General features: G+C 51.5%; 1 protein-coding gene and 2 long non-coding RNA genes across 7 annotated transcripts; 1 reads left to right on the plus strand and 2 right to left on the minus strand.

Moving 5' to 3' along the window:
* Positions 1-16530: 16530 nt before the first annotated feature.
* SALL1 (spalt like transcription factor 1) lies at positions 16531-32853 on the minus strand. Of its 5 annotated transcripts, none has more exons than XM_045442745.1 (4): positions 32835-32853; positions 31726-31818; positions 19276-22709; positions 16531-18126 (listed from the first exon to the last, which is right to left on the minus strand). In XM_045442745.1, exons 2-4 carry the CDS (start codon positions 31799-31801, stop codon positions 17686-17688), a joined length of 3951 nt encoding a protein of 1316 aa, XP_045298701.1. In that variant the 5' UTR covers positions 31802-31818; positions 32835-32853; the 3' UTR covers positions 16531-17685. The 5 variants fall into 5 exon arrangements, with proteins under 5 accessions (XP_045298701.1, XP_045298702.1, XP_045298703.1 ...); XM_045442746.1 differs by lacking the exon at positions 32835-32853 and adding an exon at positions 32095-32217; XM_045442747.1 differs by lacking the exon at positions 32835-32853 and adding an exon at positions 23661-24034 and having other exon boundaries at positions 31726-31852.
* LOC123579139 lies at positions 32346-54083 on the plus strand. Its single transcript, XR_006702641.1, has 3 exons — positions 32346-32709; positions 52296-52551; positions 53628-54083. It is a non-coding gene; the product is annotated as an uncharacterized LOC123579139 (long non-coding RNA).
* LOC123579140 lies at positions 34737-37461 on the minus strand. The gene is made up of 2 exons (XR_006702642.1): positions 36411-37461; positions 34737-34919 (listed from the first exon to the last, which is right to left on the minus strand). It is a non-coding gene; the product is annotated as an uncharacterized LOC123579140 (long non-coding RNA).
* Positions 54084-70088: the final 16005 nt, after the last annotated feature.

Raw genomic sequence — 70088 nt, forward strand, 5'->3', positions numbered from 1 at the left:
AGCTGACGATGAACAAAAATCCCACTTGCCACGTGGCCTGCGTGTACAGCCGTCTTCACCGCGTGCGTGTGCGAATGTGCATTCTGTGTGGCCACCTGCGTGTCTGAGTGTTATTTCTGTCTGCAGAGGCATATCTCCTGCCAGCGGAGGGGTGCCTCCCTTCAGCCTTGTGAGTCTTGAAGCATCGGCTGGTACAATATTTTCAACAGCTGAAGCGATACTTTAATGGCAAATTACAAAGAAAAGGAGTATGCGGAAACCAAAGGTTGCCGACCGAGAGCAGAAAAATGAAAGGCTGTACGTCACCTGGAAGAGGGAGAGACCCAAGAACTGACTGCCCACCCATCTCTTTTATTCCCGTACTTATTTTATTTTATTTTATTTATTTATTTATTTATTTATTTATTTATTTTTGGGACAGAGAGAGACAGAGCATGAACGGGGGAGGGGCAGAGAGAGAGGGAGACACAGAATCGGAAACAGGCTCCAGGCTCTGAGCCATCAGCCCAGAGCCCGACGCGGGGCTCGAACTCACGGACCGCGAGATCGTGACCTGGCTGAAGTCGGACGCTTAACCGACTGCGCCACCCAGGCGCCCCACCCGTACTTATTTTAAAGCCAACATTATCTCTTCCGGTTTCGAGGCCCGGTCCTCCCCCACCCCTGCCTTTTCTCCCAGGCCTCCTAAAATGATACAGTCTGTTCGGTGTGCTAATGCCGCCGATTCAGAGCCTGGAGCGGATTCTTGGATTCAGCCAACCCTGCGCGGAGGCGATGAGCAGAAGCGAGGATGTCCTCTCGGAACATGGTTTGACCGCACGTGAAGCTCCGCTCACCCCCCCGCCGCAGGTCTGAGGCTCTCTGGAAATACTGAGCCACAGGAAATACTGCAGAAGGCAAAGCTGCCAACAAATGGCCACACAGAAATGATCCAGGTCAGGGGCACTCATCGATCTCAAGGCGCGAATCACTGACCTTGGTCCCGGCTCGCCCACTCTAGATTCTGAGTCCCTGTTAACTAAAGATCGCATTTCCATGGCTACGGCTCAGAAAGTGATTCCTGACTCGGCTGTTGTAGATGTCTCCCCGAGCACCTGCGTGGGAAGGCTTGCTGTGTCACCTTTCGAATATCCGAAACACAGTTCCAAACACTTCCAGGTCAGACCTCTCTTCCATTCACAACCAACCCCAGAGACAATGCGGGCAGGGGAAAAGGAGCGGCAAACGTTCCCTTTGTTCTGCACTGAACCCGTGGTATTTGGATCATCCGTGGGGATCCGTCATAACACATTGCCTCTACACCGATTGTCTCTGCGAAGGGCGGGTAAAGTCCCAAAGATCGCAACCGGGATGAAAGGAGGCACACATTTCTCAGCACAAGGGAAGTGGGGGTGGTTTCGGTGGTTGTGCTTATTAAGTGTGGAAGTCCTCGATGAGTTCACATATTGCAAAAGCTGTCAAGAAGTAAAAACCACCATTCGAGGGAAGGAGCAGAGGAGAGGATCCCAGTATCTGCATTTAACTAAGTGCTCCTCAAACCCCCCTTTGGAATTTGGAAACTCTATTTCTGTATCAGCCGTATCACGTCTCTGCATTAGACCGTGTTTTCTCCTGAGCCCGTCTAACAGCCCGGGATTGTTCACTCCCGGGGCCTCAGTGTCTACACGGGAGCTTGGGTCCAGAGGACGACCAACACCAGGAGTGAGAAGTTCATCCTTGGAACTGAATTTTTAAAATAGAAGCTCTCGTCTCCCGGTCCTTTGTGGTCATTTAAGCATTTCTAATAAAATAAAAACTGTGAAAGTAAATGCTCAGTTATTCCAGATTCTAGTAAATGCAGTTTTAATTATTCTAAAGCAGAGTTCCAGGGCAAAGTCCTGTGCTTTAGTGGTAGAATGCTAATTCCAATTTTAAGTGGTGGTTGAATATTAACCCTGACACGGCTCCGGATAGCCAAGTGTCTCAACCTCACCACTGTTGACATTCTGGCTGGACAATTCTTTGTTGTAGGGGACCGTCCTGGGTGCTGTAGAATGTTTAGCAGTCACCCTGGCCTCTACCCACTCCATGTTATTAGGCATCCTCCGTTCCCCTAGTTGTGACAAACAAAAACTGTCTCCCGACCTGGTGGATTGCCCCCCGGGGGCAAAATCGTCCCCACTTGAGAATTATTACTCCCATCAAAGAAAAAGCCATTTATCAGACATTTCTGGCCCACTTAAGAGACAGATGGCACAAAGTTATTGCGCTTCTCTGGACAACAAAATAAAGAAACAAAGAGTCTGAATTAGGGGTTTCCATCCATTTAATGGAATATTCAACAACCATTAACAATATCTTTTTGAAGACACTTCCTAGGCACGAAGCATATTAGGCTATAACGATAAATAATATAAGAGTCTGTGGCCGTATCCACATACCGTCAGATGTATGTATTTGAAAATACCGAAAATATTCTAAAAGGAAAAGCACAAAAATGAAAACCATTGTTGTTTGTGGGTATATATATATATTTTTTTTCTTTAAAGTTTTCTGTTTTCCCAAGTTGCCTGCCATGAGCATCTATTTTTATCATTTTAAAGCAGACCCAGAAGAAGGACACAGGATCTGGTGTTATAAAGGCCCAGGAACAAAAAGCTGCAAACACACTGCCATCCTGTATTCTTAATTCCATTTTCTTCCACACCCTGAAGCGAGCATGGTGACTCCTTTTCTGCTTATCTGATCTTCTGCTCATTAAACCCTCACATCCGCTTGACTCTGTAGTCCTAAGCCTCTAAGACCAGAATTCGTGGCATCGTTATTTTTGCTTTATACGTTGCTTCTCAGCCTGGGTATCTCAACCTGGTTCATCTATTCACTCATTCATTCATTCAGTACCCGGGTACTGGGCTAGGTGCTGGGAATCCAGGGGGAAACAAGGTAGGTGCAGGTCCCTGGCTTCATGGCAGACGGACACTAAACCGAAACACAGATACGTGGGCAAGATCCTTCCCGATAGTAATAGGAGCTGTGAGGGCATTACAACCCGTTGATGTGTTTAAGCAAAAGAACATGGGGCAGAGCACGCCTTCAGGCTACTTTAGACCGCCCTACTTTAGGGCAATCGGGGACGCCGTCACGGAGGAGGTGACATTTGAGCTGAGAAGTGCAGGACAAGAGAAGAGAGTCATGGGGAAGATGGGAAGATCTAGGGGCAGTTTTCTAAGTGTGAATTTTTATGTCCAAACACACGGAACAAGCATGGAACATTCCAGGAAAAGAGGAAAGGCCACTGAGCCTGGAGCTTCGCAAGCCAGGAGGAGAGCGGGTGGAGCCTGGGTTGGAAAGTTGGCAGGACCCTGATTGCACAGCCTTGGTATTGGATCACACAGCCAGGCTCAGGTGTAGGCTCACTGAGGGGTGGAGGCAATGAATCAGAATCTTTGGGGCCGGAGTCCTGGAATCCGCAACTCAAAACAAGTTTTTTTAGTGTTTATTTTTGAGAGAGAGAGAGAGAGCTAGAGAGAGAGAGCATGCAGGGGAGGGGCAGAAAGAGGCGGACGGAAGATCCGAAGCAGGCTCTGCTCTGACAGCACAGAGCCCGGCGTGGGGCTTGAACTCATGAACTGTGAGATCGTGACCCGAGCCGAAGTCAGACACTCAACCAACTGAGCCACCCAGGCGTCCCCACAGCAAGTTTTCACGGTGATTTAGATGCCCTGGACATTTTGAGAACTGTGGTTCTCAAGTATTCACTTTATTCAACAATTGTGGGACCGATTCTGACAGAGGTCGTGAGGAACTAATTCAGAGCCTTGTACCAAAGTGTGGGCCATGAACCAGCGACATCAGCATCACCAAAGAGCTTTTCAGAAGTGCAGATTCTCAGGCCCTTCCTCAGATGTACTGAATCTGAATCTGCAGTTCAACACCATAACAAGCCCTCTGAATACGTGGGACAGTTTGAGGAACACTGATTTAAGCCAGTGCCATATCTATCGTAATAAACCTTCTACAGAGAAAATACCTGATTATACCATCATTTTTCTCTGGGATTAGGAAGCCCCGGGGAAAAAAGCAGAGTAAAAGTTTGTCATAGGCTATGCCTGTGTTAATCTTCTTTGGAGTGAACTGTAGTGTCTGAACGAAGGAAACCCTGAACTCTGAACTTGCTGGCCTTATAAAGGTTCACTTAACTGAGCAATCGACACACTGAAAATTATTCTACCATTTAGATTTATTGATTTCAGAGATTTTATTATTTTTTTAAGATTTCATTTTTGAGTAATAATCTCTGCACCCCATGTGGGGCTCGAACTCACAACCTCGAGGTTGAGTCGCATGGTCTACTGACTGAGCCAACCAGGCGGCCCTACCGTTTGGATTTTTTTTTAAGGGAGGAAAGGTTCTTTCTTAAAGCAACCAAGCATAAATATTTATTATGATTATACTAGTATTGTACAAATATTTTAAAAAATATGTGTGGCAAAGAAATACAAACACTATCGTATCAATAGAACTGATGTCATTAATTTTCGACAATCATAAATCTTTTCTCGTGTTCCCTCTTTCTCTTCCCCGGGATGCTTCGTAATACTTTACGTGTATTGGGGCGCCTGGGTGGCGCAGTCGGTTAAGCGTCCCGACTTCAGCCAGGTCACGATCTCGCGGTCCGTGAATTCGAGCCCCGCGTCAGGCTCTGGGCTGATGGCTCAGAGCCTGGAGCCTGTTTCCGATTCTGTGTCTCCCTCTCTCTCTGCCCCTCCCCCGTTCATGCTCTGTCTCTCTCTGTCCCAAAAAATAAATAAACGTTGAAAAAAAAATTTTTTTTTTTTATAAAAAATACTTTACGTGTATCATTTACTTTGTGCGAACATCTACGTGTTCTTCTTTTACCCCATAACATTCCTCTGTCTTGCACACTTTCCTAATGAATACAGTTTTGGATTTCGTTTGGTCTTGGTTTCATCTTAAATTTTTTTTTTTTAATGTTTATTTATTTTTGAGAGAGAGACACCGAGTGAGAGTGGGGAAGGGCAGAGAGAGAGAGGGAGACACAGAATCTGAAGCAGGCTCCAGGCTCTGAGCCGTCAACACAGAGCCCGACGGGGGCTCGAACTCACGGACCGCGAGATCATGACCTGAAGTGAAGTCGGACGCTCAACCGACCGAGCCACCCAGGTGCCCCTGGTCTTTGTTTCTTTCAATGCAACAACTTTCACGGATTCTAAAACGCGTCTTGCTTCTTTTCCTTCAGTGGCCGGGAAGAGACCACATCTGTATGAGCCCTAGACTTACTTTCCTGCAGCAAGGAAGGTCAAAGCCACTTACCCCTGGATATCGGCAGACTTACCCTAAACTCCGAATGAGGGTTTCCTAACTAAGGAACACTTTCTCTCTTTACTTTTTCTTTCTTTATTTGGGGACATGGGCCTGCTGCTGTTCTGTTTCTGCCTGAATCAGTCACGGAGATGTTTCTTGTAGAAAAGGTTTGATCTTGGCCCCGACCCTGGTTGGAGGTCATCTGAACCGGAAGGAGACAAGGACACCTTGCCTGGGGAGAGTGTCCACACCTGGAAGACTGGCGTGGGTTGTTTGATTCCGGTTTCTGGGTGCACAGTCTGTGACTGTCTCCGTTAAGCTCTTATGAAGAAACCTGTTCCCACCTGTAGGACTTCTTTTTATTTATTTTTTATTTTTTTTAAATGTTTTATTTTTTTTTGACAGAGAGAGAGACAGAGCATGAGTGGGGAAGGGCCAGAGAGAGAGGGAGACACAGAATCCGAAGCAGACCCCAGGCTCTGAGCCGTCGGCACAAAGCCCGACGCGGGGCTCGAACTCACAGACCGCGAGATCATGACCTGAGCTGAAGTCAGGCGCTCAACCGACTGAGCCACCCAGGCGCCCCAAAACCTGTAGGACTTCTTTAGCGGGAGGGCTCTGCTGTCCTCTGGGCTTCCGGAAGCAGAGGCCCCAGGAAATGCAGTCACTCAGGGCGTAGCCAATGGCAGTTTGGCCTCCTTCTCTCACTGGTTGTTGCTTTTCTCTGTGCCCTAGTAACGCGGGGTGCAAATATCTCTATGGCAGTTGGTGTGGTGAGGGCGTGGTAATATACCACTTGGGTAGTCCAACAGCTTTTAGAAAAGTGGCTGAGTGCAAGCAACCTGAAGGCAGAGATGCATTCTGCTTTTGGCCACTGATGTGTCCCAGAACCCGGAACAAGTGCCCAGCACAGAGCAGGCGTTCGCTGAATGTTGTCCGACTGACCGACCGACTGACAGAATGAATGAGTAAACGAATGAACCCAGCAGCAGGCACATTCCCGGCGCCTGGGAAGCCCTCTCCGAGCTCCCCTCCTACTGCGGCCAGACTCTGCTGTCCTGCGTGCCGGCTCCCAGAGCACCTCACTGCACTCGTGGGCTTCCACACTGCTCTGTGAGCACCAGAGGGCAATCCTGGGGCTCACCAAACTGCCTGGCACTTAGAGGTGCTTCGTAGTTTAATAAGCTTTAATGACCATCTGATGAAGGAGGGAACGAGAGAAGGTGGGAGGGAGGAGAGGAAGGGAGGCTAAGGGTAAGTGGTTCATTAGAGATTGCTCTCTGTGTATAACTCCATGTAGATCTGGGGAAAACTAACCTGTTTTAGCCTGTGTTGTGGCTGGGTCTGAATTGAACCTTCCAAACTCAAAGGTGGGAGAGCCTCTCTGCCAGAGGGCAATGACACCTCCCGGAAAGAGCTGGTTCATTAGAAAGAGCGCTGGGCTAGCGGGGAGAAAAGCTGGATTGAAGTAGTTCTCGGCCACTTTGGATACAACCCTGGAAAAGGTCTCTGTAAGCTCTCTAGACCTTGGCTTCCCCATCTGTTTAAAGGGAATGCTGTTGCCATCTGCTCCGTCCTGCAGGGTTGAAGGAAACGATACAAGCGGACGCGCTTTGCAAAGCACAAAGCCTCTGGCGTGCAAAGGGTGACCGGGGACATCTATTTCGGCCTCCGCAGCCCCTTTTAAAGTCATCGTGTTATGGGGCGCCTGGGTGGCGCAGTCGGTTAAGCGTCCGACTTCAGCCAGGTCACGATCTCGCGGTCCGTGGGTTCGAGCCCCGCATCGGGCTCTGGGCTGATGGCTCAGAGCCTGGAGCCTGTTTCCGATTCTGTGTCTCCTTCTCTCTCTGCCCCTCCCCCGTTCATGCTCTGTCTCTCTCTGTCCCAAAAATAAATAAACGTTGAAAAAAAAATTTTTTTTTAAAGTCATCGTGTTCTTTCTTTCCCCTTCTCCACCTAGCATCTCCAGCAAGAATGTCTGCAGGAAATCCAGGGGCCTGTCTGAACCCAAACATTTGCTTCCTGATGGATCCCTGCTCCCGAAATGCCTTTCTGCTGTGGTTTACCCTCTTCGATATCTCCGTCTCTTTACTTGGAAGGGGTCTGCCCTTCTGCCTTTCCACCTTTCCCCCCGGGATTAACCCGCGTGGCATTCACCACCAGCCCAGGCACTTCTGTCTCTGGGCCTTCCTTTCTTCACTTACAAAATGAGCTGATTGGACCACATCGAGGCAGAAAAGTCAAGTATGTGCAGAGGCCAGCGGGCTGGTAGCTGTGTGAGAACAGCTACCCATGGTTTGGGTGAGAACCGAAGAAAAGCCCAGAACAGGTTTGCTCCATCCAAACGGGACAGTCACACCTTTGTGCCAGCCAATTGTTGAAATGTGGGAAGGCGAGAACACTAGATCATTTGACATTCAAAAAAAAAAAAAAAAAAAATCTGGAAATTTGAACTTTTATATGAGATCTCCTGACTTTCAAATGTTGGCAATGCTTTCAAATTTGTTAAATATGCCTCGCGAGCCAAATAAAACACATACGCAGGCCGAAGTCAGCCTGTGAGTCTCCACTTGGTGACCCAGGGCCTCTGGGTGACTTTTTAGCTCCGAGAACTGTGGTTTTTCCAGGCTGTGAAATCTGCTCAAAAATACCCAAAGCTCCTTCCACCTTGTTTTTCCTCTCAGCTTCTCTTTGTGCCTCACCCGGGCTACTGCGATGCCTCCCGGCTAGCCCTGGGTATCTGCCCGTGAGGCCTTATGTGGAAATAGTCTTTGCAGATGTAATCAGGATCAGATGAGGTCCTTAGGGCAGCCCCTAACTCCCTATGACCAGTGTCTTTATAAGAGAAGGCGCACAGAGGGAAGACGATGTGAGGACACACAGGAGAGCATCATGTGGCTCGTGTACCGTTTTAAGCAGAGATCGGAGTGACGCGTCTCCAAGCGAAGGAACACCAAAAGTGGCCGGCAATCCCGGAAGCTAAGAGAAAGGCATGGAACAGGTTCTCCCCAACAGCCTTCAGAGGGGACGTGGCTCACCTTGCCCCGCTTCCCGCCTCCGAAACTGTGACCGAATAAGTCTCTGTTGTTTTATTCGTTACAGCTGCCCTGGGAAACGAATACACCAGCCAGTCGGGGGGTCGACACCCAGGGGGAGGAAGGAAGATTAGCAACCCCAACCTTCCCGTCCTTCTCTCTACACCCATAGCACGTTCCCATCAGGAAAACCTGACCCTCCTCCTAAAATTTTAACCACTTCCCTCAACATTCCCTTGATCTTCCGGCGATTTTCAAATCCAGCTGTGTGCACGTAAGACAGCGTGAACGTCATCCCTTCTCTGCACAGGGAGACAAGCGCATACCAGCCACTCCTGCCTGCAAACTGTTTCTTCCCTGTGCTACATCACATGAAATTCTGCCGCCGCCCCATGAAAGTTTGCGTGATTTGTAGTGTCTGCAAAGGAAACGGAAGGCCGGCTGCTTTGTTTTCCCATGAGAGAGGGAAAGAGGGAGGGAAAGAGATGGAAAAGATACGACAATATTTTGATCTGTAAGTATTAACAAGGTCTTTATAGGGGAGAGAATGATTATTACACGCTTAAAGCATCCAGTGCTCACGGAGGGGAGGTACCGGAATTAGCGTGTGGATTTACAATTAGTGTGGATGCCTGCTATTTCTGTCCACACTGCATGCTGGCGATGAAAGACCCTGGTCAAGAGGGTTCCCCCAGCAAAAGCAGGTGTTTGGGGAGCAGAGCACTTGCCTGTGAATCCTGCAGGAGGCTGCCTCTCCGGAGACCTGTGAACAGAGTAGAAGAGAAGGGCAGCAGAGATTCTGATTTATTTATTTTATAATTCTGGGCCTGGCAGGTGGAAGGATTTGAGACAGGGTGAAAAGGTGGCATGGTGGTCAAAAGCTAAGCATGCGTATTCTGGAGCGGGGCTGTCTGGGTTTAAATTCCCTTTACCAGGTGTGTGCCCTTAGACATTTCAGTTCATCTCTCTGTACCTCAGTTTCCTTATCCATAAAATGGGCGTAGCGATCGGACCCACCCCACGCGGTCCTTACAGGGAGTAAATGAGTTAATTCAAGTAAGCCACCTAAAACGATATCTAACATTTCATCATTACTAAATACATCTCAGAAAAATGGCTAACGACGGCCCCAGCGATGGTTAGTAAGAAACCCCCTGTAAGGTCGGTGGGTTAAAGCAACACCCACCTATGCTCCCAGATGTGTGGGTAGGCTCTGCTCAGCTGGGCTCACTGAGGCACGGAGGCAGGCGGGGGTTTGGCTGATCTAGGTTGGACCTGGCAGGTGGGGGGGGGGGCGGTGGCTCTGCTCCATGTCGCCTCTACTCTACTCTTTTCCCGAGATCGGTGGGAACGTTCTTCTGGCTCTGATGCAGAGGCAAAGGGCACCAGTAGGTGGCCATCTTGAGGCCTTGGGTTTGGAACTCACACCATCACATCTGCCTCCTGTGACTGGCCAAAGCCAGCCAAGTGGCCAAGCCCAAAACTGGTGCCCATAACCGTGAGCTACCGTAGCAACTCTTCTTATTAGAATTTACATTAGAAGCACTGGACTGAGTTTGGGAAGGATAAATATCAATAACGCAGGCCCCAGCTCTCAGACTCACTTCTATACAAAGAAGCGCCTTCCCGGGCCCTCCTAGCTCTGGAGACTTTGGTCAATGTGTGCGCGCTCACAGGCACATGCAGGTGTCTGTTAGAATGAGATCTTTGTTGGGGCGCCTGGGTGGCTCAGTCAATTGAGCACCCGACTTCAGCTCAGGTCATGATCTCGCGGTCCATGAGTTTGAGCCCCGCGTCGGGCTCTGTGCTGACAGCTTGGAGCCTGGAACCTGCTTCGGATTCTGTGTCTCCCTCTCTCTCTACCCCTCCCCTGCTCATGCTCTGTCTCTCTCTGTCTCTCAATAATAAATAAATGTTAAAAAAAATTGTAAAAAAAGCGTGAGATCTCTGCTGAAGTCCACAGACAACCTCCCTACCTGAGCGGTGTTTCTGGAAAGGATTCTTCTAGGGACGATTGCTCAGGACCACATACTGTTAGGCCACGGTAAGCCCCACAGTGAGCCCAGTGACTAAGGATGCTCAGAAATGGCAGGATACTGAAGGGAAGTGATTTTAGGTACCCGAGAGCCAGGATCCAATGACCACTGGTGGGGGGAGGGATCTTAATGGGGGAAGGAGGGGGAGGGATCTTCCCGCACACCAATTAAGCTTTAGTACTCAGCCTTGGTTTTTCTCTTTTGCACTCCTGTGCGCCTTTAGGGAGAAATCCCCTTTACAGCAAAATGCTTTTAACATCTTCCATGGGGAGCGGCCCAGGAGGGGAACACGCACAGGCCGGCCCATGAGCCTGGCCGCTAGCCTCTCTTTTCTTGCGGGAGTGGCAGCTAGAAAACTCTGCCCAAGGGATGAGCAATTGCAGAGAACATCTAGGCTACGCCGCTGTTCCTCACCCCACCCCTGACTGCCGGTCTCCTCTAAGGCCCCTGGTGCCGTGATTTCAGCTGAGAAAGAGAGGGGAGAACCGAATTTCCCAGGGCCTTTGTAAGTGACTTTCCAACTTTTCTGATGGCAATCCATGCTGAGTGTGTTTGTCAACGTGTCCTAGCCCACCCACGCACGTGCACACGCACACACATCTGAAATGAGTAGGACACTACTTACGTACCCTTACTCTCCAGTGTGATGTGTCCTGACAGTTTCTAGTCTATTACATGTTTGAAATGTTTATTTGTTTCGAGAGAGAAAGAGAGAGCGAGCAGGGGAGGGGCAGAGAGTAAGAGAGAATCCCAAGCAGGCTCTGTGCTGCCAGTGCAGAGCCCGACGCAGGGCTCGAACTCAGGAACAGCGAGATCACGACCTGAGCCGAAATCAAGAGTCGGACGCCCAACCGACTGAGCCACCCAGGCTCCCCTATCCTATTACGTTTTAAAAATAACTACGTTTTAAAAATAATGACCTACTAGGCTGATTTTATAATGCACTCGCGGGTCCCAGCCCACAGTCTGAGAAACACTGGGCCAGTGCCAAGGCGTGCTGACAAGCAGAGGGTTGGGTTGGCGACCAGGGAAAAAAACCCTCTAAGACCCACAGACCTCACACTTGTCTAAAACAAGAGACAGCTGGAAAATTGGGAAAGGACAGAGTAGCTGGATGTGTTGGAGCTATTCGGATTTGGGGCACAGCACTGAGTGGATATGAATGGTAAGATTTCTCCTGCACGGGACTGGAAAGACTGTTGAAGAGAGTCAAATTCGGTGTTTCCTATTCCTTCGAAAACAAACATGCTTAAGTTTTTAAAAGGGAGTAACTTAAATGAAATCATCAGCTAAGTAAGAGGAGAAGCGGAACTCTGATAATGTGAAATGGGGAACCTGGTAAAGAGTCCGATGGAAGCTACTGGAAATATTGATGGAAATGGTGGTGCAGGAGGGGAAAGTGGTCCACGGAGCAGGGCAAGTCAGACCTGCCCCCTGGAGCTGGTTATCAAGCAAGTGACAGCTCCAGGTCTCCTGGGGTCCAGCTGTTCCCTTCTCTACTCTCTGGGACTCAGTTTTGTCATCTGGTGACAGTGGCCACGTAGAAGCACCCCCACATTCTGAATATGGAAGCAGTGAGACAGGCTGCTGGCCCTTACAAGCAGGAGTGGGGCCCTGCCACGTGGACATGTGTACCCACGTTTGTAAGTGACTATCCAGGCCTCATACTGGATGTGGCTGTGGTTACACCAAGATGATGGGACCTCTGACCTCTCCACATCCGGGCCCTAATCACCTGTGTGTGCTGCATCGGGATTCAGCTGCACTTGGCAAGCTGGATGGGGTCCTACCCTGGGTCTTACAAGGAAGGATTCGTTTGTGGGGCCTCTAACACGGTCTTCAAAGCCCTCCACGGATGGTAAGTAACAAGCCGATCCTGGATTTGCCCTCTGCAAGGTGAGTGGCCACAGGCCCCACACATAAGACGGCCTGTTGCTGGTGGTGTTTATAAAGGCCTGTCACACGCCCCACCCCCGTCGTCCTGGCTTTAGAGGGGGCGGACAGGCGGTCCCTGAGTCTTTGTTAAACTTGAGAGCTCAGATGGATGTAGAAACACAAGTAGAGCCAAATCATATGTTTAAACAGTTAAGAGGAAACCAGGCTCAGCAAGGAACTACAACCCAGGATTTAGCCTGGGTGAATTTTCCTTCTCTGGGATTTCCTGTCCCGTTTCTGGATGTTTCTATCTATCAAATGTTCCCTGGCAGTTGGTTTAAGGCGATCAACTCCGCTGTGAAAGAAAGCCTTACACAGTACTTGGGCTTAGCTGCTAAAATATGAAGGGCTGCTGAATGGTGTGGCCCCAAGCCTGGCTTCTATGACAGAAGCTCTGTCTATCAGCCCTCAGTGGAAAGAGCCCACACTCAGAAGACTGGCCTTAAAGAACCATCCATAACAATAAAGGCCAGCATGGGACCCCCAACAACTGCCTGGGGTGGGGGCAGGCGACAGTGGGGTTAGTGGGGGGTAGGTCCTTAAGGAATGTAAAGTAAGTGAACCCAAAAGTCGGCCTCCTGCCCATGCTTTTAGACCACAGTTAAAATTTAACAATTTTTTATGTAAATCATCTGGTATACTCAATTGCATGGGTTGTGGGGTGGGGGTGGGGGGGCGGTGAGAGGACAAACAATAGGTTTGAGATTAGATAATTTAGTTAGTGCGAAAATTCCAGGAAGTTTGTGTTGATCTGGGGCCTGGATCTTGTTACTTTTTAGCTCAAATCTAAATCTTTATCTTCCTATTATAGTTGAGAGGACTTTTTTTTTACTTAGTCATTTTTACAGTTGTGATTTTTACCCCCCCTGTCATCAAATACAGCCAGTTAGATTAGCAGCTCTTAGCACGGACATGAAAATATTGGTAGGGCCCAATGGGCCCTGTTTTATTTATTCTAACGGAGCAGGCTTTGATCTAAACATATTTCCTGGGGTCTGGACGAGATGACCTAATTCCTGTCTTATCCGACGTCTCCACTTTCTGTGAATCTCAGATTGCGCTTTACTGGGCAACCCTTTGAAATTCACTTTGCATTTTTTCCCACTTTGTTACCCCTCTGACATTTGTTTCACTCGGGGTAGAGTGTGTGACTCTTAGTTAAGGTTCCGATGCTTTATTTTTCTAGCAGGGCTGCTAGATTTTAACAGAGTGGGACCTTTTTCTTTTCTCCCACCTTTTTTTTTTCCCTTTTAGGCTCTCTCATTCTTGACATTCACAACACGCCAAAAACAATAAGCAAATAATCTACGGCGAGAAGTTTATGTCAACTGCAAATCATTTCGGATTTTCTGTATGAACCCTTTTTCTAATTCAAAAAAAAAAAAAAAAACCCAACAACTGTCCCCTGTCCCCCTTTCCCCCAATTTATGAAAGTCACTCGACTAAACCTGGCCCATGAGGACTGAGATAGAAAAATCAAAAACTGAGGGTTAGCTTCAGGTGTCTCTTAACTGATCTGCAGGAACCTGTTTCTTCCCTGACTCCACCCCACTCCCACACAGCCCCTGGGCTCCGGGGGGTGTCTTGGGCAGCTTGGGTCTGTGATTGGTCTCTCTCTTCCTTATTCCTCCCCAGGTCCTTGTCAATCACTAAACTGCTCTTGCAAGAATATTTGCCACAAAGAAGGAAGCCCACGCGCGTGCGTGTCTGTGTTGTGTATAGGGGAGCGCAGTGCACATGCAGGGGGAAGAAAGAAGAAACACAAAGGGATGTAGGGAAAGACCGACACAGGAAGAGAAGGGGCAAGAGAAGAAGGGAAGAGAATGACAGTGACACAGAGAGACCCAAGGGAGAAAAAGAAAAGCATAGTCAAAAAAAAAAAAAAAAAGAAAGAAAGAAGAAGAAGAAACCGGACAAGTTGCTAACGATTGCAAATTTGAGCCACGGGCACTAGGCGGTTTGTTCCCTTATTCGCTGTACTTTCCTATATTTTTCCAATTCACTTTTTTTTTTTTAGAAGGAAGTGGGGGGGGGGGGCACATGTCACCAAAGTCAATATTTTTAGTTCAAAAATGTTGGGAACTTCGCTATCATCATTCTGGGCGGTAGCAACCCAGGGAATTCGGTCCCCCTTGGTTTCCAAACTGCCTCCGCGCACCTCGAGTGTCAGAAGGGGCAGCGGGCGGGGTGTGGCGGCGCGTTAAAAGAAACTGTGTTGCTTTACAAATATGAATCCATTTCTCTTCTGCGGGGCTGAGCCAAAAGGCCGAGTGTAGGGATGGCAGAGTGAGGGGGCAGGAGGGCTGAGGAGGATCCTCGATTTGGAAATGAATTGGAAATGAAGGGCAAGGCGAGTGGGCAGGTAATGATCAATAGGTTAGCGAGATAGTCCATGGATCGATAGATGGAGAGGCAGGGACAAAGGCGCAGGGAAGCGGGGTGGGGGGTGGGGGGTAGCGAGACCCGGACCCCAGGGCTCCGACCTTCCGTTAAGGGCTTCGGCTGCCTGGGGAAGTCTGTCTAACCAAAAAGTTGCCTTTGCTCCCCTTAACTCCCTTCCAGAAAACCTAGATGGGAGGAGGTTGGTGGTGAGCAGGGAAAAAGAAACAGCTGCCCTGCTCCCGGCCCGGACTGCCCGCCTCGCCGAAACGGACGCGCAGCCCGGGGTGGCTCAGGGCCTTGACCCCGCGGGCGGCCGGGCGGGTGGGAGTCCCGGGCTGGGGGGGCTGGCGAGCGGGGGCCGCCGGCGGGCGTGCGCCTGGGACGGTTGTCGGGGCTCAGTCCGCGGCCCCCCACCCCCTGGAGCGAAGGGAGGGGCGCAGGGGCGCCGCAGCGCAGTGCGCCCAGGGGGCACTGCGAGCCCGCCCTTCTTGGTGGCCCGCAGCTCCGATCCCCTCAGCCTGTCCCCAGGCGTCGGCCCGGGGCGCAGGGGCCGCTTCCGGGAGGAGCGCCCCGACCCTGAGGCCACGCGGCCCGGGGCGCCCCCGCGTCGCCGCACCCAGGCTTGGGAAGGGGAAGGACGCCCCCTCCGCCACGGAAACGTCCCCTCTGGCCCGCGTAGGACAAGAGCTTCTGGCCAGAACTGCGGCCTTCCCTGGCGTCCCCACTCTTGAGCAAAGGCATCTGTCTTGGGGCGCGTGGCCAGGACCGCGGAGGCGCAGTCCCTCAGTGTTCGCGCGGTGAAGTGTCGGGCAGATCTCCGCACGCCCGGACTCTGAGCACAGCCCCACCCGCACGCTCTCCTGCTTTGGGGGCGCCCGCCCCCACGTTGTCCTGGCCTGGGCCCCCAAGCTGAGCCACACAGCTTGGAGTGGCCTGCGTCCCAGTGCAGACTTCTAGTGGGAGGCGACCCGAGGCGTGTCCCTTACCTGGGCGCAGGGCCACCGGCTGCCGGCCGGCTCACCACCTCCCTGAAAGAAACAAATCGCCGACCCTTGTAGACACTAACTTCCACCCTGACCGTTTGCTCACCCCAAAATAGTGCTCAGGAAGAAAACATGTTTCCCCTATAATAAAAGGGAGAGATGAAGAATCGGATTGAATTTTGATGATGAAATGCTCAAATCTTATTGGACTTTTTCTTTCAAATACTTATGTGTGTTTAAATGTTTGAAAGCCTAATTAAAGAACATGTTGACCTCTCTGGGTTGAGGCCTAGTTTCAGAGTCAGATTATATAACTCCCCCCCCCCCCCCCCCCCCCCCCACTGCATCGGGAATTCTCCGGCCACGCTGCTCTCCCTGCCTGAAAAAAGCAACTGAATCAAAGGCAGAGAAATCAACATACCTGAAATAAACCTGAAGTCTAAATGGGCCACATGTCCCGGTTAACATAACCACTTTTTATTTCCTTTCATTTTTCCTGGGGTTTTTTTCTGGGGGTGGGGAGGAGGGAGTGGGAGGGGGGGTGTGAGCCTTGTGCCCAAACAAGCCATAGAGAACTGGGAAAATACTGAGATCCTCCAAATGAAAAAGAAAAAAAGGAAAAAAAGAAAAAAGAAAGGAAAAGAAAAAAAATCCACAGGCCATGCAAACCTGTTTCTGTGACGCCTTTTATAATTCCTTATTTAGAGAGAGAGAGAGAGAGAGAGAGAGAGAGAGAGAGAGAGATACACACTCACATACAGTGCTTACTAGTGCCTGGGGAAATGTTAAAATACATTTCGGGCCCTGGCTACATAGAAATGCACTCTAAAAATACAGACACAGTATTTTGTTTTATCTGTTGCAAAAAAAAATGTATTTGATTACTTGAGTAAAATTACAGTATCTCTGTTGTTAGTAAGTATTAAATGTTAAAGAAATTGGACCCCCCCTTTCCTTTCAACTTTCCAAGAAAGTGCATGTAACAGTCCAATTTTTTCCTTCCATACCTAATACAAAATAAACGAACACTATACCTGCTCTCTTGATCAAGAAGAAGCATTTGCTCTTGTAAGGAACATATGTACATTTTAATGAAAGTGATATTTCTTATTGTATATACAAGAGCATCTACATTTTCTCCACTGAAGGTTGTTCAAGATGCTATACTTAGCAGCATTGTGAAATTCCAGCACAAATTTTCTATTGTGAATATACCTACAAGGCAAAATGTTACGTCTCAGTTTCAACTACCAAAACAACACTTGTATTTTCTCTAAAGAATTCTGCGTGCTTATTACTGTACAGAAACTTATCAACATTGAGGACGACTCAAGTAAAAAGCACAATACAAATCGCAGTTCAAAACGGAAATGGTTAAATCTACCAAAAAAAAAAAAAAAAAAAAAAAAAAGCAGGTTGAATTTTAGAGTAAAAAAAAAAAAACCCAAAAAACCCAAAAAACCATAAAACGAAACAAAAAAACCCCAAACCTTTCAAAGAACCACATTGATCAGTCTGTACTTCCAGTCCTTTGCTTAAATTTGTTTAGAAAGATTAGACAATGTGTTTGCTGATAAAATTTCCCAGCAGGATCAAAGTGTACATTTATATACAGACTTTATTAGAGATCTAATGCATCACTGAGGCATTGCATTAACACCAGATTCATATTAAACCGGATATAGAAAATAAGTTAATGCCAGATTAAGACCGCCTAGCAGGGCAACTTGTGATTGCCATAAATGTTACAGCGCTCTAGTCAATTAGTATTTAGTCCAAAATACAGAAGACCAAAGTTAACGCTTGCATTCTGTTTGCAAAGCAAGGTTATATCACTAATAAATAAGCTTTCTTATAACTCTAGAAGTTGAACAAAGTACAAAAGAATGTCTTCATCATGTTGTAGTTCATAGATCTGGGGGCACCAGGAGGGAAGGGGTGTGGTGGGGGGGGAGGCAACAGTGGGTCTCCTTCTGGAAGGGGGTTGTTATTTCCCCAGCCAGGGTTGCTTTAACTTGTGACAATCTCTTTGCTGTCCTCCACGAAGCGGGTGAAACGGAAGTTGGTTCCGTTCTCACTGCTGGCCATCTTCTCCAGGCCGGCCAGCGGAGCGCTGGGCTCTGAGTTCTGGAGCTTCTCCAGATTTCCCGTCAGCCCACTAATAGGTGAGCTGCTCCCGCTGCCGAGGCTTCCAGGAATTGGAGGGATGCCGCCATTCTGAATGACGGAGATCTCATTGGCCTTCATCGCCAGCCCGTTGGAGAGTGCCGCTGCATACTGATTCCAGAAGCTGGAAGGATCCCCGCTTCCTGACCTTGCCGCCAAATCCTTCTGGAACATTTCTGGGAACTTGACAGGATTGCCTCCTAGAAATGTCATGGGGCCATCCACAGAGAGCCGCCGACCCCGTCGTGCAGGCGTGCTATTCCACATGTGAGTGCCCATGTGTACCTGAGAGGAGGGCAAAGGGGCGGGGGTGGGAAGGGGGCAAAGAAAAAAAAAGGGGGAGAGAGAGAGAGAGAGAGAGAGAGAGAGAGGAAGGGAGAAGCTTAATAGTTGAATCTGTCTCCACTCATATCCCAACACCCGACAAAGCAAGTGGCCTACATGTCTATTCTTATTAAGTGCCAGATAGTGGAGAAGGTAACGGGAGCTGTCCACTCCGGCCGCCTCCTAATAACGCGCTCGCTTCTCCCCAGCCCTGGGCCGCCTTCCCTCTTCCTGGGCAAAGATGCCGGCCTTACTTACTCTTTTTTTTATTACCCGTATTTAATTTATAATGGCCTCCAGCAGGCCAGGCTGTCGCAGATAGCTCCTTTCAGGGTTAGAATTGTTATGTCCACTCTCATTGCAATGGTAAGTATTGTATCTGACACCCTTTACCCTATAAACGTCCTCTGCAGATGGGAAGAAAGTACCCCTCGCAGATTGCCCATCGCAGGGCCCGTGCGCGGCGAGAAAGAGCCAGAAAGTAATTATTCATCTCACATTACTGGCAGCGATCTCTAGAGAGATACTCTGTCAACAAAAAATGTACACAGTGAGAGCACTCAACTGTTGCTCTAGAACCTAAGCATATTTGCTTTATTTCCAACACATATCGGGAGGAAATGTATAATCAATTATCATAATACCCATTTAGCCGAGCAGTGACGTGATGGTTTTTAGGAGAGCAAGCCACGCTGGGCTGCATACTTGTGAAAAACAGATGCATCCGCTGAGGAGGACTGTAATTATTAAGTGATACGGGCTGCTCGCAGGCCACGTGGAGGTCTTTAATCAATACCCCATGGCAACGCCGGGCTGTCGCCCTTGGTAGGTGAGGCAATTCATTTGGTGCACTTAGCGAGACAGCAAGAGATGGGCAGCTGCTTCGCCGGGGCACCAAATTATTCAATGTGCTCTCACGGCCAGCAGGCTGCGGCCCGCCCCGAGACACCTGCCCCGACCCTGACCCGCGCGGGCGCCTGGCCGCGGTGGGCCACGTGCCGCAGGTGCCCCGGAGAGAACGCCCTCTGCCTGCCTGGTTATCGGGGCTGCTGGCTGGCTGGGAGGGTGGGGGCCGGGGGGGGGATGTGAGGGACAGACAGAGTGAGGTACCTTCAGATTGCCTTTTGTCGTGAAAGCTCTCCCACAAATAGTGCAAGCAAAGGGTTTCTCTCCAGTGTGAGTTCGCTCGTGAATCTGCAGGGCACTCGACGAGGAGAAGGTCTTGCCACACGTGTTACAGTAATGCTGTTTGGGGGTTCTCCTGGGCAGAGCCGGGAGCAGAACTGGGGACGTGGCAGAGGACGACAGAGGCCCAGAGGGGACGTGACCGGTGGAGGTGTCCTTGCTGTCCTGAGGCGTGACGTGCACGAAGCCGTTGACCTCTGTCTTGATGAGAGATGACAACGAGCTGGCGGGGATCGCTGCCGAGTTCTGATTGGGGCCGAGGTTGGGGCTGGGCTCAAAGAGCTGTGATGGTAGGTCCCGCATCTGATGTGTCAACATGTGCTGCTTCAAATTACCCTTTGTGGAAAAGCCGCGATTGCAAACCGTGCAAATAAATGGTCTCTCTTTGGTATGACTTCTGTAGTGAATGTCCAAGGCACTCTGACAAGCAAAGGTTTTGCCACAAATGTCGCAAGCAGTATTTTTAAATTTACCCCGGTCTCTGAAAGGGAAGAGGATCCCCAAAGAATCTTCCTTGATGATTTTCTCTGCGTGGCTGGACGTCAGATCCAGAGCCCCACCGTTCACCGGGGTGGGGGACGGGCCGTTGGCGAACTCGCTCGGGACTGCCCTCTGGGGCTTCTCCTCCGCGCCGGGGGACTTGCGGAGCTCCTGGGTGCTGTTGGACGGGGACAGAGCCTGCATGGAAGAGGTAGACTCTGAGATGGCCGGGCTGCCCGCACTCTGGCTCTCCATGTCGCCGCCCACCGAGGACGAATCGTTGGTCAGGACGTCCCCCTCGACGGAGCCGTTCTCCACGGACTTCAGGCTGGCCTGCAGCTGCTCCGCCAGGCCGGCGCTGATCATCTTCATCTGATTTTCCAAAGCAGCGATGCTTGACATCTCTAGGGGCAAAGGCGAAGAAGATAAGCTGTCCTGGGACGCGTCCGCAGACTTGGGCGTATCGGGGATGCTGCCCTCAGGACAGTCCTCCATGTTTTCGTCGGAGAAGGTGTCCAGGTCGTCGAAATTCTTCTCGTCAAAGGAGCCCGTGTCGGACTCCATGGACTCGGGGTAGCTGTCGGGGACTGGGGTGTTGGGGATCTGACCTCCCATGTGCATTCGGATGTGCTGCTGCAGGACCACGGCGTTCGTGAACTTCTTCTGGCAGATGGGGCAGGAATGCTGGACTCTGAGCGGGGGCATAGCACGGTGGACGCTATAGTGGGTTTTGAGGTTCCCTTTCGTGGTGAAAGCCCGGCCGCAGATCTTACACTTAAAGGGCCTCTCCCCGGTGTGCGTCCGGTAATGCATCTTTAGGGCGCTCTGACAGCTGAGGACCCGGTGGCAGATGATACACTCGTTGGGGTCAGTGGCCTTCTTGTCAATGTTCTCTACCAACTGCTGAAGCTTGGAGGTCTCTGATGCCTGGGCCGAGTCCAAGAGCCCCCCGAAAGGAAACTTGGCCTTGAACTGCTCAGACATGAGCGGCAACAAGGGGTTGGTGAAAGCGGTGGCCCTCCCGGGGCCACCGTCGGCCGTCGCCACCGCCGGGGAGCTCAGAGAGCTGCCGCTGGCTGCCGGGGCGGAGCTGGGGGCCACGGTGCCGTCCTCACTTTTGCCACCGGAGGGTAGCGCGGGGGGCCCTTCGGCCTCCTCTGCGAGCCCACCCGGGTTTCGCGTGGCCGCCTCGGGGGCCCCGGAGTCACTTTTGACTGAGCCCGGGGGGCTGCTGGCAGAATGGCTGATGGGGATCGGGGCTGGCTCTTCGGTCTTGATGAAGGGTGTGAGGCTCGGGAGGGTCGGGGGCAACGGCAGGCCGACCGAAGTGGTCAGAGTGGGCAGGACCGGCTTGGTGTCTAGCCAGCTGGTGACCGGCTTCTCCGGAGGAACGGACATGCCGTACGGGATGCCAGTGCTCGTGGGGATATTGTCCAGATGCTCAGGCACGGGATAGGGGTTCATCTGGATATGAGGGTATTTCTCTTTGTGGCGCTGGAAGTGGACTTTGAGGTTCCCCTTGGTGGAGAACCTGTTCCCACAGATGTTGCACTTGAACGGCCTCTCGCCGGTGTGGGAGCGCAGGTGGATCTGCAAGGCACTGTCGCTCCCGAAGACCTTCGCGCAGAACCTGCACTTGTGTTTGAAGAACGCCTCATCCGAAGCGCTTTTCGCTTCGAAGGCGGTGACATTTGGTGGCTTGCTTTTTCTTTGCTGGGCCAAGGCGGACAAGGGGTTTAAGTCCTCCGCAGTCGTTCCGATGTTGGGCAAAGGGCTGGGGAAAACCGAGTTAGCGGGGGCCGGCTGAGGTAGAAGTGCACTGGATGCAGGGTTTAACAAACTGCTTATTGCAAAAGCTGGTGACGACGATGCCGAGGCTGCGGGGTGGCTGGCGTGGGAGGCGCCGGCGCTCGAAGCCGCTTTTTCCGAGGACGGGGTGGTCACCGCTGCCGCCAAGATGTTAATGCTGGGGGAAGCGCCGCTGTTGGGTGGGAGGGTGTGGCCAGAAGTGCTCTGAGGTAGCTGGAGGGGGGGCAGCTGTTTCACACCGCTGATGTTGGCAGACTGGCTGGCGAGGCTCTGTGCCAATCCAGCTGCCGCCGCCAGCTGCTGAGATAAATGGGAGCTTAGTGTGGACAAGGGGTTGGCAGATGTTCGTAAAGTACCTTGAGAAGGACTCGAAGATGTTGGCAAGTCTGCGTTCTGAGAAGCCAACAGCAATATTTGGTGACGAATCTGCTCGATCAGTTGCAGCTGGTGGATCTGCTGTTGCTGCAGGGCGAGGAGCTGCTCCATGAGGGCCGGGACGGCCGGCTTGCCTCCGGAGGCCCCGCCGCACCTCGCCTCCTGCGAGAACTGGGCCACCGCCACCTTGGTGCTCTGCAGGTTCTCGATGATGACGTTGCTGTTGATCACGGAGAAGTTGCCCAGTGTCGTCAGGTCCCCGAGTTGAGGTAGAGAGGTTGTGATCGCTGAGGTACCTGTGGAGGGGCCGCCGCTGCAGCCTGGGGTGACCCCGCTCCCGCCCCCCCCCAGGGCGCCACCGCCACCTCTGTTAGCCGCCACCGGGGCCTCCACCTCCATGGACTCTTCCCTGTCGCGTCCGCCGTGTTCCGGAAGGTCGCCGCCGTCGGCCTGATCCGTTTTGTTCACGGTGTCATTCATTTGTTCGTCGGGGTTATCGGGAGGGGGACTGGGAGTGAAGGTGTCGGGCGGGGTGGCCGGGCTCTCATTGACGATGAGAACTAATTGATTTTTAGTGCAGTTCTTCTTGTGGAGGAGAAGATCCGATAACTCAAAGAACTCGGCACAGCACCGGCCACACACGTGGGCGTCCTTGCTCTTGGTGGTGCGATTTGGTTGACCTTTCTCTGCGTCTCCTGCAAACATCAAAAGGGGCAGGGTTAGAAAGGGGGCCGGGCCACACAGGGTCACCCGTGCCTTCGCAACAAGAGGGAGGTTGATCCATTGTTTTCTGTCTTCCAAACTCAACACTCTTGCCCCTGGAAAAGCAGTCGATATTACCCAAGAACGTTCATAATTAAATCTTAGGGGTGTGGAGGAATCCCTGTCAATCCGGCATCTCAGATAGCCACGGTCTTCAGATAATCCATCAAAATATAAAATACTACGAACTGAAGACATCAGTGCATAATGCAATTCCATAGGCCACTATTGATTTCCAATATTTTATACACCTTATTGTCTACTCATCCAGAGAGGGTCCAGCAACCATTCTGAGGACTTATTAGGCTCTTGAGTTTCTGTCAACCTTATTCATTTTCAACTGATTCAGAGATATCTGTGACAGTTTGTTCTGTCACTAAACTAATTTGTAGTCATTCAGATTCCAATCAGTTGTTGACAAGGGACGGGAGAGAAATGCGGATCACCAAGCTGAGGACTGACAACTTAAAAATCACCTCCAGCCCCTACCTAGAACCTGAGCCGAGGCCTACCCGTGACAAACACGCTTTAGCCACACCAGTAACAAATCCTCCAGGCTGCTCAAGACTCAGTTGAATACAAACAAGAAAGCAGCGCGCACGCACGCGCACACACACGCACACACGCGCACGCGCACACACACACACACACACACACAGACACAACGAAGAGAAACACAGTGATCATAATCTGTTACAAGGCCTGCCTGGCACCTATACATCACCCCGTGGCATGTTTATTTTTAAAATTAAAGAATGCAACCCTGGCTACCATTCCACCGTTCAACTTATATATGCCATTGTGCTCCAAATGGCAACGTTACGCCTCTAAATATTTCATCAAGAGTGCTCTCTATATCTATAAAAAACGAGCACAAGATTTACATTTCTGATTCAACATCAACTTATAGAAGGATGTGCAGTTAAGGGGAAGGGAGGAAATAATTCTTGGTTTCGAGTTTGCAAATGCTGTGCCATTCTCCTTGTCTGAATGCCTTTAAAAACAGTTGGCTATTCGGTGTTATCAATTGTTTAACAGATTGTTCTGAACCTTTCATTATGAAAAATCCCTTTATTTCATGTTTGTTTCCACTGGTTGCTCAGATTTCTTCTCACTAAGATCCATTTGTAAATTAAACATAAAAATCTCCAACTGCAAGCTAACATCCTATTCAAAGACAGGATGGAGGCTTATTGTTTGCCCAGCATGGGGAACACCAACTTCTGTTGTACAAATGGTGTGTGGTCATCTCCGAAGGCTGTGAAAAAAAAAAAAAAAACTGTTTAATTCAAGGATTACCTCCCTGCATGCTTTTCTGCAGAACTGAATCAGATAATAGTTAGTTTCCATGACTTCCAAATTGAATCTCCCAAGAAAACTTGCAAGGGGGGGGGGGGGGAAGAAAAAAACTAATTGCAAATATGAATAAATACCAACTCAAAATGTTGCTTCTTCGGTAAACGTAAGAGGCAGCTCCTAAGGGTCAGCCATTTGCCTCTTTGTAGTAAACATCCTAAAAAGCTTCAGTAGTTTTGCGTTCCGGAAAATACAATGAATACCTAAATACTAACTTCTGGAAATTCCTTTAACTCTATTGGCCTTGCATGGTGCCCGAGTTGATGAGGAACCCGGGTGAAGTATGCCAAATGTAGGCACACTTTATTCACTGTGAGTGTTATCTGAGTAGCTAAGTTATACTCAACAAGCTAGCTTTTCTAATAACACCCATCTTTTAATCTCCACAAGGGTACGCAGCAAAATGCACTAACAATACCAAACAAATCTTGGCTGTGGCAGAAAATACCAATAATGATTCAGTTTTAATTTAATGTTTAATCATCTTAATTGGCACCGGGTTCCTGTGCACATTCAAGGTGCTGTTTTAAGCACGTTCTGTCTCTCTCCCTGCCTTAAAATAATGTAAACAAAATATTAAAGGAAATTCGCTGCAGTTACGTCGCTTAACTTGGGACAAAAATAATGTGACAAAAATTCTGTTTAAAGCTTCTTATTTTGACAACCAATTTTAAATGATGCATCCATTTCAGATGCTTATTTTAAACTGGGAAATGCAATTCCTAATATATTCAACAGAAATGTTATTTCTTTCTCTTTGCACATTTCCATATGTAATGGTTATGTTTCCATCTCCTTTTACAGCCAATTATGAAGGAACAAAAGCTATTCTGTTTGTTCACACATTTTCAACAAAATGCATTAAAACTATTATGTCAGCATGTTCTATTAAGCTCTGCATTCAGTGGAAAATACTTTTCAACCAGCTCACATTTATCAAAACATAAAGCCACTTTAAAACACAGTTTTGCTTGGTCAGCTGGGCTTAGACAAATAATGACAGATTCAGGACTAAATAACTAGCAAGGGAAATCAGAAAACTGACTTCATCAATTGTACACATTACAATGTAGTTGCCTTCAAATATTTAGCACATCTGTGTTCACGATTAAAGGGCATTTTAATTCTTTATAACTTGCAAACATCTGATATTCTCATAATATATAGACAAAATGAAAAGAAGCTTACTTTACAGAATTTCGCTGATTATTACTTTCCTGGGCTTGAATTCTACATTTGGGCTGCTTCAAGGCTCACTTGAGAATTTTCAAGTTTTTCCAACCTGAACATTTTTGTATTTCAGGCCGTGCTAACTGGACGGAAAATAGAGGCGCTTAAAAATATGCCTGCTTGCTTCGAAGAAAGACGGTGTTAAAAAGCTGCCTAGGTTTCAGCTTGGATTTTCACAACATTTTAATAAGCTGACATGTGATTCCACTGCCGAGTCAACTAATTTAATTTCCGGATGTTTATGAACACCAAAAAAAAAAAAAAAAAAAAAATTCTGGGTATCTATTTTGATTTATTTCAAAAGCAGGTGTCGCTGTACTGTAATAGCTCTTAACTTTAAATGTATCTGCATTCTGAACTGAACTCCAACAAAGACGCTCAACAGCAACAAAGACAAAACATGAGGACTAGTTTGAATCTTTAACTACCAAAGGGAGTATTTTAAGTTGTAAGACACACACACACACACACACACACACACACACACACACACACACACAAATGTGTTCCAATTCATTTTTCTGACCGGCTGCTATCTTGTTTCTCAATAATCTGTTACACAGGATTGCAACTGGTGATCCCATTATAGTAAATACAGTTGCCTTGTTCCCTGTGCTATGGTGAAAATAACATTCCAGTTCCTTCTCTATGGGTTCTGCATCCAAATTAATTTTATGAGCCCAGTCACAAAGGAAAAATTTAAGAAGTAGTAGTTTTCTGAGCATGCACACACACAAAGATCTCTGGCATTTTTCTGGGATTTTTTTTTTTTTTTTTTAGAGGGTAAGGGGGTGAACTTGTAGCTCCATTCAGTTTATGCTAAAACCCCGGATGTTTCAGTTCTCGTACTATTTAGGTACTTGACCCCCAATTCAAATTTGTCAGTTTTTCATCATCTCAACCACACATTGCAGAACAGGAGGCAGAAAATGGAAGTGTTCCAGTGTATCTGTCTACTGTGAAAACAAAAATAAAACTATGCCCCACACGGCAAGGTTTAGCCAAGCCAGGAAAAAAACAAAACAAAACAAAACAAAACAACCCTATTCTACCACATTTAGTTTTCTTTTTTGGAGCTCTTCAGAAAGATCCTTCCCTTTACTTTCCACTGCCTTAAGATCACATTAACGTTTTTAATGGAACCCCTCGTGATTGGGATTGTGGAGCCTATAATTTTAACAGGCTGTTCTTTCCTGGAGACCCATTTGGAGAGGCCATCAGCACCGTTTCTGACTGATTGGTCTTTCACCTTTTTATTATCATCATTATTGTTCTGCACCGATCTGGGAAAAGCCTCCACCTGAATGTCGAGCTCAAGATGCCAAAGAAATGTTAAACACTGCCACATATGCTCTGTATATTCTCCGTAATGTCTGAAGTTTCCTCTATGTGATATGCAACCAAATGACACATTTACTGGCCCGCTTCAATTCCCTCCGTGTTCTGGCCGGGACTAGTGGATTCTTGAGTGGAAGACTACAAGCGAAGGCTCTGGAAAAAATAACAACACGGTCCAGACACGCCTTTTTAAACAGTGATACAAGCCCACCTAACGTACACAATCTGTGTTGGGGGAAAATGTCTTCCCCTCAGATGAATCAAACTGAACGCTAGATGGGGTTCCAGTTGCAAGGGTTTTTGTTCAAAAACTTCTTTGTGGCTTTCCTATTCCAGTGACGCGTAAAAAGAGAGACTCCTTAAGGCGAGATCTCAACTTTGACTACATAAACATTGGCAAAGGCACAAGAAACTAAATCCCTGTTGTTTGAGGGTAAAACTGAGCTATGGGAACTACCTGTCAATCTTCCCCTTTGGGGGTCTGGCATCTGAGGGTGACAGGGGAATAAGGTTAGGAAAAGACACCAAGCTGATAAGGTGAAACTAAAATAAACTACTAACTTCCTGCTAAGTGACTAGGAAGACTGAATTTGGGGGTCACTGGGAAGATACTGAAGGACATATTATGATCTGGACCTTGTCACCTCTGCATGGGAGGAGGCTAGCAAAGGTTAAAACAGCTCGACACATTAGCTTTTGTAAAGCCTGGCACACACACTTTTTTCTGCTGGGGGGAGGGGTGCTGGGGCTTAGGATAATTTACCATCTTTGCTAAACTGCTAAATCACTGCGGCTTTGGTAATCGAAGAATATTTTGGACGGCGTGGCTAGCTGTACCAGGACAGGTCTCAGAAACACCGAATTAAGACCGCACGAGGACTTTGTTCCGGTTATGAGCTTGGCTTTTAACCATTTCAACAAACTTAGCAAACTGCGATTCGGGGCGGATCTCTCGCGCTCGCACTGAGATCCCCACATGAGAGATGTGGGTCTCTGCCTTCTAAAGGGCTCTGGGTGGAGATGAGCTGCTACCTGCACACGCAGAAGTGAAATAAAGTCCCCAAAGAATAACCTACAAATTGGCCCTTGCACCTATAAACCATAGGAGAAACTTGATGTACGAGAAACCATGAGCTGTTCACTATCACAGATTTACTTTTGCATCCAGTCTCTCGTGCCCCACTACACTTTGCTTGTTGTGTGTGGTTTTGCCATTTTTAGAAAGTATCTGCGGCCCGAAGCAAATCCCCCAAAACTGCATTTTCTCACCCAGAATCTTCCATTATGCCACAAACTTAAAATAGGCCTGATTACCCATGAATTCTTTCCAACTGCCTTATCTTGCAGGTGTCGGTTTTTCAAAAAAAAGCAATTAATTATAGTTCTCTGTAACCTTTTGGGCCCAGAAATCAATGTGTTGCCATTAAGCTGCTCACAATGAGTAAATTACTTTGGTAAATAATAGAATTTCATTATTAATATAAATAAGAGGAATGTTTATGATACTTTATATGAGTCAGTGTTTTATCTCCAGTTCGTGAGGTTTTTATCTTTCTTCCAATATCATCTTTTCCTTGAAAAAGCTGAGCGCCACAATACTTTAATAAATGAATGGAGTCTGAATGGGGCCATCCCTGCAGTTACTTGAATCTCAGAACCACCAGCCAAGGAAGAAAACCCCAAAACACACACACACACACCCCTCTGAAACCCAGAGCTTAGTAAAGAACCCACATAGAAATCATTAGATTCTAATAGTCCCCTTCCTCAAGAATGATTTATCTCAGTACATAATTTTTCCAGTGGCAGTCATCTTTCTACAAATGATTCCAGGCTCGCTGAATATTATTTAAAAGACAAGTTAATATGTGCCATAATCCTGGATTCATAAGACATAGAAAAATTCCCAACTTTAATGTAGGGTGTCTGTGGCATTACAGCTGCACCCAAGTAGAATTAAAACATGAACATTGGAAGACTGACCAAGTAATCTTGTTTTCTTGAACTTGTTCTGATGGAGTTATCCGTGTGGCTGTTGAGCATGGCTATGGCTTTCTTTGTATGCGTGTGCACACACATGCACGCGCGCACACACACACACACACACACACACACACTCATGCTTGAGTGAGGCACTGTCTTCTAAAAATTTAGGAACCTGTATACATGTGACAAGAGAAACCCCCCAAACAAAACTAAAAACCAAAACAAACCAAAGACAACACTCCAACCCCATCAACTCTTTCAAGTGTGTGTTATGTGTGGGGACATGAACAGACACTGCTGAATTCCTTGTGGGAAAGATGGTGACTTTTGAAAGGGAACTCCCAGAGATGTCATCTACTCTGAAGTCCGTTTATCTCCCAACTGCACCCAAATAAAAAGATGGGGAGTGTGCAAGGCCCTCCTGTAAGTCAGACGCTGAGAAGGATTAGTTGTGTACTAATATTCTTACAACATACTAAATCCTGTAACCCTATTACAAAATCTACCCTCTAGGCAGCTTCCCCCAAACTTATTGTTCAACCATGTAAAAACAGTCATAACCTAAAACCATTACCACCGAAGAAAAAAGGGGTGGGGGGTGGAGAGAGGTGAGAAAGAGAGGAGAGCGGCTCTGGACACAGTGCCCCTAACACTTTACTGCTTCTTAGGACAATGAATCAGCTTTAGGGGAGGAAAAAAAAAAAAAAAAAAAAAAAAAAAGGAAGAAAAAGGAAAGAGATGGAGGGAGGAAGAAAGAATGAGGAAAAAAAGGAAAGGAAACTTGATTCAGTTACTTAATTAACTTACCTCAAAGCTCAAAGAAACTAAAAAAAAAAAAAAGTCTAATAAATAATAATGGTAAGAGGTAGTGAACTCCTTTTATGCCATCGCTTTATGAGAAGCCTTAACTATTAAAAATTCCGGATTCAGAAGGCGACAGGCGAAAAGGCAAAGATGTACCAGACATCATTTCTTCCCCAAGCCCGAAGCCCCGAGTCTTTGGCTGCCTTTTTGAAAATGTGTGAAATCGGTACAAATTTACAAAACAAAACACAAAACAAAACCAAACCCGAAAAAAAACGCTTTCTTCTCCTCCCGTTTGGTTTTTCCTACAAATATTGGGAACTTGAACAGTATTCCGGGGCGGAAGGGCTCACCAGAAACTTTAGGAAAGGTGGGTGTGGGGGCGAGAAGAAACCAGCTGAGAAAACCGGGGAAAATATTCGGAGCTGTTGCTGCGGCCTTGGGTAAATTTCACCCCGATCTACCTCGCATTCCCGGTTTGGCCTCGAGTGGAAAGCGGGGTTCGGGGGCTCAGCTCAGAGGACTAAAATCGCAGAGACTCGGGTAAGGCTTGAAGCTGGGGAAAGTACTGGGGTTGGGGGGGTGCAAATATTTGTAAAGCCATTTTCTTAACGGGTCTCAGTTCTCCCCAATTTCTCACAGGGACCCCTATGCCAGCAGTCTCCTTTCCCGACAGCCGGGGTGCTGGGAGTGGGAGTCCCGGCGACTTTGCCTCGGCTCTGCGCGGGTCCCCGAGCCCCAGCTCTGCTGAGAAGCAGGCCTCTGGGGAAGGAGCCCGGGGACCGCGGGGCCCGGGCGGCCGCAGAGTTTAGTGGACAGAGGTGCCGATCCCAGGCCACACTTATGAGCCCTGTCGGGTCCAGTTCCCTCCTCCATACCCCAAAAAGCGGCCCGGGACTTGAGTATTCCGAGTGGCATCCGGAGCCGCGGAGCCCCTGCCGGGGTTGCCCTCGTCCTCCCGCGGCCGAGAGGCGAGCATCGTGCCGGGGACCGAACCGGGCGCCGCTCCTTCGCCTGCGGCGCTGGGCCTGGGAACTCGGAGGCCCCTAAAGGGAACCCCCCTCAGGGACAAGGAGGGACTCGAGGTGTCCTCCCTCCGTACCCTAAATCCCCTGCCGGGATCTCTCCTACTCTCGGCCTCAGCGCTCTCACACAAACTTTGTTCTAGACTTGTTCATTCCCTTCGGGACCCCGCAGTTGTCGCCTCCACCCGAGAAAGCCAATGCCTCTGTTTCGGGGGGGAGGGGGTGTTCTCCTCTGGCCGGAGAGCCCCCCCCCCCCCCCTCACTAGCCCTGGAAAAAGACCCTTACGATTCCTGGAAGCACGGGGTACCACGATCCTCTGCGGGAGCACACCCAATCTAGAGATTTCTTCGGGGCTAGGCAGGGGGTGCATGTACTGGGAGAAAAGACGCCGGAATAAACTTGGGTAGCCGGCCCCCAACACTGTCCCCCGTCCGCCTGTACTGTGTCTCGGAAGGAACCAGCAGCAAAGAGCACCCTCCACCCCTGCCGCGACCCCAGCAGGTCGGGCACGGGCGCCCCGACACAGGTCCCCGTCTTCTGGTAGCTCTGAGCCCCTAAAGTCACCCCATTCCGCCGCGCCGGCCCAGGTGGAGTGTGAGCGCTTTGGGGGGGCGCGGCACAAGGGGGCTCCCCCACGCTGGGAGTTCAGCCCGGAGCACCAAGTAAACTTCCTTCCCGCGGGGCGGCAGGGCCGGCGCGGCGGAGGCCTGCCCGGGGGCCCCGGGCGCAGCGCGGGGAGCGCAAGGGGCCCCGCGCGGCCGACCTCCGCCCGCCCCGCGTCCAGCCGGCTCCCCGGGCCCCGGCCGCGGCTCCCCGGAAAAGCCGGGCCGGAGGAGCCGGGCCGGCCTGGCCGAGCTCCTCCCCACCCCCCACCCCCTACCCGGGAAGACCCAACAACTCCGGAAAGATCCTGCCGGGAGAAGTGTTTGCTCTCCCCGAGCCAGGGAGGGAAGCCCGTCGCAGGCAAATTGGAAATTTAAAAAGAAATTAAAAAAAAAAAAAAAAAGAAAAAGAAAGAAAGAAGGAAGGAAAGAAAGAAATACGCTGAGTGGGAAAGGCGAACAGGGACCCGGCGGCGGCGGCGGTGGCGGCGGCGGGGCGGTGGGCGCGGAAACCAGCCGCGTGTGCGTGGGTCCGGGTGTGCGTGAGTGTGAGTGCGAGTGCGTGTGTGTGCGTGTGTGTGTCCGCGGCGCGGGCCGGAGCACTCACCATCTCGCCGGGGGAGCGAGGCCACTTCGGGGTCGGATTGGAAATGTTGAGGCTTCGCTTGCTTCCTCCGCGACATGCTGGCTCAAACATCAGCTGGGGCAGAATAAAAAATTACTAAAAAAAAATCTTCTCAAAATTACGGAAATCGAGCGGCGGCGGCGGCGGCGGCTCCCCCCGCCCGCCGGCCCGCCCGCCCCCTCCCCGGCTCCCCGGCCCCGGGCGCAGCGCGCATGTGTCCTGCTATAATTATGATTATCAATAATGCATTGCGATTAATCATAGAGGGGCTCTTTGAAAGGCGATTGGCACCGGGCCAGCGCTATTCAAACCCGCTCGCCTTAATCAATTAGTTCGTGATTTGCTGCAGACCCCTGTCTCTCCGCGCGCTGGCCCAATAAGCCGGCCGCGGGGCTGGCTCTGCGCGCCGCGCCGCCCGACACTGGGTTAACCCTCTTCGCGACCGCCCGGGACTCCGCGGCCCGGCCGCCGCGGGCCTGCCTCCTCGCCTCTGCGCGCCCGGCGCCCGGGCCCGCGCCCCCCCCTTCGGTCCCCCCCCCCATCCCGGGCTGGGCCGACCCGAATTAGCATGCCCTCCCCGGAATTAAGCCTCCCGGGTGGGGGGTGGGGCCGGGCGGCGGGGGCTGGAGACCCAGGCTGCGGGCGCGCGGCGAACTTCCCAACTCCGGCGCTAGGCGCGCCGGACCGCGGGGGGAGGGAGTCCCGTGGCGGGATTTGGGGGGAGGAAGTCCCGTTTCGTGAGTGTTTCTTCGTTTCTTTAAGAGCTACCAGAAAACAGCCCACCCCCACCCCATAAAAAAAAAAAAAATAAGCGAGTGGGGAAGAGCCAGCCCCACGCCGGTCCGCCTCCTGCCCGCGGCCCGGCCTCCCTCCCGCTCGCCGCCTGGCTCGGCGCTCCTGCGCCCCGAGTTCTCCATCCCCTGGATCGCGGGCTCGCGGGGGCGCGGAGAAGAGGACCGAGGAAAGGTTTGGGAACGTGATGGGTTTGGGGCTTTTGGAGGGGGGGAGGGGCAACTCTCCCGCCACCCCGTTCCTTCTCAAAGGGCCCCGTTCCTCCAGCCTCTCGTTGCTCCCTCGCTCCCTTTCTCTACCTCGGACATTCCCAGGACAATTAGGGCTGAAGTTTTCGGGAGAAGCAGCCCCGAGCCCGTGGGATAAGGGGCGGCCCGGCTCCGCCCAGGACCCCTCCCGGACCTCCCCCCCGGCTGCCCCGGTTGGCTGCAGGGCGCGTCACTCCGCGGGGAGGCGGCGGCGGCGGTGGCGCCGCCGAGCCCGGGGCGGGCGGAGAGCAGGGACCGGCCTGGGATCCGAGTTCAGCTCCAGCCGGGGGGAGGGGAGGGGCCGCCGCTTACCCTGAACGCTGCAACCCGCCCCCGGCCTCGGGAGGCGCGGCCCAGGCCGGCCGGGCCTTGGGCAGAGCCTGTCCCCAGGACCCCTAGGCTCTCCGCCCTGGGGAGGGGGCCGCGCCCCAGGCTCCTGGCAACCAGGTGGCCGTGCTGAGCCGGGAATGGTGGCGGCGCGCGTGGTGGTGGTGGGGGGGGGGGGTGGGTTGCGGGGGTGTCCGCAGCTGTCTGGCCCGGCAGAAGCTCGTCTCCATCTCTCCGGCACTTGCCGAGCGCGGCACCCAAAACTTTTCGCACCAGCTCCATCTCCCCAGGCTGGGATGCAGCCTCCCTACCCGCACCCCGGGGTCCGGAATCGGGACCCGGGTCCCGCACTCCTTCCGCTGGGCTCGGGCGCCCGCGAACCTGAGGCTCAGTCCTCGGCTCAGCCTAGCTCTTTCCCCTTGCGCCTCAGGGTCTCCTCGCTCCCAGGTTTCCGAAGTCCTGCGCCCGAAGGACAAACTCAAACTTCGTTTGAGTAATGGGGGAGGAGGGGGGTGCAGATACACAATCCCTGCCCTATCTCGCTATCAGGAGAGGAGAGGGCTCATAAGGACGCCCCAATTCGAGAGCGCCCTGGAGTCCGCAGAGCACCACAGTCGGTTCGCGCGAAGTGGGCACCAATCTTTCGAGTGGAGTTTCGGGTGCTCTGGACCCTGACCGCTCTCCCCCAAATGACTCTTCTCTCTTAGTTACGTTGGTCTTTGGTCTTTTTTTTTTTTTTTTTTTTTTTTTAATTCCAAATCTTTTGTGTGCGGGTGAATGTGAATGTTTCTGTTTTCCTCCTGGCGACCTTCCCCCCACCCCCCTTGGTGTAACTTCTCCCTTCTTTCTTATTCCTGTTCGCCCTTTCTTCACCTTTTCTCTTCTCTTATTTTTCCTCTCTTCTGCCCTCACTCGGTCCCTGAAACACACACACACACACACACACACACACACACACACACACACACAGGCTACACTCCCTTTCCACTCGCTCTCCTTTCCTCCCCAGGTCCTGTTGGTTACAGTAGATTTTGATAAAAAGACAAACGAAGCTATCAGTGGGGCTGATGTTGAAGAATGAAGATAATAATGTTTCCATAGGTGGTGCTTCAAATGCCATTATTTCTCACTGAATATTTAAAGAGATCCCTCGGCAAAGATGGATCTGCGTGCTCCTGGGGTGCGAGCCGCTCGCTTTCCCCAGACCCCCGGGAAAGTGTACCGGAGCACGTGCAAATCCCGCACCCCCCACCCTTGCAAAACGGCGGTCTTCGCACACACCAGCCCTCAGTATCCCAGGTACACTAATGGGTCCGTACATGTGCACTTGCACACTCGTTTCTCCGAATATGCCCGCGTTTGGAGCCGCCGCATCCGTCTCTAACACTCTTGGCTTCTTGAAAGTCCGGGCCTCCGGGTCACCGCGTGCTGCCAGGAACCGAGCCGAGCTGGCGATCCCGCAAACCCTACTTCCCCGTGCGCGCCGCGTGCGCCACGGGAAGCTCCCGGAATAGCTTCACACGTGTTCGTTACTTGCTCTGTGTTTTAAGATTAAGGGGGGGGGGGGAGAGCCTTCCCTCCCCCCCAACACCAAAACAAACAACCAAACGAAACGCGCACGACAAAGCAGCTTCGCGATGTTTAATTAAAAATGGGCGAGCAGAGACGAATTAATTGGGGGGATCCAAACTTTAATAACTTTTTTCGTTCTTTTGCGTCCTCGACGGCGTAGAGGCGGGCGTCTCGCTCTGTGCGCAGCGTCCCCCGCTAATTTCTTGTTTGTTTTCTTTCCCTCTGTGGCCGGGAGAGCTGAGAGGGGAGGTGGGGGGGGGGGGGGGATGGGAGGAGGGGGGATGGTCGGGATGGCGGGGAGAGAATTGGTCTTTATTGTTGATGGCAATACATCAATTACGGGCCATTGTCTGGGGCCCAAGTTCCGTGGTTCGCTGACGCGGGCGCTGAGATGTCAGGGCGCGGGTGAAGCTTCGCGTGCCGCGAGGCAAAGAAATAATTAAATTAATGAAAACGGAGACAGAGTGGGGGTTGATTTTTATTTTTGAGCCGGTCGAGAGAAGGCAGCGAGTGCAAGTGAGGTGCCACAGCTGGAGCCTGTCCCCACGCCTTGCTCACCGTAGTGACCTGCGCGCTGTATAGGGGGTCGCGCCGCCCCAGCCTAAGGTGGGGCAGCTGCTGGGCGAATCGGGCCGACGGGGCTCGGACTTGCCCTTTCCACCAGAGGACTTAGCACTTAGGGGCTGATCCACGCTAGGGAATGGGGGGTGGCCCGAAGTGTGGCTGCTGCTGCGCCAGGGTCGTGACCTCGTGGGCCAACTAGAACCGCACCCGGGGGGGAGGCGCTCGGCGAGGTGGGCGAACTCACGTTTTGGGGGCTCGATGGCCATGTTTCTACTAATGCGTCTCCTCGGTTTTCCCAAGACCTAGAACGCCTTGGTGGGTTGGCGGACCGAAGGGCTGTGCCCCAAGGCCACGGGCCACCGCTGAGTCCCCAAACAAGGGGTTTCGCCGAACCGCCCCGCGTCATCCCGATCCTGGGCAGGGGAGAGGGTGTCGAGCCTCCCCTTTCCGCGGCCTGGTTCTCCCACTCGCAAAAATATCTTATGCCGGCCCAGTCTGACCCCAGGTTTGGGATGGAGCCTGGAATGAGGCCTGGCCTGCGCCCGGGACCCTCCTTCTCTTTCCGCCGGCGCTGGTTGAGCACCCCAGAACTGAAGGACGCCCCCCTCTCCCCGCGCCCTACGGGTGCCCCTGCTTGCTCTGCCCCAGGCCCCAGTCCCCGCGGGCCCCTGGCCAAGGGTAGGAGGGCACTACGGGAGGTTTCGTTTTCTTCTGTCAAGCAAAAAGCGGCGAAAAGGCGGCCGCGGTGCTCGGGGGGCGGGGGTGGAGGCACATCGATGGTATCAGCATTATTGATGGGGAAACGTTTGGGGCAGGAGCCCGGAGATCAGGTTCCCAGTCCCTCCTCTACCAGGAGGTGGGAGGGACGGAGTGGTGGTGGTGGTGGTGGTGGTGCTGGTGTGTGTGTGTGTGTGTGTGTGTGTGTGTGTGTGTGTGTGTGTGTGTTGGGATGGGGACGCCTGAACGCGCCCGCAGGAACCACTCCTAGGGGTTATTTGTATTTTTCTGGTCTGAAAGTTTTGGGGGGCGGTGGGCAGAGAGAGAAAGGACTGATGCAGTTAGTTACCCTAGCCCTTAGAACTCTTGCCCCGGGTGGGGGCTAGAGCACTGGGGGAGAGAGCAGAAAAAATGTCCCAGAGCAAAGATCAAGTTTGGAAAACCCACCGTCGGCTCGATTATTTTCCACGCCCCGGGACTTCGCTTTCCCGAGAGTTTCAGAAACTCCTTCCTTAACCGAACGGCTGCTGCTCAAATCCCAACCTCTCCTCCGCCACGGGAGAGGCTTCGAACCCGAGGCCTCGGGGAGCAGGCTCGGGTGGGTACCCCCGGTCCGGGCGGAGTCGATCGACGCAGTGCGCACTCGGCGCGCTCGCTCCCCAGCAGCTAAGTCCCGGCGGCGAAAAGGCGCACTTTCAGGGGGACTCCCGCCGCCCACAGCCAAGGGCTATCTCCAGACCGGCGCCGGGTGCAGCGCGGGGACCAGGCGCCCCGGCGCCGGCTCCGGCGGGAAAGTCAGCCGTGGCGAGCGAAGGGCGGGCTTGGTAACCACCCGCACGCATCCCAGCCAGAGGTCCCACACAGCCTGCCCGCGGCAAACTTCATCTTCCTTCTCTGGCAGGGCCATCCCCACGGCAGCATTCACAAACTGACTTTGCTGGCGACTGCAAGTGCCCGCGATTTTTGCTTTCCGTCCACATGCAGCGTCTTGCGCTGAAATTCACCGCGCCCCGCATGCAACAGTGCCTCGCTAAGGGGGTCTCTGGGTATAAAATTCTTCCCAAAGGAAATGTCTTGAGGTACAGAAAGTGGGAAAGACTAATCGAATTTATAAAAAGAAAACCTTTGCTTCCCTTCGGTTAAAATCCCATTGAGGTTTTCTCAAAGTGAAAAAAAAAAAAATCATCCTCCTGCAATGAATAGAGTGTAGCTAATTCCTGGAACCTAGAGGTCGTAGGACCTTTGGATCCAGTGAAAAATGGTGAGATCTTGGGTCATCTGCTGGGAATAGGTGTGAGATCTGTGGAGCCCTTGACTCTGTGCTTTTGGGGGGTGTGACGGGGGTCTGCCAGGAAACTCATTTTCCTTCATACAGGAGATCCTCTCAAAAGAAGTCCCAATGGGAACTCCTAGATAAACTAATTTAGCCAATCTCCCATAACAAACTTAAAAAAAAAATTATCGGCTGCCACTTTCTGTAGCACAATGTGCCCCTTTCAAGAATAGATCAACAATTTCCAAAGAGATGTGCATTTGATTTTACAAAAAAGCTCATGTGCCTGGGGATGGTCAGCGTTTATGGGGGGTGAGGGGGGGCAAGGCACCTTTTGGTTTCTGTTTGGTAGAAATCCGGATGGCCAACTCTGGTTTCAGGACTGCCCTGGGGTCCTGGCTCTTGTCTGCCCAGCAGCCTTGTGCGCCAGGCCTGTCTCTCACATTATTGGGAATTTACAAACCCTACCGATCTCAGCTGCGCTCTGACTTTCATGGGGAGATATTTCTCTGGCTTTCTCTGTACTCCGTGAGGGAGAGACGTGCTTCTGCTTGGAGGGCGCTGCTTGTCAGCGTTTTGACTCCCCCCCCCCCCCACCCTGTGCCCACAAGCAACTTCAATTCCATCGCGCTGCTAACACCTGCATCCTTTCTGGCTCCCTATGTGTGATGAGTAAAAAGGGGGGGGGGCGATGGATAGCCCACCCACCTCTTCTTCTCTCCCCTTTTCCAGCTCAGTGAAGTTTCTTAATGATCGCACTGTCATTTCTTTCTCTTTCTGGCCTGGCCTCCACTGTTTCCTCCTGAGCGTCCCCTCCCCACCCCAGACTCTCTGACCTGTTTTGTACTAAACTCCAGTCCCTGAGCAGCCCTGCTCAGAACTGTGCTCAGCCCGGAATGGACGTAACCTTTGCTTAGGTCTTGCTGTGGCCTTTCGCCCAAGGACTGAAGACGGGAAGACGCCAGTGAGCCTCTCCTTCTCCAACCCAAACAAAATGGTTTTGGGAGAGTCGGGGGGCAGCCTCCACTTTCCAGATTTGTTTTTATTTTCTCTTTCTTTCCTGGACCCCACAGCACCTCCAGTTTGGGAGAACAGCGCTAAGAAAACTGGCCTTTTATCCCAGGCTCCTCGACAGTGTCTTAACTGCTTGATCTCCAGTAACTGCCCCTGGCCGGCTTTATTCACACGGCCTACCTGGGCATCGGAGTCAGGCTGGTGGGGTTCACATCCTGGCTGTCATGTAACCGTGTCCTGAGGACACAGCGGGTACATACGCTTGGTCCAGGGAGGATCACGACCCTCCTGTCTCCTGCTTCATCAAATGTAGCTGATGGAGAGGAAGCAAGGTGCCTCATTCAAAGCATCCAGCAAGGAGTCAGCTCTGCCTGCTTTGAGCCGTGCGACCTCCAAATACCTCCAGCAGTTTCTTCATCTGTTTAATGGAGATAATAATAGTCCTTATTTCATAGAGCTCTTGAGGGTTAAAAGAGTTAATATGTATGAGGAATTTAGAATAGTGGCTGGCATATAATTAGCATAAATATAAGCGTTAACTATTATTGTTATTCCCCTACACGTTGTTAGGATCGGATGCTACGGGATGGTTAAAAGATCATTCCCCGTTCACCCATCCACCCATCTATTCCTTTATTCATTTACTCTGCAGGGTAACATGCCAGGCATGGGGGAGACCACAGAAACATTGTTAATCCCTCCCTTGCTTAAGGGCAGTTAGTCAGAGTGTTTGTTTCCGGGGAGGGTGTTATTGCCTGGCTCAGTGTTGGGGAGGGGAATGGAACGGCATAGGAGCAAGGGTAAAAACAGTGCTGGGTTTCAGGGCATGTCTCCCATTTCGCAACTAATACCGAAAGTTGAAACTAGAGCAGGTTGTGCATGAGCCCAAGCTGAATTGTTCATGTGGGCCAGGGACAGATCATCCGCCTGCTTCTGGAAGGTTCCTGAGCACTAGTGACATGCATGCGGCTTGTCGCTTAGGTCCCTGCCTGTATTCACTGCGTTGTTTTATTTGGCTCCCACATTTGTGTTTTGATTGTGTGGACTCCTCTGAATCGGGCACAAAACAAAACAAAACAATAAAACAGGTGTTTTTCTTTGGGCCCCTTGCAAGGTATAAACCGCGCGCAGTGTTGACTCAGGCCTCATGTTGCTGGCTTTTCTGGCTTTCCGTTTTTTGTCGGATTATAAAAATTGAGCATGGTTGTAATGACAGAGCATTCTGTAGCCAAAGCTAAGGGTCGGGGCGGGAAATCCTCCTATCGGCCTGTCCCTGTCGTCCTTCCCCGCCAGGTGTGTGTCTTTTGGGTCTGGATGCTGACCCTCTACGGCTGCGGCCCCCACCTCGTTATCAGTATGAGAACCCTGTTGTGATCAAAGGTAATTTCACATTTACTGTCGGAACGCAAAGCGCTCTTGTGAACTCCCCTCCCCTCTGCCTCGCGATGAAAACACTTTGTACGGTTAAGATGTAGGGCAAGAATGAAAGTCTGAGCAAAACACACCCGTGAGTGGTGGCGGCGTCTTCTGTAAAATGGGAGACCGTAACCCACGTGTACGTTTTCAGGGGAATCGCGGCTTCTTCGGGAAGCGTCTGACAGCAAATGCAGCTTAAGACATTCACAGATGTCAGCGCGGGGACGGCGAGGTTTCTTTTTTCTCTGGTGTGGAAGGAACGGACTCGATTTAATCTGTCACTGGATGTCCTTCTCCTCAAAAATAGTGCCCGGGGGCCCTCAGGGGCTTTATTTAGAGGCTCTTAGGAGCTTGGCAGTATGTAAATTATGCGTGAGTGTCCTTCATAGTTCCCGGTGGTCACCATCAGAGGGGTTTCAACATGATTTAGCATTTCGGATGATTTGTAGGAGAGTTAGAGCCGGCCAGTGCGGTGGGGATAGCCCAGGCTGGGTTTCTCGCCGGTGCATTAAATGGGTCTCCATGTCTCGGCTGCTCCTTCCGTTCTCCTCCAGGCCTCTGAGTTGATCTATGAGTAGCTCCCAGCATTGGTGGGTGGCCTCCCAAATGTCACTGCTGTATCAAGGAGTTCGGAGATTTTTCGAAACGAGAAAGGCCTTAAAACGTTACAAAAGCACAACGCAACCTTCCCATCAATTCGCTGATTCACTCATTCAGTGAACCAACGTTATTGGGCACCTACCTATGCCGGTTACTACTTTAGGCAGGAAGGATAGACTTGTGGAAAGACAAGAGAAGGTTGGGGCGCCTGGGTGGCTCAGTCAGTTAGGCGTCCGACTCTTTTTTTTTTTTTTTTTTCCAACGTTTATTTATTTTTGGGACAGAGAGAGACAGAGCATGAACGGGGGAGGGGCAGAGAGAGAGGGAGACACAGAATCGGAAACAGGCTCCAGGCTCTGAGCCATCAGCCCAGAGCCTGACGCGGGGCTCGAACTCCCGGACCGCGAGATCGTGACCTGGCTGAAGTCGGGCGCTTAACCGACTGCGCCACCCAGGCGCCCCAGGCGTCCGACTCTTGATTTCAGTTCAGGTCATGATCTCACGGATCGTGAGTTTGAGCACTGAGTCAGGCACTGCAGCCCGGAGAGAGAGGATTCTCTCTCTCCCCTGTCTCTCTGCCCCTACCCTGCTCATGCCCTCTCTCTCTGAAGATAAATAAATAAACCAGGGGCGCCTGGGTGGCTCAGTTGGTTAAGCGACCCACTTTGGCTCAGGTCACGATCTCCCGGTTGGTGGGTTCGAGCCTCGCATTGGGCTCGCTGCTGTCAGCGCAGAGACATTTGGACCCTCTGTCCACCTCCCTGCCCTTCCCCCTCTCGCGCACGTTCCCTCTCTCTCTCTTTCTCTCTCTCAAAAAAATAAATAAACATTAAAAAATAAAGGAATAGGAGCGCCTGGGTGGCTCAGTCAGTTAAGCATCCAACTTTTGGTTTTCGGCTCAGGTCATGATCTCAAGGCATCGTGAGTTCAAGCCCCGCGTCGGGCTCTGCACTGACGGTGCAGAGCCTGCTTGGGATTCTCTCTCTCCCTCTCTCTCTGCCCCTCCCCTGCTCACTGTCTCTTTCTCTCTGTCGCTCTCAAAAATAAATAAACTTACAAAAATTAAGGTAAACAAATAAATAAACAAACTCTGAAAACAGATGGGGAAGGTCTCTGGTGTTCCGGAGTCCACATTCTGGAAGGGGATAGACATTAAAAAAAAAAGATAGATTGGATAAAATCCAAGACTGGGAAGCATTTTGGAGAATCTAACACCGCGTAGCACGATGAAGAGTGACTTGGGTGGCAGAACAGGGAGGGAGAGGTGGGGGTCAGGAAGGCCTCTGAGGAAGTGACCTTCACACCGAGTCAGGAACGAGGGGAAGGTGTCCACCATGCTACGATCTGGGGACACGAGCATTCTGGGCCGAGGAGAGAGCAGTCGCAAACATCCTGAGGAGGGACGGGCTCGGAAAAGTGTGCTCCTTTTCCCTTTGCTTCCTCTCCTCCTCCTTATTCTACTTTCAGGAGGATTTGAGAAATTAAAACCTCCCTTTTTTTTTTGTATTGGGCTTTCTAGTTGAATGGGTAAAACGAATTGTGGAAGGTCCACGCAATGGAATACTACTCAACCGTAAAAAGGAATTAGACACTGATACTTGCAGTGCGGTGGCTGAATCTCGAAAGTCTTATGCTGAGTGAAAGAAGCCAGGACCAGGGCGCCTGGTGGGGGGCTCAGTTAAGCGACCGACTCTTGATTTCGGCTCAGGTCATGATCTCACGGTGCGTGGGTTCGAGCCCCGCATCGGGCTCGGTGCTCACAGCGTGGAGCCTGCTTGGGATTCTGTCTCTCTCTCCCTCTGTCTCTGCCCCCTGCTCACCCTCTCTTTCTCAAAATAAATAAACTTAAAAAAAAAAAAAAAAGGAGGAAGAAGAAGAAGAAGCCAGAACCGAAAGAGTACACAGGGCATCATTCCACTTCTATAAAATTCTAGACAATGCAAACCAATCTATGGGGACAGGAAGCAAATTAGCGGTTGAATGGTTGCCTGGGGACAGAGGGGGAGGGAAGGAGAGACTGTCGAGGAGTCCAGGGAAACTTGTGGGGGTAATAGATATGTTTGTGTTCTTGATTGTCCTCGCGGTCGCACAGTTACATACACATTTCAAAACGGATCAGATTGTACACCTCACACACGTGCAGCTCGATTTGCTTCAGTCATATCTCCACAACGATGAGAAACGAGGTTTCTCATTTTGGAACATGTTGGAAATGCACTGTAGAGATGAGGAATTTAAAAAGACATTGAAATGGAAGTCGCCACTGTCGTATGTAAACACTCGACCCCTCTAAGGTCTCCGGGGCTTGGTCACGTTTGATCTGGGAACAAGTATTTGCTTGGGTAGTTCTGGGACCGGGGTTGGCACTGAGCCAACTACCTTGACCCTGGAAAAAGCATAAAGCTTTCCTGGTGGTTTTTTTTTTTTTTTTTTTTTTCAACGTTTATTTATTTTTGGGACAGAGAGAGACAGAGCATGAACGGGGGAGGGGCAGAGAGAGAGGGAGACACAGAATCGGAAACAGGCTCCAGGCTCTGAGCCATCAGCCCAGAGCCCGACGCGGGGCTCGAACTCACGGACCGCGAGATCGTGACCTGGCTGAAGTCGGACGCCCAACCGACTGCGCCACCCAGGCGCCCCTTTCCTGGTGTTTTTGAGTCGTCGTGACTTTTTTTCTGTGATTCTACCCAGAAACAAAAAGCCCTTTGAATGCCAGGTGCTAATCTAGTCTTGGAATTAGAGGCCCCGTGGCTGGTGAGAGAGAGAAGGTTCGAGCCCCAGCAGCTGGTGCATCCAGATGGAGTTTCAGAATCGGAAGCTGGACCGACACTCTTCACGCCGACTTGTAGTTTGCTGACGGGAGGATTAGCTCGAGAAGCCGCGACGCAGTTGTCAGGAAGGACCATCTCGGGTGAAGAACGAGGTTTCTCTTTCCAACCTGCCACGGACGGGTTACGAGAAAAACATGATGAAGAAGAAACACGCAACGGAAAACAGAGTCACACAAAATGTAAGCTCGAAGTTGTACCACCTCAAGATCGTTCTGGACTGCGGCTGCAAAGATTCTAATTCAGTATGTACACAGTGAGGGCCAGGGCCCTGCCTTTTCATCAGTACCCTAGTTACACCGTCGTTGACTTTGACGTGGGTGTCCCAGAGTTCCCATTTTGGGATGCACTCACGTAGACAGGGGAGGTGGGTCAGCGGGGGGGCTTTCTCTATCAGCGTGTCCTTGCGACCCTCTACAAGCTAAATCGAGGACCAGAAATTAAGCTGGGGGGTGCTTCCTTCTGTGTTCTTAGCTTCAGCAAAAGACCCTTTGATTTCAACAGACAAATGACTTTTTAAGGGGCTTGGGGGGTGCTCACAGATTCCTTAAGAGGGCAAGAGAATCAGGCTCAGCCTGTCTAGATCTGGTCTCCAGAAGAGCTCCTGAGGAGATATCACTCTCACCAACGGAAGCAGTCCCAATGCTGACCCTGCAGAAGCTGGGTGCCATAGAAGCTTCTGGGCGTTGGCTGTAGTTCCCACTCCTGTGATGTCTTCAACAGACTGGATTCCCTACAGGCCTTGGGTCCGGAGTCAAAGTCTTCGGCAGGGCATTTGGGGGCTGCTTCATAGCTGCAAGGGAGCCTGTGGGAATAGATGCCTGGCATTTTCAGCTTCTGTCTCAGGGGGATCTAAGGCTCATGTAATGGGGAGTTCCCTGAGCTTTGAGAACCAGAAGAATGTCAGGTGTCTCTATGACTTGTACGGCCCCATCCTCCACCTGAGACGTTCACCGCCATCTTTTTATTTTCCTGAACATCACAGGAGGTCCCCAGAACACACGCTGGGGATGGCCGCGAGCTTTATTTCAGGCATCTAGGGCAGCAACAGCCCTTCTCGTGTTTATTTATTTTTGAGAGAGAGAGAGAGAGAGAGAGAGACAGAATGCAAGCGGAGGTGGGGCACAGAATCCGAAGCAGGCTCCAGGCTCCGAGCTGTCAGCACAGAGCCCAGCGTGGGGCTCGAACTCGTGAACCACGAGATCATGACTCGAGCCCAAGTCGGACGCCCAACTGACTGAGCCACCCAGACGCCCCAGCAACAGCCCTTCAGTTGAGTTCCATCCTCTGCATTTGAATGGGGCTCTGCCTTCGTCATACCCCTTCCAGCTCAACCCAGCATGTTGGAGGATCCCTCAGAAAGACTCCTCAGGCACCATCCATCGGCCCTCAGCCACCAGCTGGACTGTTTTCGGAAAAAAAGGGAGGGACGAGATAACCGCCACGGTTGCATCCTTGCCAGGACTCAGGCTTGGGGCTGAGCGCCGTACTCACGTTAATTAGCTTCCTGAATCCCCCCAGGAACTCCGTAAAGCAGTTCCCATGTTTCCCATTTTACAGATGAGAAAACCGAGGCACTTGAGTAATTGCCCTGGAATCACAGGGGTTTGGAGCCCCTGGGTGCCTCACGCCAGGTCTCAGGACATCTTTATGAGAGGACAAAAGTAAACGAAACCAAATGAAACAAAGTGATAACAAAAAAACGTCTTCGAGTTTTAGGAAGCCCAGGGGAGGAGGGGACTTGGGACAGGAGTTTGGAGTCCATGGTGTGGGCACAGTCTGGACCTCTGTTTTGATTTAAGATAACAGAGCTGTGGTGGCTTTGTATTTTTTTTTTTTTTTTATGGATGGTCTTTAAATGCCTTTGATTTAGAACTGTGCAGCTGCTGGAGAGCTTTAAGTACATCTACCCCCATGAATTAAACTGTCTCTGATTCTAGATGAGTTCCTTTTTTTTAAGTTTATTTATTTATTTTGAGAGAGAGAGAGAGAGAGAAGGAGAGAGAGAGGGAGAGGGAGAGAGAATCCCAAGCAGGATCCACACGGTCAGTGCAGAGCCCGATGTGGGGTTCGATCCCACGAACCATGAGATCATGACCTGAGCCAAAGTCAGACGCTCAACCGCCTGAGCCACCCAGGCGCCCCTCTAGATGAGCTCATGACGCAAGCTGGCGATCGAGCCAAGTGCCCCCCACCCCAGCCCCCAACCCCGCCTTCGGGATGACTGAGTAGTTAAGACAGGCAGAAACTTCTGTTTCTTCTTTTTGCCCTGATGGCTGTAGTTGAAAAGTAGTACGGGTGGAGAAGAAAGAGCTATAGAATTAAGGAAAAGGGTGTTGGAGTTGAAACCCTTCTGCTCTGGTTACTGGTAGCAGGATCTTACCCCCAGGCTCGTAGGTGAGCTGGTGGAGCATCATTATCTATGTAAATCAAGTGACTTCCTCTGTATAGTCACCCGTCTGGGGGTGTTGGCGAGGGTGCCCGACTGTTGGCTCCCCAAGGGCAGGACACATGGTGGGTGTTTGGTAAATATTTGTTGAATGAGTGGTTCTGGGGAGAGATAGGCTGGTGAAGGGCATCTGTGCACGCTCTAAAATGCTGACAGATGTTAGCAGCCCCGTACTGTTACGAGAGAGAGTAGTGTCTCAGCCTTCGGTGCTCTCAGAAATAACCCGCGGTGGGAGGGGGACACCTGGGTGGGCAGTCGGGGAAGCGTCCGTCTTCGGCTCAGGTCATGATCTCCCGGTTCGGGAGTTCGAGCCCCGCGTCAGGCTCTGTGATGAAGCCTCAGAGCCTGGAGGCTGCTTCGGATTCTGCGTCTCCCTCTCTCTCTGCCCCTCCCCTCCTCGTGCTCTCTCTCTCTCTCTCTCTCCAAAATAAATAAAACATTTTAAAAAGATTAAAAAAAGAAAAGAAAAGAAAAACAACCTGGGGATCTTGTTGGAATGCAGTGGGAGGTCGGCAGTGGGGCCCGGGGTTCCAGATCTCCTAACAAGCTCCCAGGCGATACAGGTGCCTCCGGGGCCCCGGACCGCCCTGCGTAGCGAGGGTGTTCAGTGAGCGGCCGGCAAATGTTAACGCCAAGCATGGTAGGGATGGGGTGACGAAGACGAGATCTTCCAACAGGAGCGTGGCTCAGAGGTCCAGCTGGTCCAGCGTCCAGAAATGTCCCCGCTCCGGCACCGCACCTGTGAAGGAGCCAGAAGCTCATTCCCGTGTGCTCCTGCAGCATCGAGGGTGGCCTGGCCACGGTAGCTCGCGTTTGCCATATTTGGTGAAAATGTGGCTCTGGCTGCCCGTGACTCTGAGTCACCAGCGCGTGGCACCAGCATTAATAACCTCTAATACTTGTTAGACATGGTGTGTGTTGAGCGGCTGGTCCGCCCTTGACACGTCCTGTTGCCATTCCAGCAAAGGTGGCTGCTGCTGATTGTTTTATGAGACCCTTTCACATCTCCTGAGTCCGTTCTCTTGGCAATGACGTGGGTATCAGCTGTGTGGGCTCTGGAATGTTTACCCCAGATCCCGGACACCCGGGCTTTATTCCCACCTCTGCCCCTTTGCTGGAGGCAGGGGTTTCTCCTGGGGGCAATCTCCACCCTCGGGGACATTTGGCAGCCCGTGGGAACATTTTGGGTCGTCGTGGCTGGGGTGTGTTCCTGGCACATAGTGGAGTGGAGACGCAGATGCTGCCGAACAACGCCTGGGACGGTCCCCACTATAGTCACCGGGCCGAAGATGTCATAGCGCTGAGGTTGAAGAAACCCTGGTGCAGAGGGCGCCTCCTCCAGAGAATGCTTTTCCGTAGGCTTCTCGGCTGACTGCAAAGTGGGAGAAGAAAAAAAAAAAATCTCACGTTATTTTTCTTTCTTTTTTAATGTTTATTTATTTTTGAGAGAGCGAGAGACGGAGCATGAGCGGGGGAGGGGCAGAGGGCTCACAGACCCCCGAGGCGGGGCTCGAACCCGGGAACCGCGAGATCACGACCTGAGTGGAAGTCGGCGCGTAACCGACTGAGCCGCCCAGGTGCCCCGTCCGTGTGTTATTTTTCTAACTTTCAAGGCCAACAGCCTCTTGGGGCCGTGGGTTCAAACCAAGGCCGGTGGGAGTGAGCTCCCGGGCCATCCCCGCACCTTACCCCTCTGCCTGGTACAGTGAGGGTGTTGTGGGTCGGGGCGGGGGGGGGGCGGGGGGGGGGAGGTGGGATTTTGGTTTTCCCGTCCAACACGTGGGGGGAGAAAGGGAGCCAAGAGCCCCGCTGGGTGTGTGCCTGTGCCGTCTATTTCAGACCTAGGCCCTGAGCGCTTTGGCCACTGCCCGTCTCTCTCTGGCTCGGATCAGCAGGAGGAAGCAAAGTGCTTAGAGCCACCTTGGCTGCAACAGCCAGACTTGGCTCCCACCTCCCCTCCCCCCCTCCCCCAAGACAGAAGAAGAAGAACGCACGCTAGACAACTCGTTTGGCAGAAAAACACCTTTTCCTCTCCAAAAGCCGAGGCACGCCTAATGAGGTGTGGCCTCCCTGGAGTAATTGAATTTGGAATGCCTCTCGGCAGCACGTGGGTCCCTCCAGCGGGAAGCTGCCCCGAACCCCTCCGGCAGCAGGCTCTGGGGGCTCTGCTCTCCTGCCAACGCGTAGGAATAAAATGGGGCGCTGGGGGGAACCCTTGGGGATGGCCCGGCCAGCGCCAGGGACCCCCGGGGAAGGCTGTTTCACAGCACAAGGAAACGTCAGCGGGCAGGTGGCGGGCAGGTGCCAGGCAGGCGGCGTGTTGCATCCTGGAAATGGTTTCTTTGCTGCAAGCTCGTGCGGGAGGCAGAAGACGTTTATCACAGAGGCAGAGACGGGCGGGCCCCACGACGGGATGAGCCTTGATTCTGTCTCTGGCAGGCTTTTACGGCGAGTGATAGGTGCCATCTGGGTCTGACTTGAGAAACGACCGGGCTGCAGGCGCTGCCATCCGCGCAGCTTATTGATCGGCTGTGTCCCACCTCCCTGGAGGAAGGGGAGAGAAGGGAAAAACTCAGGGGCTGCAGTACAGCCCCCCCAGTGTAGTACTGGGGGCTGCGGCTGCCCCCCCCCCCCCCACGGTGACAGTATACATGATGGTCCTTACGGCTTCCTCCCTCCGATCGCCATGCTGTGCCCCCACAGAGACAAGCCAGGTCTGCAGGCACAGTGACCTTTCAGAAAGATGCATGCGTCTTCTGATTTGTTTTCCTCATCAAAGTGGTGTGGCCGTGATTCCTTTTTCCACCCTTGATTCGCTGGGCCCGAAAGCCATTCATCTGGGGCGGAACACCTGAGGATCCCATTCATAAATAATCCTTTTTTTTCTGGGTCCCCCCAGCCGTGGGGTGTGCGGGGAGATTTACACGCCTGGAGCCACAGGCCACACTCACGGGGGAGAGCGTGTACCCGCTCCTCTCACTTGGCGTGTGGGATTAAACAGTCTGGATCAATATATTGCCATCAGCCCCGAGGGGACATGTTTATGGCATGTACATGAGAGTTAATAATGTAGAAGAGACAGGATCTGCCATCGGCCGCAACCGGGCATAAAACCCATCTTCCAAGTAAAAACGTGAAGGCACTTTAGCAAAAGTTCTGTCTGTGGCTGTTCAGCCTGCAGAGAGAAAGGTCTGTGGAGGATAAGGCTGCCTGAAATGAGTCAGGAGGGGTGAGTGGGGTGATGGGGAGAGGGGCCTTCCTGGCGATCGGGCTGTACAGCTGAGTGGCTAAGGGTCAGGTCAAGCGCCTCAGTTTCTGCAAGTCTCAGTCTATTAATGACCATAATAGTACCTGGCCTCGTAGGTTGTTGGGAAGGATCTATTGGACTAATGTGTATAAAACGTGTAGCCCGTCCCTGGGGTTTAGCGATGGCTCTATGAATGTCAGACGGGAGACGACGATGCCGTTGATGACGTTGCTGTTGGTGGCAAGGGATCACTTGATTCCCGGAAGGTACCAGATTACAAAGTAAAGTCACATGCCCTCACCTGACTCCTACTACCCCGTGTCAGGTAAGAAGCAGCCTCTTCTCCTACTTCAAAGTGTGCTTGGCGGCCAGGAGGCCAGGCAGAGCGGTCGCAGAATGCGCCCGCGGCGGGATGATTGAACTCCAGATCTGGTCTTGACCTCTGCCCTAGAGCCCTGTCCTTCGCTGCCCTGGCTTCCTCAGGCGGTCTGTTGGCCGTGGGGCCCCGAGGCTGTAACGTGGTTTTCGCGTTACGGCTAGCAAACTCTGGGTAAAGGACACTGGTCGCCGAAGTCGTCACTCAGCATTCTTGTTTGCGTGGTATTTTGGCCTTTGGATGGTCTGTGTCTTCATTCTGTTGTGTTCACCGAGTGTTGCCAATTCATGGTGAATATGGCAGGCGGGAGACCCCAAGCAGCCAGAGCCTGCGTGTGGAGGGAAGGTTGCCAATTCGGCAACTAGGATTCTGTGTACCCTTTTTTGGTCAATTAAAACCTTGTGTTTAACTCAGATCATCCCTTCATGGGGCCATCTGAGTCCGTAATAATCTCAATGGCTACATGTGCTGAGCCAGGCATTCACTGAAACGCTTTACAAGTACAATCTCAGTTATAGGCTTTGCAGCAGCCTTACAAAGAAGGCCCTTTTATATGGCAGCGTTCTTGGCTGCAATCGACCGAAGCCAACCTGCTATTCCAGAAGGACGGAGTTTATGGGAAGGACACTGGGGCTTCCAGAGTGGTTGGAGGGCTGAAACACAAGGCTGCGGCAAAGGGCAGGGGAGGGGTGGATCCCAGAGGACCAGGCAGCAGGGGAAGGCTGTTTACGTGTGCCGGCTCTGCTGACCAATCCCCTCCGAGTCCACTCGATCAGGATATGCTGGGCTTACATCAAGACCTGCCATTTGGGGGGCCTGGCTGGCTCAGTCAACAGAGCATACGACTCTTGATCCTGGGGTTGTGAGTTCAAGGTCCATATTGGGTTCTAGTAGAGTTTACTAAAAAAAAAAAAAAAAAAAAAAGGCTTGCCGTTTGGCCGGGCCAGGGGAGGAACAAAAGATCTTGCCTTTCAAGCACCAATAATGCCCATTGGGGAGTCCCCAAAAGGAGTTTTGAATGTCGGTTGGTGGCGGGGAGGGCTGGATTCTCCATAGCCCAACGTGGCAAATAACCACCACAGGAACATTGATGGCCCCGTTGTACAGATGAATAAACTGAGGCTCAAAGGGTTGGGCAAATTGCCCGGTTTCCACGGGCATCCAATGGCAGAGCTGGGATTTGCCCTCAGAATTCTCCTCCTCCAGACACTAAGCTGCTAACCACTGAGCAGTCTGCCTCCCGTTAGGGACTTCCTTCCATCGATGAGGATGAGCTCAGGGCTGACCGTCACACGATGGTCTACTCCAAGTGATCTGAGAGTAAGGAAATTTAGTAGCTCCCCTTCTCAGAGTGGGTTAATCCAGAGCCTCAGTCATGACATCAGGGACCCGTGCCAGTCTCATTGTAAGGCTGGGTCCCCTTGTGGCTACAGGGTGACAGTCACGGGCCTCAAGGCTCCTTGCTCCCTCGTTCATGTCCCACTGGGGAAAGTGAGAGTAGGCTGTCCTCTCCTCTCTCTCTCTCTAAAGTACATGAAAGAACTTTCTCAGAAGCCTCTGGCAAACCTCTCCTGGAGTCTCACTGGCCAGAACTGGGTCACACGAGCACTACTAAAACACATGCTAGGTGTGATTAACCTCAGACCTGTCCTTGGAGATGGCAGCAAACCCCAAACCGCATGGCCTTTCCCAGATGACGGAGGAGAGATACAGATATTAGGGAGTTGCCCATGGTCCACTAAAGGGAATAGCAATGCATTTAAATATCCATTATTTATAACGAGGACCCAGGCTGGTGACTAGATTTCCCATACTGATACCTGTGATCAGGTTTATCTCCTTCTCTAGTTAATAAATGCTTTCGCGGGGCGCCTGGGTGGCGCAGTCGGTTAAGCGTCCGACTTCAGCCAGGTCACGATCTCGCGGTCCGCGAGTTCGAGCCCCGCGTCGGGCTCTGGGCTGATGGCTCAGAGCCTGGAGCCTGTTTCCGATTCTGTGTCTCCCTCTCTCTCTGCCCCTCCCCGTTCATGCTCTGTCTCTCTCTGTCCCAAAAATAAATAAACGTTGAAAAAAAAAAATTAAAAAAAAAAAAATAAATGCTTTCGCTACACAGCAACGGTATAAAAAGAACGAAGATCCGTTATTTGTTCATTGTTCTTTCCAGCCCGGACTTTAGAATCCGACCAGTCTATGGCTCGCACATTCTCTCACAGACACCCTGCCCTGGAGCTCTCCTAGCCACCTCTCGTTGCCTTTACAGGCTCGTTTTATTTGTCAACGTCGTTTTAAAACACAGCTTGCCTCCCAGTGCAGTCACTGGTGCCATCCATGAGGAAGGGTCGTTTGGAGGAAGGGGGAAGGTAGGGCAGAGAAGAAACTTCGCCGAAGGCATGACATCTCCCCGGTGGAGAGACTTCTCAGGGCGGGATTGCGCCGTTCGTCGGGGTGCTGTGGGTTGCAAGTGACAAAGGTCCAAGTGGACCCTGTGTAAGGAGGAGAGGCACTGAGTAGGGGCTGGAGTACCTCGGCAAAGGTGCAGGCGGACTTCAGGAACCAATGACACGAGGGGCTCACGAGGCCTCCCCACACATTCCCCTCTCGTTCTGCTTCTCACTGTCCTTCCTGTCCACTAGACCGGCTTCCTCCACTTCTGACATACCCTCGTGGACAGAAATGCGGCTGCCTGGAATGCTCTCTGCCTTATTCCAAGATATTAGATGCTTTTTTTTTTTTTTTAAGAGAGAGAGAGAGAGAGAGAGAGGAGAAAACCCCAACCTGAGACAAAAATCAAGAGTCAGACGCGCAACTGACTGAGCCACCCAGGCGCCCCTTTTTCAGTTTTCATTTCAAGGATCCCTGACAGGGCTGTCTGTGGTCCAGTGTGGCTCAGTGCCAATCCCTGGCCAGTCACCTATGGTCAGGAGTCACGCAGTACTTACAAAGTGATTCCCAATGGGGAGTGGGGCAGTTCCGGGAGGGTGGTCCCATGGATTCCATCACAACTATCTTAGTGGCATTGAGGGGAGGGTGGGGGAAGGGAACTTCCTTTGTGAGTCTGGGGACTTTGGCTCTGCCTGGAATTTCCCAAGGAGACTCAAGTTCTCTCTCATCTCACCTCTTCCTCTGGAGGATTCTCTGGAAGCTGCGGGATCCCTCAGGAAATGGTGGTTGACAGAGCTGGACAAATGGACGCAGCACAGTCCCTGCCCTCAAGGAGACTAGAGACGGGTCAGGGAGACAGATGCGCACACAACTTCGGAGCCTTCACCGGGACTCCTGGGGACGTCAGCTGTGACACTCACCGGGCGTCATGGCAGTTTCCTGCGCGGGGGCTTCTACAGAATCTCTGCCACGTCCCGGACTTGGCTCTGTGCCGCCGTGGCAGGTAAGTGATGGGATGGATACCCGCCCCCTCCCTTCCCCCCCACCATTCAAGGCAGAATCAGAATTGCCAGAGAGAGGTGCAAGCCGGCTGCCTGTGAGAGGGGAGCCGGGGACTGGGGAGGCCATCACAGATGTGGCCCGCACCGAGCTGTGCCACAAGGGGCCAATAGATGGGAAGAACTGGCCACTGAGAGGAGGTGAGGTGGGAGGTCAGCTCCTCCTGAACGGCTCTGCAGGCTTCTCGGTGTTTCTGTCCCCGGCCTGGGCTCTGACAACCCAACGTACTCCCCAGAACGCCATGTGAATCACAGCGATCAAACCCGAGTTGTCCCTAAGATCCAACATCTGTCGGTATATGCCGTGCCTTCCGGGTGCTCTGGGTATTTCCAACCAGCCAGTCCTACTCATCTTCACGATGGGTACCAGTCTGTGGCACTTTGTCACCGCAGGCTGGACCGACCAAGACAGTGCAGATTGCAGAGGCTGCTGCCTTTCCACTGGGCTTTCGGAGAGAGGCCCTCAAGTCCCCCCCCCCCCCCCCCAGGCTGGCCTGCTCCTGAATGGGGATGAGACATGCTTTTATAACTGGTGTCAGAACTGGCCAGGAGCAGGAAGTTGGGACTGAGCCCCAGTTTCCCATGGGGACCTGGAACCAGTGAGGCTTATAGGAGAAGGAGGGCTGGCTGACAGAGGAACCAGTCAAGGTGGGTGTGGAAAACCACCTGAGCCGCAGGGTGAACCAGGTGAGCGGGTTTGCTTCTGAAGGACTGGACCCTGGTGGGCCTTCTGCAGAATGGCGACACTGTGGGGATGGCCCCAGGACAGCAAAACATGATCCCAGCAGCCAGAGTGCCGCCCCCCCCGCAACCCCCGCCCCCAGGGAACTGAAGTCAGGAGCCAGGGCGATAAGGGACAAGCATGAACCTGGGCTTTATATCCAAATATTTTAGAAGGTTTGGTAAGGCAAATCAAGGCCAAGGTGAGGCTATGAATGAACCCTATTTCCTATTCCACATAGATTTTCTTTCATTTATTTTTGGTTTTCATTCAGGTATTTGCTGGTTTGTTTACATTCAGGGAAGCCACGGTTTCCCAGCAGGGTTCACCGGACCCTCGAAGGATGAGGATTTCTAAAGAAAGGTCCTAAATTTCTCATCTAGGGGCTTTCCGCTTCTGAAAGTATGGCCCGCTCTTAAAAGAACACATTTTATAGCAGGATCTGGGACACGTGGACACGCACATCACTGAAACAAGGGTTTCAAAAGCCAAAACTTGCCCAGAATAGAGGTGGAACAGTCTTACCATCGTGGTGCTCAGAGAGTGGTCCCGAACCAGCAGCAGGTGTCGCCCGGGATCTTGTTGGAGAGGCGGACTCCCAAGCCCCACCCCACATATGCTCTATGGGGGGTTCTTGGAACGTTACCAAGACTTCCATGTGATTCTGATACGTTCTAAAGCTTGAGAACCACTGCATTGTCATATAATATACTATGCTATTCTAATCTATTAATGAAAAAAAACTTTATTTTTTAAAAGTTTATTTATTTTGAGAGGGGGGAATGAGTGGGGGAAGGGCAGAGAAAGAGAGGGAGAGAGAGAATCCCAAGCAGGCTCCATGCTGTCTGCACAGAGCCCGACGTGGGGCTTGAACTGATGAACTAGGAGATCATGACCTGAGCTGAAACCGAGAGTCAGACGCTTAGCCGACTGAGCCACCCAGGCGCCCTGGAAAAAAACACCTTATTTTTTTTTTTAATTTTTTTTTTCAACATTTATTTATTTTTGGGACAGAGAGAGACAGAGCATGAACGGGGGAGGGGCAGAGAGAGAGGGAGACACAGAATCGGAAGCAGGCTCCAGGCTCTGAGCCATCAGCCCAGAGCCTGACGTGGGGCTCGAACTCACGGACCGCGAGATCGTGACCTGGCTGAAGTTGGACGCTTAACCAACTGCGCCACCCAGGCGCCCTGGAAAAAAACACCTTATTTTTAAGCTACAAGTTTGGGGGTAGTCTAAAGGCTACCTAAAAAACCCTCTGAGGCTCTGTGTGGGCTCCCACCTGCTTCCCTTTCCAAGTTCATCTCGTACTATCTGCCCCTGACAACCTTGCTCTAGCCAGCCCGCCTCCTTTCTGCTTCTCAAACTCAGCCCTTTCTAGAAGCTCCTGAACCTCTGCCATGTTGCACCCCTGCCGGGAGCCTCTCCCTGTGGCTCTCACAGGACTTGCTTGTGCTCTAGAAGGAGCCGTGACTTAGATGCTCTTCCTCAGGGAGACTGCCCTGGCCAGTCTGTTTCCTTTTTGGTAGAGCCCTTAACACAGCTGATACCTGTCTGCCTCCCATTGAAGGTAAGCTGTGTGGAACGATGCCTGGCATATAGTAGGTCTTCAGTAAATATTTGTCGAAGGAAAGAATGGATTAATACCTTTCAATCCGACGGACCCGGTGGAACACCTCATGATCACCCGGGGAGCATCTTCAATCCACAAAGCCCCGCTCCCCCTCTGCGGTGTGGTCCTTTGGGGATGATATGGAGAATCCCCTGTCCCGATTCCTGGCTTCCCCTGTCCTCCACCATTCTTCGAATGCAATATCTTAACCAGGAAAATATAGAGGGAGTAGCACCAGACTCGAAGTTAGGGCACAAGGGTTACACACAGAGTTCAGTCCGGCCTGGCCATTTGACCTTGGGCAGGTCTCTGAGTGCCTTTAGGCCCAGGGCAGTTGGGGTCATAAACCTGCTTATAAGAGTCGTCAAGAGTGAGATAGGAGAGAGCTTAGGAACATGCCTCGTATTACGAAGGACTCACAAGCTTCCCACCTGAGGTATTGACCCATAAGCCGCATGTGCGACACAGAGACACAAGACCCCCAAGGAAGCCTCCGGAGCGTGGGCATACAAGTCCACGGTGGGAGCCCGCAGACGTGAAAATACTACCAGTGGTCTTGTGAAGAGTCCCGGAGCCTCGGGGTCTAAAAGACGGCTTTGCTGATTTGCATAAGGATTTGCAGAGCCTTTGCAAGTCATTGGAGGCAGATGAGAATACATCAGGATCCATAATACTCTGGCAACCATCCTTGGCCCCTTCACCTTCACGGCCTCCCTGCTGGAGCCCAGCCTGGAAAAATGGCGGGTTGGGCTTCCCCTGGGGGCTCCCGCGGCCACCCCCTCCTTCCAGAAGCGAGTATGGGGGCTTCCGAGGCCCTCCAGTGCCACGCTGCCTGATGGATGGCAGGCCTTAAGCGTGACTGAGCTTTCACAGTGGAAACCATTAAAGGGTATTCTCCTTTTAATTCTTTGTGGTCGTTCTCACTCCTTCCTCGGAGAAACCTCTGATTTTTCACTTGCGAGACGCTTGGCTGCGCTTGTCATACCCTAGAAGGTGATTTCAGTTCTCCGATGCCAGGGAACCTTTTCCGCTGATCAAAACACAGCTGCAGAGGCCCGTGTGATCTGCTAATGGGCACCCCAACTCTGGGGTATGTCTCTCCATACCTGGGAAAATAGATATAATTAGGATAACGGATATCATATGTATATGCAAATGCAGCAGGTAGAAATGACTAGCAGTGAGACAGGGCTTGACTTTGCCAAATCCCGTCAGGCCGGCGGTGCAGGTTAACCAGCGGCGACACCATCAGGCCCGTGCCCGCCCCAGAACCAGCTCAGGTGTCTCCTATCATCCCTCTGTCTCCCCCCCCCCCCCCCCCGCCCCGGCCTGGACCCCTCCTGCAAATTATGTGTCCTGTCCACATAAAAATAGATCGCTCCAGCTCCTATGAGGCCGCAGGGATCCCCGCATCCCAGAGAAAGTGAGGAAGAGAGGGACAAGAAGAGAGCTAGCTCTCTTCCCTGTTTGGCCTTTTAAGAAGGCTTCTGTCCCCAGAGTGGTGGCGACTGGACCAAAGGGGACCTGGCCAATCACTGCTGAACCCGAGCTGCCTGTTTCAAAAAGGCTCACCTCGTTAGGAGGGCCTGGAGGTCCGGTGACTTACCTCTCTGGGCCTTGGGTTCGTCGCCCTAAAATGGGCAAAATAATGCCACCTGCCTCAAAGGGCCTGGTAAGCCGTAAGCCTCAGCTAATGTGATCTTCTACCGCGGGTTCGTGGCGGGATGAAGGCAGTATACTCTCCACTGTGTCCCTCCGTCTGCGTGCTCTGGGATAAGTCACTTTACCTCTCCCAGCCTCAGTGTCTCCATCTGTAAAATGGGCGAACATCACCTACTTTCCTGGGCTACGGGAGGGTCACAGAGACAGTGGATGGGTGACGTGGTTTCGCATAACAGAAGACGACAGGAACTAGTTGTACATGTGGAGGATGAATGTGTTCTGGGAGCCCCGAGCCTGTTGTGATGGGGAGAGCCTCGCTTGCGAAGCTCTGAGTCTGATAGGCGTTGAAGAGGTCCATGCAGTCCATCAAAAGCGCTAGATAGCTGTGCAGGCACAGAGCACGGGCACTGACTTTTTCCAAGCCGTGCAGGCATTCAACATGGGCATCCAGCTGCTTCTACCAAACTGCGACATCTGACTTTTGGGTTGGGGGACAGGGCTCAGGCCTTTTTCACTTCTGTACGCTCTGTGCCTAACACAGTGCTTAGTTCGTCGTAGACGCTCAAAAAATATTGATTGGCTGCTGAACTACACCATGAGCTAACTTCTCTGCCCCTTGGGGGGTGGTGAGAATGCTGTCAGAGTCTTGGCCCCTCGGCCGGTGGCGGGGACAGTGCTTGTATGGTGCCTGTGGACTTTGGGGTCAGAACCACATTCAGATCGCGGTTCTGCCGCATCCTAGCGGTGACTGTGCTTGAACTTCGGTTTAGGAAAACCTGCTGACCATCGCGTTGCCTCATCTGTACAATGGGGATAAAAATACTGCCTTCTTTATAAGATCACTGGGCAGGCTCCTTAAACTTGCACACGTCGGTGCCTGGCATGTGTCTAAAATGAAGGTGGCTGGACTGAAGTGAATCTCCTCCCTCCCTCCCCTCCCCTCCCCTCCACCCTCCTTCCCCTCCTCACTACACAGATTCCAGGACATTTCATACCCAGTCTGGTCCCAGGCCCCAGAAGTGAAACTGATGCTTTATCTAACCATGGCATTGATGTTTCTTATTCTGTTGAAGCCATCAATATTTGTTCAATAGTATAAGTCTTAAATAAGCGTCTAAACGACATATTACAGATGATGAAAGTCATTTCCGCACAGAAGATTATCTCACACGATCATGTTTCCATCGTTATCTGGGGCCTCTGTAGTTGGCAAATCTCCACAGCTACTTAAATGATAACATTAGTCCTAATACCGTGTAAAATGACTAGTTCCTCGGGGTAGGTTTATTTTTAATAGTGTATGTCAGCAGCAAATAGCCCGGAAGATCCCAGAGGAAAATGCACAGCTCACGCTCTCGCCGAAGCGATGATATGGATATATTTAATATCTATGTTAAAAACCTCTTAGGCGCCATGGTGATATTGAACTGGACAGTTAGATCGTGCAGGCAGAATCCTTGGCTGTTTATAGGGCGTGATGCCGGGTGCATTACAGAAACCGTTTGAGGTTGTTCAAAGTCAAATTTGGGCTTCAAAAATCTTTGACAGACATTTGACAGCAAGCAGGTAGTAAAATACCCTGAAACACAAGCTGGGAGAATAACATCGCTTCCTTTTTTTTTTTTTTTTTTGGTGAGTCTGTTGATAAGTTTGCTGCACTATTAAGATGCTTAATCACTTGCCTCCAGCAAGAACAACCTTCCACCTGAAGTCGTGATTTATTAGAGTGCCCGGAACATACTTGCTGTCCACCCAAAAGATGGCCAGGGGATCCTTAGAGGGAAAATAAGGACCATAATTTGAATTCAGGCATATAGCTACCAATGAATGGGGTTGAAAACCAAAATTATTTTGGAGCTGATGTCAGGGGACGTAATATAAAATTTGCGCCCAGATGCACAGGGTTAAGAGATAGAGTGGCCATAGGTCTGGCTTAAACCGTCCCTGGTCCAACGGCCCTGGGACAGTCGTGAAGGGAGTGCCAGGGGAGGGGACAAGGGGCAGCAGGGGGCGGGGCTGCCTGCTAGGGACATCCACCTTCCAAGAAGAAGCATTCCTCTCTGCTTCGGGAGAAGCCCAGCTGGGAAGGCCAATGGACAGATAGATGCCTGGTTTCAGTGGATTGTTACCCTCAATGTCTCTACCCTCTGGTCTTTGTAAGTGTGGATTTCACTCCCACTTTCCACATTGAACCCAGCGCAAACTGAGTTCAGGGGCAACGCCTCCGAGGCGGTGAGGGTGATTGAGGTACCCAGTTCCATGGACCTCACTCTTGGAGGAAGGGGTGTGGACGCCAACTAAACAAACTTGAAACGACACCAACGGCACTGATTTCACTGTTTAACTTCGTGTTTTCCACGATGATTGGGCTATGAATTCCTTTCTTGGCGGAATGTCCGTCAGCGTTTCGCCATCGTGAAATGCAGTTTAAGAAGCACCCTGGGATGGGGCGCCTGGGTGGCGCAGTCGGTTAAGCGCCCGACTTCAGCCAGATCACGATCTCGCGGTCCGTGAGTTCGAGCCCCGCGTCGGGCTCTGGGCGATGGCTCAGAGCCTGGAGCCTGTTTCCAATTCTGTGTCTCCCTCTCTCTCTGCCCCTCCCCCGTTCATGCTCTCTCTCTGTCCCAAAAATAAATAAACGTTGAAAAAAAAAAATTAAAAAAAAAAAAAAAAAAAAGAAGCACCCTGGGGTCAGCAGAGTTCGAAAAATACCCCTTGCCCCTTTTCCACATTCCCTTCTTCAGATTATTCAAGCAAACCCGAATGCAGGTACTCTTGGGAAGAGACTCTGCAGGTGGAATTAAAGTCCCTTTGACCTCGCAATGGGGACGTTCTCTGGGTGGGTCTCACTCCATCAGTTGAGCCCTTGATTGAAAGAGTCAGAAGGATCTGAAGTCCCCTCGCCAGCTTTGAGGGTGAAGGGGACCACGCGGGAGGGAATGTGAACAGTGCGGGGAAGCAGAGAACAACACTGGCTGGCAGCGTGCAAAGTGGGACTCGACCCCACACCCACAACGACCAGCCAAGGAACTGTGCCAACGACCCGCAGGACTTCGGAGGCAGATCCCTCCAGAGCCTCCAGAGAAGAGTCCAGTTTGGCTGACGCCTTGCTTTGGGCCTTGTGAGATCCTGCGTAGGGAACACAGGTGAGCCCGCCCGATTTCCGACCCACAGAGCCGTGAGATAAAAAATGCCTGCTCTTGGGGGCGCCTGGGTGGCTCAGTCGGTTAAGCGTCTGACTTTGGCCTAGGTCATGATCTCACAGTTTGCAGGTTCCAGCCCCGCGTGTCATGATCTCACAGTTCGCGGGTTCGAGCCCCGCGTCGGGCTCTGTGCTGACAGCTCGGAGCCTGGAGCCTGCTTCGGATTTTGTGTCTCCCTCTCTCTCTGCCCCTCCCCCGTTCATGCTCTGTCTCTCTCTGTCTAAACAATAAATAAACATTAAAAAAAAATTTTTTTTAAATGCCTGTTCTTTCAAGCCACTAGATTTGTGCTAATTCGTTGTCCAGCAATAAGAAATCCATAACTGTGGGGCCGCCCAGGTGGCTCAGTCGATTAAGTGTCTGACTCTTGATTTGGGCTCAGGTCGTGATCTCACACTTTGTGAGATCAAGCCCCACATAGTGCTCCGTGCTAACAGCACAGAACCTGCTTGGATTTCTCTCGCGCGTTCTCTCTGCTTCTCCCCCGCTTCCACTGCCTCTCTCAAAATAAATGAACTTTAAAAATAACAGAAAATAAAACAAAATAAAATGTTTAAAAAAAAAACCCCGTGACTGTTGGTGCAGAGAAATCCAAGCAGAAATAATTGTGGTACCTTTGTCCTTACCCCGTGACGTTTATGAAGTGTTTTACCCGTAGCAAGCACTTTAATCAGGTATGGGCAGGGCAGGTGAGGAAACAGACTCGGGGAGACCGAGGGGCCTGCCCAGGACACTCAGCCAGTAATTGGAGACAAGGCAGCTTGGATGGGGCTTTTCCTGTGACTTAGGGTGGGGAAGTTTCCTTTACTCTCTCTTGCTTTCAAATGGGAAAAACGCGAGCATTGCCTTGCAAGAAGGAGCTTGGAAAGGAGGGTGAAAAAAAAATCATAGAAGGACACACCGGGCAAAGAATTCCACGGCTTGGTGAGAGAGGCCCTTTCTTCATCACTTGTGTCTGACCAGAAAAGCTTGTTAGGAAAAAGGGCTCACAGCTGTGAGCCAGTGACAATGTGTGGGGGCAGGGTGTGGAGGCCGCCGGAAGCGGACTGCTGGGAAGCTTTATTTGGGTGACTGAGAGCAAAGACACACAGGCCTAGAATACCAAGAGGAACAAAGTTTGCCGGCTGACCTCCCAGATGGGCGGTTTGCAGAGGTGCGACTGCCCGCATAATTAGTTTGCCTTCTTTGCCTCTAGTTCCAACCTAGGCAGCCGCACCCCTCTAAGGGGTCCCTGACTTAGCATCATGGAGCACACAAGTCATCTGGGACCACCCCTCATGGGCGCCAGTGGACCCTGAGTTTCTATTTCCAACACACGCACACACACACACACACACACACACACACACACATTCTCTACTTAGCTGTAATATCATGGCAACTCTCCATGTTGGTTACTGATCACTTCCTGATGGAGTAGAGCTCCTTACCAAGCACATTTAGTGTGCGTGTGTCCAGCATGAGTCAGAACTATGTGTTTACTATTGTCCTAATAATAATAAAGTCCAACCCTGATACAGTGCAGACCCAGGGCTGGACACTGTCTTCAAAGTCTGCTGGTTAACTCACTTCTAACAGCGAGCGCACGAGATCCTGGAGAAGCCATCCGGGTTCCTAAACATGTTTCTGCCCAGAGGGAGGTCGAGGTTTTGTAGGCTCTGAAGCTGATACAATCTCGCAGGTCCTTTGGAAGGGGGAACAAAAAAGTTACGAATATAAAATTAGGTAGAGGGTCTTGGAAGGAGCCCAAGGAAGAGAGGGGCTCTGAAGCGTTATAGTAAATCTGCCTTGGTTTCCCTCTTTCTCCTTGGCACATGTTAGCTTTGCCTATTCCTGCCCCCTGTGAAGTCAGCAAGGCCGCCTGACTCACACTGGTCAACCGAATGTGAATGAGCTTCCTTTGTGTCACTTCCAAGAGGAAGTTTTTACCCTCGGCGTGTGATTCCCGACTCTTCTCCCCTCTCCTCCTGTTCACCGTCTGCACTGATGGTGGAAGCCTGTGACAGGAAAGAATTGCCTCTGCCCGGGGGACTCCGAATCATTACAGTGATTGGAGCATCTTCCCGTGTCTACCCTGCCCCGCGTCAACCCGCAGTGAACACAGAGCGTTCAGTGAGAAATGAGCTTTTGTTATATTAATTGACCAAGATTTTGGAGATTAGTTTTTTTTTTTTTTAACCACAGCAAACCTGACATCACCTAACTGCTATAGATAGGGTACTATCATTGTTCCCGTTTTCTAGACGACAAATTGAGGAACAGAGAGGTTTAGTAACTTGCTCATAATCACACAGCTGGTTAGTGGTTGACTTGGGATGAAGTGTCCTGGTCTCCCAGTGACACCAGGGAAGGGTGGGGGCTTTATTAACTGAAGATATTGGTCTCATCTAGAGGCTGCTACTCAGCAGAGAGTAGCTACTCAGGAGCAGAGAGAGACTCCCAAGCAGGCTCCACATTATCAGCACAGAGCCCGGTATGGAGCTTGATCTCGTGAACCGTAAGATCATGTCCTGAGCCAAAACCAAGAGTCAGACACTCAACCCTCTGAGCCACCCAGGTGCCCTGTTGCCAGATCTTTTAAAAGAAAGGCTGTCAACCCAGAGTTTCCATGTGAAATCCTAATTATTATAGACAGGCAACTTGTTGAAGTCTGTTTTGTTTTTGTTTTTGTTTTTGTTTTTTAACAATGTGAGGTCAAGGCATCAGTGACCTTGATTTGGTTCGCCAGTTTGAGATCTTATGACATCCAACCTCTCATTAAGGAACAAACAAACAGGGGCGCCTGGGTGGCTCAGTCGGTTAAGCATCCAACTTCAGCTCAGGTCACGATCTCGCGGTTTGTGAGTTCGAGCCCCGCGTCGGGCTCTGGGCTGACGGCTCGGAGCCTGGAGCCCGCTTCGGATCCTGTGTCTCCCTATCTTTCTGCTCCTCCCCTGTTCATGCTCCATCTCTCTCTCAAAAATAAATAAACATCAAAAAAAAAATTTTTTTTTTGGAAAGAAACAAACAAAGAAAGACAACTGGGAATTCACGCTGGTAACAGGTATGTGCCACATGATAGGGCTATAACAGACACAGCAGTCCCGGAGTGCTTCAAGGCCACATAGCACCTTCCATGAACGACTGCATTCAGATGCAGCCTGGAGAAGAGAGGTCTCGTGTAGCAAGATGATGAGGGTTAAGGGTGCTCCCGGTGTAGAGAGACTAACAAGTTTTCAGGGATTCAGCCACACAGAAAACGTCTTGTCAGAGTTACTCAAATTTTTCTATGAGCCTGCCATCCTCACATGCTAATAGTCCTTGAGGAAACACTAATTGTTCCGTATGATGAGTATCTGGAAGCTTGACTGTCACTGTGAACGTGGGGGGTGAAGCAGGATGTGGTGGGTTGTCACCCAGCCAGAGAGACAAGGGGCTATCACGGAGCAAGTCTTTCCAGGAACTGGAGATCGGCTCGGACCCCAAACTGGCCGCTCCCTGATGAGGCCCAGGGATTGACGTCCGACTTGTCTCTTCTTCAGCTTTGTCTGTGGGGCTCAGCTGACTCCCGGGGAGCGGGACAGTGATGAATAAGAAGGTCCTGTACCCATAATTCCTAAGACTAAGGGTCTGACAAGGAAAGTCATGGTCAGATGAGACTTCACGTGTCCGAGAGCATCTGACCTCCTGCGTTAACCCAGAGGTTCCCAAAGCATAGAGGGGAACACGAAATGCCATAAGAATAAATGGGCTGGGGGCACCTGGCTGGCTCAGTCAGCAGAGCATGGGAACTTGATCGCGGGATCGCGAATTCGAGCCCCACATTGGGCATAGACGTTACTTAAAAAATAAAAAAAAAAAGAATAAATGGGCCATCTATGGAAATAGAATCTTGTGATCAAAGACAGTTGGAAAATTGAGTAGCACGGCGAAGCCTAAACCCCTTCGCTGCAGGACTTCTCAGACCTTTAATATCCCACGAGCGCTGGGCGTCTCCGAGGGCAACATGCACCCTCTGCCTTGTCATGAAATCTTTTTTTTTTTTTTTTTTTTTTTTTTTTTCCAGAACCTCTTAGCCATAGAGAACATTCTTTTGAGACCCGCTGTCTGATTTCTTGTTTGCGGCTTCTCTCCTCACCTCTGGATATCCTTGCCTCTTTCTTTCAGGTTTCTTTAAGAACTGCAGTTTTCTCTTTCCAGGAAATGGGTCATTCCTAGGCATCCGTTAGTTTAAAAGATCAGGGGGACCGGTGGAGACTGGGGGGACGTCACCGCCGATCTGTCACCGAATCGCCTGTCCCTGGGCACTCTGGCCTTGCACTGCGTCTCCCCCGTTCTCCACTCAGGAGTGACTTTCACAGAGGGAATTTCCAGCCCACGGGGGGCACTTCAAGGCACTTCAAGGCGCTTGGGAGGTAGCAGCAGTCGAAAGGAAACACTCCCTCTGCCTGGGGACATGTACTGGGGAGGAGGAAAAGGAAGAGGAGGAGGGAGAGGAGCCCCTGAGTGGTTGACCAAAAGGGGCCCCTTTTATGGCCTTCCTGTTTATGGCTGAGAAGTAAACAGCTCGGGAGCCAGGTTGTCTCTGACGGCAGCTGGGGCACTGGCTCAAGCTGGCTGGGGACCGTCTCTTTCTGGGTGGCAACGGGCGGGAATCTGCCAGTCACGCTAGCCTCAGGGGCATTGTTTTTTGTTTACTGGCATCTTGGGATGTTTTCCCTTCACCTCACACCATCTGCTTCACCCACATTATTGGTCCTGCTGCTTTGCGGGGGGTGGGGGGCAGCTGGGGATCTGTGGGCACAGGCTCGGGGTGCAGATCCCAGCTGTGCCACTTAGCAGCTGTGTGACTTGGGACAAGCCCTGAACCTCTCTGGGCCGGCGTCACGCGTGGTGATGAACAGGAGGGATTTGGGAGGAGGGAGAGACCGTGCCCGTGCACAGCAGTGGCGACCCGCCTGGCATGTGGTAAGTGTCAATACGTGTTTACTGCTATGATTCTTATGTCGACGGCCCCCCCTCGACTCAGCCCCCAGGGCCTGGGCAGGGGAGTGGAGGGCTGGGGAGGTGGTCAGGCCCACCTCTGAGAGGTTCCCGGCCTTGGTCGATGCAGCAGCAATCTCTCTCCGGACTGGAACCTTGAGCACTTTGCCTCCCGAGAAATGCAGGCTGTGATGGACGAGAAGGGGCCCGGCCGGATGAAGAACACGACGCCAGGGGCGACAAACACCAGGAGAATCAATAAACTATAATTATCAGGAATGGTGTCCGTGGGAGGTGGGGCATCCTGGGGCCAGAGAGAGACAGAGGAGGGGCGGGAAGGTGCCAGAGAGAAGGACACACGCGCATCCTGATGGATGCAGAGGAAGCGTGCATGGGAGCAAGCATCTGCTCGCATGGAGAGCTGGAAGCGTCTGGAACGTCCGGGCCCTCCGGTCCCGGCAGGCCTGCCTCCGTGGGCAGCACAGAAGCAGCGGGAGTGGGAGCTTCTCGCCTATTCTGTGCAGCACGGACATCCGTGTGTCTATCCACGCGAGTCACCGCGTGCATTTCTTTAATTCCCCCAGGTCCTCGCCCGCCCACACCAGCCCTCTGAATTACTAATAAACATCCAAGAGCCTCAGTACAATATCCCTAAAGAGACCGTATTGACTCTTCATCGGGAGGATGGAAGTTTCTAAGGCCCCCTTACGGTGCCTCCTCTATTCAGCTCGGCTGGGACCGTAAGACGGTCTGGGTTGTAACGCATGGGGTTAGAAATGCCACTTGCGTCATCACCAGGGTCGTCACCGTCTCTGAGCTGAATGCTCCTTCCGGGGCCCTCCTCTCGATGCAGTTTCTGCTGTAGAACTTCTGGAATCTGTGTGTGACTCTGTCGCCGGCCGTTGAAGGCAAGCCTCAAGGGCCCCCTGGCCATTGGCGAGTCGCTGGGCTAATGAGCCCTCCTCAAAAGTTGCCTTTTCTCTGACCGCCCCCCCCCCCCCCCCCCCCCCCGCCAATACCTGCCGTTGTGAGTCCTCATCCCCAGACAGTCTGTGTGTGTTTTCTTGCTCCTTCGCCCGCCCTGGCCCCCACCCCCCACCCCTTTGATCTGGTGACCTTTACAAGCACGCAACTGACATTGACTAAGGCCCTTGGGGGTTGACGTGCCTCCTGACTGCAGTAGCGGGACCCTCACAGGAGGAACGTCTTTGTGACCCTCCCTCCAGTAGGCTGAGTCCCCGCCCACCTTTTCTTACGGACGATACTTTTGGAGGCAAACGCATGCGAACAAGCTTGTCTCTCTTGGGCTTTGTTGCGTGCCAGGCGCTGAGCTGTGTCCTACAAGCAGGGTCTCAGCCAGCCGGCCTAATCTCAGTGGTGCCAAAAGGACCTATTTGTACCCTCGTTTGCGGGCGGAGGTGCTGGATGGAGTCCGCGCCTCCCTAGCACAGAGCCCGCAGGTGGCCGAGCCCCCAGGATGTCCAGGCGGGTCATCAGCATTGCACTGTTAAGTACAGGGTCAACACCCCCTTTCCTAGCAAGGAAACTGAGGCCCGGACACGTTAACTCCCAAGGCCTCACGGCTCACGGTAAGTGGACCAGAGTAGGTTAGATCGGGCCCCCCAACACCCCCGAGGAGACGTTGATGAGAAGATGGGGGTCGCACAATACATCCCGTCCTGCATTAGGGGGTCTCCAGGGTCTTTCTCACACATCCGCTGGCCCTAAACCTGCCTCATACCCACCACCCACCACCTCGAAGGATGTACACCCCTGCCTTCCCTTGTCACCTTCTCCAGCCGTAGCTGACACGTTTTACAAGCAGGTCAGCCTCCCGGCCCCTCAGCAGGGGGGATCACGTGGCTGCCCGGGTTCCCAGGGGGCTGAGGGCAGGAGCACGGGGCCAGCGGGCCTTCTCCCCCTGTGCTTGTCGGGATTCTGCCTGTATTCTCCGGGCGGCACCATCCGGAAAGATCCCTGCTGTCTGGAAGCAGAAGGAAGCATTTTTTGTGCGCCCACTTGGCTGGGTCGGGGAGGGACCCCTCGGTAAGAAGGCTGTGGGTTTGGGGTGGTCCAGCCTGCCCACAGGTGGGCAGATGTTCCTAAACAGTTCCCCCTTGTGCAGGAGAGTGGCAGGGAGAAAGGAGAGGAGTACCTGTGCATGAAAGGGGTTTGGATTTTTCTCTAATCACTGAGCACAGCCTCTGCCTCCTGGAAGGAGAATATGACCCCTTCCTTCCTTTCTTCTCTTTTCTCTTCACTTCTCTCCTCTTCTCTTCTCTTCTCTCTTCTCTTCTCTTCTCTTCTCTTCTCTTCTCTTCTCTTCTCTTCTCCTCTCCTCTCCTCTCCTCTCCTCTCCTTTCCTTTCCTTTCCTCTTTTCTTTTCTGTCCTTTCCTTTCCTTTCCTTTTTTTTCTTTTTCTTTTTTCTCTTCTCTTCTCTTCTCTTCTCTTCTCTTCTCTTCTCTTCTCTCCTCTCCTCTCCTCTCCTTTCCTTTCCTTTCCTCTTTTCTTTTCTTTTCTGTCCTTTCCTTTCCTTTCCTTTTCTTTTTTCTCTTCTCTTCTCTTCTCTGCTCCTCTTCTCCTTTTCTTTCTTTCTTTCTTTCTTTCTTTCTTTCTCTAACTTTCTTCCTCCCTTCTTCCCTTTCTTTCTTTCTTTCTTTGGTTATTTAGGGTTGACATGGTGACCTTGGGCAAAATGCAGCAGGGAGCTTCCTTTTTCATTCTTATCTTTTTGTTTTGTTTTGCATTGTTTTAATCTGTACAAAACCAGGAGAGTTTCATTTGGGGACGATGAAGCCAGGTATCAGACACAGAAATTACCTTCAAGCCTCGGAGTTTTAAGAATTTGTAGGATTCTTCCCCTTTCTAACCTCAGTACAAATTTTTCGTTTGGTAACTTATTTTCCTTCCTTGATAGGATATCACTAGAGAAAGGATGGATGAAAAAGAAACAGCGTGCACACGCACCTGTGTGTGTATGGGTGTGTGTATATGTGTGTGTGTGTGTGTGTGTGTGTGTGTGTGTTTTCCACTTTAATTAAAAGAAAAGGTAAAACGTGGAATGATCGTCTGCTGAAAAATAGGCTTCCTGCTCGGCCAGTGCCACCCTCCGGGTTATTTGCAAGTGTACAAGGGCTCTGGGTTTCTCTAGTATCTTCAATTTCCACCCCTAATCGTGTCCTCGTAAACAGTTCAGGGATACAAATGTGAAACTTTACAAAAGGCTTAAATATGTGCAGGATGGGAAGGAGCATTGCTTCGAATTTAAGGGAATTTTGGTTGTGTTAAGCGGAGTCCGTTTTCCCCGCAAATTCAGTCTGTTGCTTTTTCTTTCACTTGAGGGAAAGCCCTGACTGTGGAACCCCAAGCAGAGGAATCGTTTTCACTAGAGGTATTCTTAACTCGCTTTACGCAGAGGGAGATGTCTTGAAGCTCAAGAAGAATAAAAATGTCAGAAAAAAAAAAATAATGCAAGTAATTACATCTCTGTGTCTTTTTTACAATCTGGATTTTTCTCTTTCTTTCTATATAGCTCCCCATCAGACATGGTAGACCTTGCGACGCCCCCCCCCATTCCTCGTCGCCCCCCATGCCCTGCACAGAGCGAGGCCAGATATCTGCTGGCCTGGACGCTCACAGGTGAATGGGGGGAGGGGATGGGGACCAGGGAGGGGAGGCAGACTTGGGGAGCAGAGCAATTCCTATAAGCAGACTGGGGGGGGGGCTGAACTGTAGCCACGATGCCAAGGGAGAGATGGGTCTGGAGGACAAGTTACTTCTTTCTTTCTCTGATACTGAGTTCAACATCTCAAGACCAGTGAAATCTCCCAGTCAGGATGCTTTATAATATAGTTATATAAACTACAGTGACGGGTGCTGGTAACTTTTTAAAAAGCAGAATCTGTGCCCTTTTTTTTTTTTTTTTTTTTTTTAAATTAATTTGATGCTAGCCTTTCATGGAGGCGGGCAGGAAAGATACCAGAGGCAGGACTTGGTAGTTATTGCTGGAAGTTATCACAATCTGTGTGGTTTTCTGCTCTGGACTGCTTTTTTTTTTTTTTTTTTTCTGCTTACAATACTTTATTCTCCTTTCCACGCTCGCATGCGTGCATTAGAAAGATTTTTGCCTTCTCTTTCATTCCTTTTTTTTTCCCCCGCCTCAAGATTTTGAATCTCTGCTCCAGTGCTCGGAGATATAAATTGACGCACGCACAGTGGACTTGTGCACGCACGTCTCGCTGGGTGACCCCGATTTCCTCTGTGGCTTCACCCGAGGCCCCTTCTGTTCCCTGTCCCCCTTGAAGTTTACAGGTGGGTAGCCCTTATGCACGCTAAGGATTTCAAGCTCATCCCAAGTTCCAAAAATGTCTCCCTCCCCCACGCACCCTGGGTCTCTCGCTGTTGTCTCTATTAGCATGGACCAAACGCCCTGCTTTGCGGGCTGATTTATGGTTGCATTAGGGAAAACTCCACAGAGGGTATAAAATACAGTGTCCCATGCTTGGGCCTGATCTTACGTGTTATCGGTGATTGCAAGTGCGTTTTATAACCCCCGTGCCAAATCGAAATCAAGGTGATTTGCGCATCAATCTCCTGGATAAAATCAGGGCATGCTCTATTGCGGTTTGACCTTCGTGGTGCCTTTGGCTGGTCCGACTTGTCTAAGTCGCTTGGACAATTACCCAGGGACAGTTGGAAAATGCACAGATAATGGCCAGAGCTGGGATTACCAGCTGTATCAAAAGGCTTAACTGCTCACCCCAGAGACTCCTGAGCGCCGGAGAAAAAGCCCTAGGAGGAGGCTCGCATCGTCTTTAAGAAAGGCAGGCTGCAGGCAGAGACGGGGAGCACCTCGGACCCCTCTTCTCCTGCACACTTAGAGTGAACCCCTAAACTCCGTGGCCCATCTAGAAAGCAAAACTCGAATTTTACAAAAAACTGGCAGATAACTGGGCTTCAGAGAGCCCAGGCGGGCCCTCCTTGCCTTGCTTACAATCCCAAGAGCTCAGCCGGCTGCAGGTCAGAGAAGTAATTAAGTTTCTAGAATGAACGGAAGGCAGGCATCGGAATGGAATCGGTGGCAGCCATTTTGTCCTGCCCCCGCCCAAAGTGGGTTCTCCTTCGCAGTTTTCAAAGAACATGGTCAGGGGCTGCTGAAAAATCTGTCTCCTCCGAGAAAGTTCAAATCTTCACCCCAAATTTTGGTGGCATTTTAAGAGGCTTGCAGGGTTAAGGCTACATTGAGCAGGATTCGTGGAAATTGTAGATTTTTAGAATCTGAAGGCTCTTTGGTGATGCTCAGAGGGTGTATTTAGGATAAA

This window comes from Leopardus geoffroyi, chromosome E2, assembly GCF_018350155.1.
Source record: "Leopardus geoffroyi isolate Oge1 chromosome E2, O.geoffroyi_Oge1_pat1.0, whole genome shotgun sequence".
NCBI lineage: Eukaryota > Metazoa > Chordata > Mammalia > Carnivora > Felidae > Leopardus > Leopardus geoffroyi.

Coding starts and splice junctions, on each gene's coding strand:
- SALL1 (XM_045442744.1), bottom strand. CDS start 30,886: ATGCACCCCCTGCCTAGCCCCGAAGAAATCTCTAGATTGGGTGTGCTC. Junction 22,710..30,801: donor ACCCCGTGCTTCCAGGAATC/GTAAGGGTCTTT, acceptor TGATGTTTGCAG/GAGACGCAGAGAAAGGTCAA. Junction 18,127..19,275: donor CGACAAAAGGCAATCTGAAG/GTACCTCACTCT, acceptor CCCTCCTCTCAG/GTACACATGGGCACTCACAT.